The sequence below is a fragment of the Lactuca virosa genome, chromosome 8 (genome assembly GCF_052849685.1).
Source record: "Lactuca virosa cultivar CGN04683 chromosome 8, Lactuca_virosa_CGN04683_v6, whole genome shotgun sequence".
Classification (NCBI taxonomy): Eukaryota; Viridiplantae; Streptophyta; class Magnoliopsida; order Asterales; family Asteraceae; genus Lactuca; species Lactuca virosa.
In genome coordinates, this window is record NC_136433.1 from 181,747,758 (window position 1) to 181,819,846 (window position 72,089).

A 72,089-nucleotide genomic window follows, 5' to 3' on the forward strand; every position below is an offset into this window, starting at 1 on the left:
ACATCCAGAATTGTATTCCTAGTCGAAACTTTCTCTGGTAAGCCCAAAATCTAACCCAATAAACCACGATCGCTCAACTTTGGGCCATAACCCAAGCCTTCTCGGTTCAAAACTCTTAATGGACCTAAACCTTCTTATTGGGCCCTAATGGGCCGAAAACCCCTCAAGTTGGTTCTTTTGGGCTGAGAACCCACCTTTGGGCCATAATTGAGCCAAAAATCTTTATTTAAACCGTATTGGGCCATAAGACCCTTATTGGGCCTTATTGTGCCGTGAAAATTCTCCTTAGGTTTTAAATGGGCCAAGATATGCTCGATTATCCTTCAAGCCCAAAAACCTTTTTCCTTCCCTCTCCTATTGGGCAAATCAGCCTTTAATAATAAAAAAAGAGCAAATGCAAGACTTGACTTTTGGAGTGCCACCTCCATATTATTCATCATGTAACTAAGCATTTGTTTTCATACTTCCATGTAAGCTAGTATTACACAACAAGTTTCTATACACCCTACTCTCTTCTCTCTCTCTCTCTCATCTCCAAAGATCGGCCGACCCCTCCCCTTAACCCCCTCCTCACTTCTCATTTCAAACACACTCACATTTACCTCATCTTCTCTCTAAAACTCAAAGAAGAAAAGCACTCTCTTTCTCTTTTCAAAAAAATCGTGTGAAGTGGGATGTGTGTTCAAGAGTTCCTCTTCAAATATCACTAACTTGGTAAGTTATAATCACACCCAAGTTGTTTTTATTCCATTTTATGCTAAGATCATTCCTCAAACCACTCTCTTTTCGTGTAAGTGTTCTCTAGAGCCCCAAAACTTCACAAATTTCTTCAAAAAGCAAGCTAAGCCCGAGAACCACCTCCATCTTCCTCTTCAAACCGAAAAAGCCCCTAAGGTGAGCTTCATACCCTTATTTTCGAGTTTTTTCTTTCTTTTGGGGGAGGATACAAATCAAAGTTTTGTGTAAATCCTTGTATATTTGCTTGTATGTGCATGTGTTGTATGATAAGTGTGTTAAATGTTGTGAAATTTATTCTAGGTGTCCATGAACTCGAGATTTTTGGTTAAATCTCAAGTTGTTGGACTTAGTTAACTTGTTATGTTATTAAAGGTGAATACTAGTTTCTAAATGAAATGTGTTTCACTTAATGCATGGTAAATATCTCAAGGAATGATCCAAAAATATGTTCAACAAATTTTTGACAAGAAAACATGGAAAATAAAATATGGAAGTTTTTCATTAACAAGGGCCATTTATGGCCATAAGGACAACCAAGGACCATTTTTGACCATTTTAGTAAAATGGGCCGAAAATGGGCCTTTTTAGTAAATATGGATCATTTTTGAACATTTTGATAACTTGGGCTTTTATTGAACATTTTAGTATAAAAGGGGCCGAAAATGGGCTTTTTAATAAACTTGGGCCATTTTTGAGCATTTTAGTAAAAATGAGCCTTAGATGAATATTTTTGTAAAAATGGGTTATTTTTGACAACTTTAGTAAAATGGGCCATTTTTCGGCATTCTTGATAATAATGGGCCATTATTGGCACCTTGGATAACATTGGGCCATTTGTGAACAACTTAATAAAAATGGGCCTCTTATAACAAATTGAGTAAAAATTGGGCCTTATGTGACAATTTCATTTTTATTGGGCCCTTAGTAACAATGTGAAATTTTGACACTTTCGGTAAAAACGATTATCTTTTTATCACCTATGGTTGATAGTCAAAAATATACATTCGTAACATTATTATGACGTTAAATAATGAAACTCAATATTCGCGTAAATTTCGTTAAGGCTCTTGTGAGACACACCTTCACCGTACCTATTTTAGTGTACACCGTAAGCCCTGTAGTTATAACCAGAGTCTCCTGGAGAGAGAACGGGAGTTTGTGTATAGATCAATACGGGGTTGACATCCTACACCTGAGCTGCTCGCTATAGCTAGACATGCCAGTCTTCGGTGAAAAATATCTTCTTAGAAACCGACACATGAAGAACGTCAAGACAAGCACTCCGTCATATTAGTATGGTTATAATGACTCACATAGAGAATAACAATATTATATTAAAATTTACGCAATATCTACACTCTACGAATGTTATGAAGTACGAACCTATGCATCAACTAATTTACATCTACTTTCATCACTCGGGTCTTTGGGTTTAAGACCACACTTTTTCACATAAAAGAAAATACAGGATTTTCTGGGTATCACTCTGTATACCTTTTTAAACAAGATCAACCAAGAATACACATGCAATTATACATGATTTGGAAACAATACTTACAAACTATTTTTACAAGAAAATATTGGATTTTCTGGAGATTTACAACTACTACATAGTTTTCCTACAAACATGCTTATGAATTCACCAACATTTTTGTGTTGACGCTTTTCAAACGACTTGTATTCTCAGGAACACAGTGAGCCGGTTCTTTGCAGGTATGCATTTGAATGAATGTTGTATTTTGGTTTCATCATACATTTATTATTTTGGGATGTAATTCTTATGAACAAACACAATGTTGTAAACCATGTATGTTGTTATGTTGAATGTATGATGATGATGGTTGCTATGTTTTATTTATATTCAATTGTTATGATATTTCAAGATGAAGTCACCCGCCCCCGGACGTTTGCACCGTTCCGGTTCGGGGGTGTGACAGAGAGTTCTTTCTTGGAGAGAAAAGTGAGAAATGTAGTTGATGGTGGAAATGAGGAAATATCTCCTCATTGTGGTTCATATGGGAGAAGTAAAGCAAGTGGATGGGAAAAGTTATGAAGGGGGACAAGGAATGACCAATAGGATTTTGAGAAGTGACATAAAGGGGTCTTGGGAAAAGATGGGAGAACCACTTGTGCTATTGTTTTATGATTAAGATAATATAATATATTTATAATCTTAGATATTATTTTATGCAAATATGTGTTTTATATATAATAAAGCTTCAATATGGGCATAAAATATGAGGTTAGTGGGTCTAAGTTGTGAAAAATATGAGTTTGATGTAAATACCGACGTCAGAACTCTTAAAAATGAAGAAAAGTCCAAAGCTGTCAAAATTCTGAAGTGAGAGGGTTTCAGACTGAGAGGGTTCCGTACTGAGAGGGTCCCGTACTGAGAGTATTCTGAACTGAGAGGGTTCCGGACTGAGAGGGTTCCGGAGTGAGAAGTGTTCCGGGGTGAGAAGTGTTCCAGATTGAGAAGTGTTATTTTTGTTATCAAGGGAGATTTGGGAGAGATTTGATATATATATATATATATATATATATATATATATATATATATATATATATATATATATATATATATATATAGAGAGAGAGAGAGAGAGATTTGGGAGAGATTTGAGATATATAGAGAGATTTGGGAGAGATATGAGATATAGAGAGAGATTTGGTAGAGATTTGATATAGAGAGAATTTTGGGAGAGATTTGAGATATAATGAGAGATTTGGGATAGATTTGAGATATAGAGAGAATTTGGGAGAGATTTGAGATAGAGAGAGTTTAGAGAGAGATATATATATACTTTGTATTATAATTGCAAGTCGTACATTAGGAAACCTAGCTTTTGTCTTTAAATCTTAATGCTAGTTGTGTTTACTTGGTTGAATCGTTGACTTTGTTTGACTTTGATTGACTTTGTTTGACTTTGGTTGACCCAAAATTAGCAGTTATCACATATCTACTGTCACGTAATGACATTTTCTATGTCACATTGTGACCACTGTTTGATGCAACATCTTAATGTTTTGAGTCCTTAATCCATTAAGTCTTCAACTCCAACTTTCCAGAAAGCTTTAAGGGACTCTAAAGGTTCATAAAAATGACAACATTTTGGAAATGCATGCCCCATGCATGTCCTCTACCCAACCTAGGTAAAAAGGCTTAGAATGACCTAAAACTCATGCAAGGTTCACAATCCACACCTAATCTTTAGATCCTTAAGATATGATGCTATAGGGACTCTGGAGGATCATAAAGTTGCCAAATTTATTCCATCCATTCACTCAAATCAAAACCAGGAAACAAAAAGGATTAAACAGCTTAGGTATAAGAGAATAAACCATAAAGGTGGAAGCTTGAATCCTTACAAATGGTCCAAAATGTGATATCCAAGATGAGAAGTTTTTGCTTGCTTGATCTTTACACCAACTCTATTTTTGCTTCCTTCAAAGAGCATCAAAACCACTGAAATGAGGCAAGAACCTCCAAGGGGGATTAGGTTTAGGTTTTTTGAGGTTTGAGAGTGATGAAGGTTGATAATGAACCCTAAATTCGAGTTAATGGGGTTTAAATACGAAGGAACCCCTAAAAGATCATGGGCTTAGGATGCAGCTCTCCTCACAAAGTGACCATACTCATGTTACATCATGACATGCCTCCAGATATGCAATCCCCATTTAACTCTTTACATCGTGACCAGCCTATGGTCACGTCGTGACACCAGGTTTTCCCCAAAAACCATGTTTTTGACTCCTAAATGCCCTATACCGATCCATTCTAGAAAACGGGTGTTATAATTCTCCCCCACTTAAATTTGATTTCTTCCTCAAAATCAGTTCTCGATTGCACTCTCAAACACTTATCAAACCCCTTGTGGGTCCTCCAAAACCCGACTCCTTCAACACGTGTTGAGATCACTTGAATGAAAGCATCTGCGTCCATCACCAACAATGATCCCAACTAGGCTCATAATCCAATCGGAGCATAGTCTCCAATGTCTGAATCACATCTATTGCAACATCTCCAAAACAGTTGACCATCTCCTAACAATTTTGCCAACACTAATTTTTAGCGAGACTATGCGACCTGGCAAAAACATCTTCACACGACATCCCTAAACCATGACGAGTAGAACCCACTCCTTTGTCCATAACATGCAGATCCTGAAGTCATACACACCTACAGGTAGACAGAGCCATCCTCTTTGTCACCCTTGCTGACCAAAACTCACAGACCTGATCCGACCAAGACCTCCTGACCTTGCGCCGCCTATCAAATTATGAGAAGAAAGAATCTATGACCTATACCATAGCCGACAACCTAACATATCGACGCACCAACAAAAATTCTAACTAAAGCCTAGCAGACGAGACTAAACAAAGCTTCACATCAACTATGCTGACCAAAAATCCGTAGATTTGATCGGTCCGAGATATTCTTGACCACATGCCGGCCTACAGAAAAATAGAACAAAGAACCCATGACTGACCGCCATCATTTTTAACCCTGAATATAAATACATCGAAAAAACTTAAACTAAAACCAATCGATAGCATACTAAACTAGACCATGTACTCACTCGGATCAAGCAGCTCTGCTATCTATTGACAACACTCAGGATTACCCCTGATCTACCAAAACTAACAACACATGGGCTTACCCTTGATCCGCTAACCACTAACAACACTTGGGCTTACACATGATCCTCTAACTACTAACAAAACTCGAGCTTACCCCCGATCAGCTAACCACTAACAGCACTCGGGCTTACCCCTGATTCGCTAACCACTAACATAAGCACACATCAAACCAGCAAGACTTAACTAACCCTATCAGGCCTTTCGGCTATGACTTGGACTTCTAGATCCAAATCAAACAAGAACAGACAAGAAAGTCCTTCTCATAACCCTTAACCTGGGCTCCTAACACCCTAGAAACCTAAAGCACGAAGACACCTTAGAAACCTAAAGCATAGAGACACCCTACAAATTGCTAACACAACCGCAAATAAGACAATTCGAAAGGAAATTCAACAACTGGCAATGAACCCAACACGGAAATCGGAAGATTGAACAATTACATGAGAGTCTTGAACTTGAGTAATCTGGCTGAGAACTGCACACTGGCATGAATTGTTTCCGCTACAAATCTCTACTCTCCCCCACTTGGAATATACAAATCATTAAGATGCGGTTGACACAAAGCTAAAATTCTAACTAGTACTAACAGAAGCACTACCTATACTTTCCTCTAATGAATAACCGAATCAAGAAGATATCTCTGAGTCTAAGCCACCCTAGAAACGCCGCCCACCGAGAACCTGTAACATCCCAAAATTTCTAATAAATTTAAACTTATTTAAAAATAACATAAGTCATCCATTTAATATATTTTATTCAAAACAATGAAATACCAAACCCCAAGAGAAATTTAGTTTACAAACATTATTTGTTAAAATTCTAAAATTTATGAAAACATAACCACTTCAATATCCATTCCAAAAACCCCGCCTCGAGCGAGTGTGTACGGTCACACCCTGCCATCCTGTGTACCCGAAACAGTATTTCCAAAGGGAAAAGGGATAAGGATAAATCTTAGTGAATTCCACACATATACAGTATACACAAATACAAACGGTATCAACACACAACCACACACACATGTCAAAGAACGAATTAGTAGCAGACATACTCCTACTGGGACACATTGGCTAGGCTCGATCCCCCTTGCTCAGTAAATCGAGCCCTTGGGACACATTGGATAAGTCTGATCTCCCATTCCCAAACCCATTGGGACACATTGGCCATGCCTGATCTTCGTTGCTTAATTTGTCAAGAGTTTGGGAAACATTGGCTACGTCTGATCCCCCATACCCTTAGGACACATTGGCCTTGCCTGATCCCCTTAGCTTAGTTCGTTGAGCCTTTGGGACACATTGGCTATGCCCGATCCTCCACTCGGATACGCCAAGTCTTATAATGCATAGTCATCAATACATGAGACAAACCACTAGATTCTACATAACCTAGTACTACCCGTATAAACAATACATACATAACACACCCATGCTACTTTAAAGAAGATATAACAGAACACGGTGTAGTGAGGAACTTACCTCCAAAAAGAACACAACCTCCAAAGAACCCCATGACTCATTCACACCTGTTTTACCATCACACTTCCTAATAATAACAACTTAAGTTAAGTTTATCTACTAATTTACCCTAATTATGCATATAGGAAATTGGGTTAAATTTCAGATTTCTACATAAATATTAAGGTGCGTTCGGGACCTATGTTTCCCAAATTAAGCTTTATATTTTGAAAAAATGTATTAGATTAAGATAGATCAGGTCCCTAGCTTTCCAGGGACTATTCACACGTCTTCATATGATTTTTCTACAATTTATGGAGAATTTTACAAAACTGCCTCGCATAACAGCTCATTCCGGACCAATCTGGGTAAATGGTCATTTTCACCGTAGTTAGATTCCTTCATGATTTTTAGTCAAAACTAATAAAATGTAGTAGACTGATATATGAAATTTTGAGCACTTGTCTCGACTTAAAATGATGTTTCACGATTTTTCTACGACTTTTGCAATACAGGGTCAGATTAGTAAATTTCCAATATTTCCAGCTTTGTTTATTTTAGGGTTAATTAGCTTCTTAACCGATTATGATCAAATGCAAAGTGGATTATTTTATGGAAATAAAGTCTTTAACAGTAGGATAACTTATTGAGAGAAAATCCAATACGGGTCTCAACTCCTAGGTTAAAGTTCATTGCTTTTAAAAAGCCATACAAAGTAAAATGCGTTATAAGTAAACCCAACGAATTAGGGTTTGGTTTATTCAACAAACCCTATGCCTGTAGTCCCTAAATCCACCACCCATGGCCATCGTAGGATGGAGGCTGGTGGTGGTCGTGAATGGCAGCCATGACCAAGGCCATGGTTGTTTTCGGCCAAGCTCAAAACCAAACCAAAAAGAGTTGAAAGAAGAAGGGTTTTACGAATGCTTCTATCTTATTCCACCCCCGTTTAATTGATCTTCTCCCTTGATGATGGTGCTTCTTACTTTCGTCTAAACTCTTCCTCTCACTAACCTTTTCTTTCCATACTCCACTCTTTCTTTCTCATTCTCTATTCATAGCTACCCATAAAAAAAACGACACCTCCTCCACATTAGGGTTAGGGCTGGCATTTAAAGGATAACAAGGCTCCAAAGGGAGGGGACCTTGAGCTGCAAAGATTTGAAGTTAGTCCTAAAAACCTATAAGTGTTTAAGATGTTAAGGATTTTACATGCAACTTTTAGCAAATGGCAAAACTAACCATTCAAATTTTACTCTAGTAATTTAGTTAGTCCTTAAGTCCAATGTTATGACAAGTTAAGTTCCAAAAGTTTCCCTAATTAGTCCCTTAACTTATTATTATTATTATTATTATTATTATTATTATTATTATTATTGTTATTGTTATTGTTATTATCTAATCTTATTTATTTAATCATCCCTTTCATTTTAAATAAAATAACTGAATTATATAATAATAATAATAATAATAATAATAATAATAATACAAAAATTTTAATATACCGAAAAAGGGGATGTTACAGAACCTCGAAACATTACCAACACAAATACGTACATAGGACAACTCCTTCCAGAAGGAGACTTCTAAAAGAAAAACTTAATTCATAAATGCAAGACCTAAATAAAATAAATGGAAAACATACCCGAAGCCGACATGGTCACTACACCTAGATCCTATACAACAAACTGGTAGGATCTTTCCTCTGCCCTAGACAGCTTAACCCTCCCTTGGCGTCCATCTGACATCTGCCATGCTAAAGGTGTAGGAACCTACATTTCACTGAATTTGAGAAGGGGGAATGAGCTCTGATGTGGCCGTCGAAACCGCAATGGAAACAAATATGCATGCTCTGCCTGCAATCCTTTCTGAAATGTCCCTCCTTTCCACACATGCGACATGAAAAATATTGACACCTTCCATCACGAAACTTCCCACACTTACCACACCCAGATTTCCTCCTCTTAACTGATCCTGAAATCAAGTCGACAGACTTTAACAACATGGCCACTGGCTGAAACTGCACTGAAGCTATCCTCTCCTCATTCTTCTAGATCTCCAACTCAAATCTCCCTCCTCCTGGCTGAGTCGATACAAACTCTCGAATCTCCTTCTTGAGCATACTCAAATATCGCGACATCTTCACCTACTCTAAAGCGGCATACCCTGCACAGAAGAGGGTTCTCTCTGTAAACATCTTGGTGATATCCGTCATTGAATCAGTCGTCTGTTTTAGCGACGGGTACTCTTGTGTCAGTCACTCTTGCTCCACAAGTGGAACATGCTCCACACAGAACAACTCCAGAATCTGCTCCTAGGTAACTACAACTCGCTCATCATGCGAAAGGCTCTGGGTCACAAACTCCCACCAATCCTTCGCACTCTAGCGAAGAAGATTCATCATAAATTTCACCTTCTGGTCCTTAGGACACAGACATGTGTAGAAATATCCCTCCACATCAGATATCAATATCGTAGCAATAATTAGGTCCTTGTCGCCTTTGAACTCCAAAGGTTTCATATTACTGAACTCCCGGTACTGCATCGCTCCACCTCCCTGAAGTCCTGTAACGGATACAGTTGTAGTAGCTACGCTAATGGAAGTCCGTGCGATGGCGGGATAACGCATGTCAAACTCGTCAATCAACACAGTCTTAACCGACCCAAACAACTCCGAAATTTCCTCCTTGATCTCCAAGGCCACTTCGGAAGCAATGATCGTGCATACTACCTTCCATACCTATCCGTAGTTGACCCACAATTTATCTCAAGGTCCTAAGTCACTGCATTAGACCACCCCTAGGTGTACTAACATCCATAAGCTCCTAAGAGTCGCAACTAACTTCCTAGGTACTCCTCCTAGGACTGTCCAAAATCATGCTTCTACAATGCTGGTTGCCTTGTGCATGCCAGTTGTATATAGTACATGATTAGATAGGCTGTCGAATAAATGACTCTACCCTAAGCCCACAACCAGATAAGGAACATGAAATAATGTTAAGTCAATCATTCTAAGGCTATGCAATCCTAACCATATACAACTATACAACATACACTTAGCAATTCACATAATCAAATAGCATATAACAAGCAATTCCCTAGACCATAAACCATCACAGAAATTAGGCAATGCTATCATACAGTTCCTAAAAGAATCCTTAGCCTATCCATAGGCATGCATTTCAAGTAATTCATATACCAACAATTTCAAATTCAACATATATAACAAGTATGGGTATTTTGGGAATCACTTTCCTGTTTGGGCTCCGACTGACTGTACACATCACATCTTCTTGTAAAACCAAGGTTAAGTCAGAGGTCCATGTTCCCGATCCCAAGCCAACAATTAAACAAGAACATGACAAGATATCGAGCCCATGTCCCTAACCAAACCATTTTGTTAAAAATTTCTTTTTCAAAAACGTTTTGTGAAAATTCTTGGATCCTAGTTTGAGTTTAGATTCACTCAAGTGTTCCTCCAAAGCCCTCAAACTAGGACTTTGATACTAACTTCTAACGTCCCATTTTCACAAAACTTTTCCTTTTTAATTAAAGTAAAACTTATCATAAATACAATCCAGGTTAAGAAAACCATTTGTTTCAAATTTCATTGTTTAAAATCAAATAGTAAACACGGTATCTCCACTGCTGCTGATGAATGTGTACAGTCACGCCTTCGCCTTCCTACGATCATCACTGGTACCTGAAAAACATGTAATCCATAATTGTAAGCCCAAACTTAGTGAGTTCCCACAAAATACCACACACCATAATACACATACAATGCATGCAGATTGGGCCCACAGTCACAAAGACTGAACCGCCCCCGAGCCTATAGCATAAAGCTGGACCGCTTCTAGGTTTGTTGGCCTACCGCCTCAACCCAACCGCTCACACGAGCCTCTATTCCATGATTGGTTCCCCTCCCGTCCCTACGGATTAAATTCGGCCTGCACCTGGTATATTGGACTACAATACGAAGTAGGACCTCCTCAACTTGACCCATCACAATATGTCGACATATATAATCAAACAAGCAATCAACAAAACACATAAGCACATGCAACTATCTACACGAATCTAATTGTCTAACAACTCACTACCCCACGTGACTACCGTAAAATCTCCTAGGAATGCATAGTTATATGTAAGCAGAGGTGAGATAGGCATCCGAATAGATGATCCTACTCTAGAGCCACAACCAAACAAGGAACATGCAAGAAAGCCTAGATCAAGAGTTCTCAAACTATCCTACGTGACTACATACAACCCCTAGGGCACTCTACTAGATGATAACTAGCCTATTGGAACTCTAACTAGCATACCACTACTCTTATATCGTAACATACAAGGATATATACTGCAACAGGTAGTATAATGAGGAAACTCACCTGAATTGGAGACCCAAGAAACATTGTGGCATGCTTACTGTTAACGTATCCCTCAGGGGGAATGTCAAAAAATAGAAGTCAAACTAACGCCAAACATGGCCTGGCTAGAACCTGGTCAAATCCAGTCTGGGGCCAAGGCTGGGCCTTCGCCAACGCGGAGTCACGGGTATGGTGGTTAAGGCGCAGAGCTGCATCATGCTTTCTTCTCGCAAGAGAAATACTCCAGCAAACGTGGGACCAATCAGAGAGTCCCACTTTCCCATCTGACGACTGCCACGATCATCACAATATCAAATATTCTCCTCTAGCCAATAAGGCAACGAGGCAAAAAGACGTGATGAAGGATCCTTCAATACGGATCCGCCACGTCACGTCTCACGAGGGAAGGCTCAACAGAATCAGGTAGGGGGCACACGCCTCACAACCAGTTATAAAAGGACCTTTCTTCTTCATGAGGAAGAGAAGAAAACTCTTTTCCCTAAGATTCACACTTACTTCTCTCAGAATACATTCTAACTTGATCGTCGGAGCTTCATCCTGGGAATCCCTCCCGGACGTCGACTAACGATTATCTTTCTATTTTGTATTGTGATATCAGGAGAAGGAATCAGCACAACTTTTACCCTTGATCTCTGTTCAACCATCTCCAACATATCATAACATTTGGCTCCATCCGGACGTATCTCTAGAACGATACATCCACGAAGCAAACCCAAAGAGCAATGATGGCAGGCGAGATCCCAGCGAAATCAACAGTACTAGAAACAAGCCCAGTACGTCCAATGTAGCCGTTATATGGAGGGCAAGTTCCCACCCAGGAAGAACACGCTTCAAATCGCACGCCAGTTTAACAAACACCATCCAACTCTGCAGCTGAAACGGCGACAGCCTATATAGCCAGTATATGGCTCCCAACAGCTAACCCACCTCCACAAGCACCAATCGTAACAACAACTCCATAGATTATTGCAACACAACAAACAGATATACCTGTTATTTAGCAATGATCGTTTCCATACACTTCGGGTATCCGAACCTGGATCCCTCACAATATTCAACCGCAGTCACAATATTCACCGATGATCTACATACACGCCACCATGGCAGGCTTGCCTCACATGCCGCTATTCGTACAACAACCACCAATCTTCAACCCGTTCGCACAACAGGCCCGAGGTTCAATCCCAGAAGTGTCTCAGCCGCAAGTCACAGGTGTGCAGACCTCAATCAATCAGGGATCCAGCTCTTATGGACCAGGCGTTCAATTCTCAGTAACACCTGAATTCAACCCCTTCATGGCGGCCGCTTAGCCATTCAATCCGTCTACGCAACAGTACATAGGAGCAAACCCATTCATAGTTCACCCGGCAAGGCAGTACACATTCCAGTAATTTGGATTGCAACCAAACATACAACAATACCAACCGTAAATCTCGCCGGCGGCGATGCACAACCAGATGTACACGAGCCCTTACCAGACGCAACAACATATGTCCTATGGCTGTATGTCGTACTCGTACATGGATAACCCCATGCGAAGTGCAAGCTCCAATTTCAGTCATGAGCTGCTACAATACGAGATTCCGCATACTGCGATGATACCGAACATGCCAAAGTACGACGGTACTACAGACCCAGATGACCACATTGACAACTACGAGTGGACGATGACATCTCTTAAGATGGATCGTTGCTTCACCTTCACCTATTTCCCTTGCACCCTAAAGGGAAACACAGTCAAGTGGTTCAAGTCTCTGAGGCCAGGCAGTATCTCGAGTTTTGAGCAGCTGAAATACCTTTTCCTTAACAACTTCATGCAGTTGAGGAAAGGAAAAGGGGACGCCAACTCTATGATGGTGTGTAAACAAAAAGAAGTAGATTCGATTCGCGACTATTACGATCGATTCGCACTAGCTACCTTGAATGTCCCAGGACATGAATAGTTCCTGGTGACGAGCGCCTTCGCCCAAGGTTTGTTTTCTGGACCTCTAGCCAAGAAGATGCAAGGGACAGTCCCCAGATCTAGGGACGAGCTCAAGTTTCATATGGAAAAATACCTGATACAAATCGAAGGGGAAGAACGAAAGGAGGTCAATCTCAAAGCTGTATCCAACATATACATCAAACGGGAGGAAGCGGCGTCCCGGTCGAGCTCAGCCCGACAGGAGAGGCAAGACGACAACCAACAAAAGCACAATCGCCACTCCAGACACATGAAGAGGAGGTACAGACCGTTCAACAAAGATGACAACAGGAACAATCATCCAGATGTCCATGCAATTAATAAAACTCCTTCAAAGGGGAGCAAGGACAAGACCAAGTTATGTGAATATCACAAGAGCAAAACTCATGATACCACCGAATGCATGGTATTGAAAAGGGAGATAGACGAGAAAAAGCTAGTTGGAAACATAGTTGACATGGCAAAAGAGCTCAGAGCAAAATTTGATGAGGATAAACACCAGCCTAAAAATAAAAAGGATGGCAGAAAGGACCACCAAAGGAGGACAGAGATACTTACCATCATCGGGCCCTGCCCATGCAGCAATCGCTAGAGCTAACACATAAGCGCGACGGTATACCATCAAAACATACTTAACATAGCCTTTTCAATTAGTGATCCCAGGCCAGAACATTGGGATCCGAACGACCCATTGCACATCATCGGTTTCATAGCCAAAACTATGTTAAGCATGTATACATTGATAACAGAAGTAAGGTCAATGTGATTTATGAGCATTGCCTCCGACGGTTACCAATCGAATGGAAAAAAACACCTCCAGCCATCACACCAGGGCCCGCTAGTTGGGTTCACTGCTCATGGCATTTGGCCAGCAGGAACAATCCTGCTCCCGTTCACATTAGTTAGTCATGAAGGGACAAAACAGATAACAACTGTACTTGAGTTCTCAGTAGTTGATTGTCCAGCCGGACACAATATCCTACTCGGCCGGCCTACACTCTTTCAGCTACAAGCGATTCAGTCCACTCTCCATGGTATTCTCAAATTTATCACAAGTGACGGGTCGACGACGATCGTAGCAACCAGACCAAATAATCAGCACAGTGCCCGACAAGAGACAAAGTAAGAAACCAAATCGTGTCGAAGCGAAAATCGCCAGAAGGTGGAAAATACACATCGGAGGTCAACAACGGTACAAATGTTGGTCCACGAGTCTAGGAAAAGGCAAAGAGACGTGTTCAGATGGCTCACAACATCTCTTCCATGGAAAGAAACAAGTGTTGACCCAAAGATGGCCCAACCAAATCACGGAGCGATAATCGTGAAGCAAGGGAATGCCTACTCTAGGGCAAGGGCACTAGCCTGGCCCACAGTCGATGGCCAAGCCATGCCCGGACAAAGAGCAATTTGGGACTCGAACCGGACCTCCGCTAGTGTCAAAGATGAACCAAACCCCATTGGGATAAAGGAGATAAGCGCCAGGGATGACAAATGGAGTGAAAAGCAACCTTGTGAAAAGCAAGATTGATAGGCGCATAGAAAAGCGTGGGTGGTATTCTCAATCGGCCAAAAGGAGGCGCTTCCCAAATTCGCAACACGCGCTGGGCCAAAAAGAAGGGAAAGTGAGAGCTCCTGAAGAGCATGAAGGTCGAAATTCATCTTGTCCACACCGAAACATGGTAGTGGAAACAAGAGGGAACCCCAACCTATCCAGAATCACTTGAAGGAGATAAGGAAAAGACGCACAACCACGATGAGGTAGTCATAGTAGAGCACTCGACCAAAAATAAAGCGGAGGCTGAGAAAAAGGAGTATGGTCAAACTCTGCACAGGATAACCATACTCCAGGTGCCGATGCGAAGACCAGGCATGCGCCCTGATACTTAGACATTCAGAGTCTATTGTTTCATGTCTTTCTTTTTTAAGAAGTTAATATAAATTTCATTTTGAAAGAGCTTTCCAGAATTCTTTTTAACCAATTGCAAAAACACAAAGTAAAGGGGTTGTGCATATTTTCCAAGTAGCAACAACGGCCGATCACATACTCTAGTTGAGCAAAATCTATGCAAGGATGCAACCGTAGGTCTTAAAGAATCATAATCTTTACCTACAATTTTTCAATAACATCACAGAGCTGAGAATGTATAAAACTTAAATTAATGGCATAACGAAAGGGGTTCTAAAAAGATTCAAAACCTTTCCCCTAAAAATTAGATAGTAAAAGGATTTGAGGTGACGATCTCGGCCAACATACAGGTAGCTAAACCACATAGTATAGTCAAGAGCATCGACTAACATTTCGCGGCTTAACATAAAAAGCCTGATTAAACATACAAGTCAGTGAAATATAGCTCAATAGTAGCGGTTATACGACGTCTGAAACACACATTAACCGATCAATGCGAACCTTAGAACAAGGGAGTGTGCAAAAAATAATTACAATAAAAATGTCGAATAACCCTAGATGCCGCAGGTCAATTCAAAATGTATAAAAAGAAAAAAGAGCATTTCCATACCAAGTACAAAGCAAGATACACAGTTCCTGGTCATTAACAACTAGTGTCTTTCACTACACATATAGTACAAGGGAATACAAATACATTACAGAATGAACAGAAGGGACAAACAAAAGCCAGTCCCCAGAGTCCGAGGAAGAGCTTCTCGGACCCGGCCTACGACAAAACTGGCGGAAGCTGTCATAATCCAGCTCCCCCAGACGAAAGTGGCCCACAAAATCCGTCTCAGCAAGGGACAAAAAAGCAATATCCACCTCTTCGGCTCTTCTCGCGACACGGACAGGATCCGGGGCTTCAGGTTCACCAGAAATTGTGGAACAACCACCTAACTGTTTCCCCTTTTCAAGCCCAAGGGCTTCACACGCCTTTCGAACGACTTGGATCCCGCTGGCAAATTCCATGCTCTCGATAACCTTATCAATTACGCGAACCACCCCCTTTTCCAACATCCATTGCAAACTGCCTCGGGCAACAACACCATCAACCTGGGCACGGGCCAGTTGACGTTGGCATCTGGCCAACTCACTCGCCAGCACACCCTTCTCCCGAGTAAAAGAACTCACTTCACTTTCGAGTCGCTTCGTTTGGCCTTCCAAGGTAGCCACATGATCTTCAAAAGTGGCCTTCTCGCAGGCCACGATGCAATTTTGCTCGGACAGTACTCGACGCTCTGCCTCTGAATCACAGAGTTCCTCCCTGAAGCCTGCAACGACATCTTGCAAAGTTTTTAACTGTGCTTTATTTATGCCAGAGCGGCAAACTCGGTCAACAGCAGCAACCATAAGGGCAGAAGCCTGAGCAGCAGCATATCGAAGGTCACCGGCCATACGAGCGCCAGATTGGTCCGCAAGGAACTTCATTGTGGCTAGCGGATGAGCACAACTGCTCCACTCCTGGGCGGCGATATCTTCCGACAGTAAGGAATCCTTAGTAATCGCCCAGCCTGGAGCATAAGCCTTGAAAGACAAGGGGTGATACGCAGTTCTCATTCCGTCAACCATAGAAGGCTTATCCGATAGGGAAGAACCCTTGGCACGCCCAGTGCACCCCCGAGCACGGAGCTGGAACCAGAATCCACTGAGAGCGAGCCAGTAAACGGCGAAGGTGATGCCTCTGAAAATCTAGGTATCACCACTATCCCTTTCTTCCCAGGCACAACAAATTTATCACCAATAGCATCCCCAATACCACCAAGAAGCTTGGGCACCGACATCGTGTTGTGCATCGTACGAGAATGGAGGCCTGCGTCATCGGACTCAGTCTCTTTGTCCGACGATAACATCACACGCAAACTTTGTTTTTCCGAACAGGGGTAGTACCCTTTCCTGCTTGCACCCCCACAGGCAAATCGGGAGAAGCAGAAGTCGGAAAACAAACTAGGGGAACGACCCCAACAACCGGCAAGGAAGGAGAGGCGGGTCCGCTAGAACCAGCATTTCCCCCTTCTGCTGAAAGCAACCCAGCGAGCTCCCGCATACGTTTTTCAGATACGGGAGGGGGAAGAGCCTCCACAAGATCAACCTCCCCATGGCAAAGCTTACCCTGATAGTGACCACGCAGGGCCATCTCCAAGGAAATCTCAGCTTCAGCACCTGTGAACACAAACACCAAGTATAAGAACTCACAAGCCAATAAGATACCCTGTTCTCATTCTCTTTCAAGGGGGGGGGTGGGAGAAGGAGATGCATGAATACCGCATCTCACGACGAATAAGATACCCTGTTCTCATTCTCTTTCAGGCGGCACTTAAACCGACTGCGACAAGAATGAAGTCTTCCCAGTTCTCCCCAATGACAGTAATGTTTCCCAGCCGTTTGCCAAGAGTTAGGTTATTCCCGAACAGCTTGGGGAGGTGGTCGGAAAGTCTCGTGTTTTACGAAACCCATGCCCCATGAGGTTTCGGTTAACCTAGAGTCATTTCCTCTGCCAATTTTTCTTCGGAGTATCCTGTTCAGAGATCAACTGACGAATGCCCCGCATTTTCGCTAGCGTGTGGACGCCGGATTTCGTAGTTGAACAGAAAAAGTAACTGAAAGCCCAAAAAGTGGGTATACAACCCAGATATCGACAGATCAGTTCAAAACCTACGATCTTATTGACAGCACTTGGGGTTAACTCGTCAACGGAAAAGCCATAGTGATGCACGATCATATCGAAAGAGACAGATGTCGGTAGACACAACCCCGCTTCGAATAGAGGAATCAGAACTCCCACTTTCCCACGAGGACAATCATAGATTGATGAATCCTTCGTCGAAATCATCACACCATGCTCCGGTAAGAAACCGAATTGATATTGCAGAAGTCAGAATTCCTCTACGGTAAGGACTCTGCCTTAATGGTCCATCGTCAAGAACGGATGAATGGCAGAAAAGAAAAATTCGCAAAATGCCTGAGTCAATACAACGAAAGAAAGGAAAGGAGGTAAAGATGAAAGGTCTTGGGAAAAGGGGGAATTTAAAGGCAAAACTGGCGTCACGAACCGTCTCGCGATGGATCTGACACACATTGACGTCACTGTCTAAAGTCTGTCAAATGCTAGAGAAAATCTCAGACATACACATGTTGTAATATAGGCTCGAATGACGACGCTATCAAGCCAACGCATACACCTACAAGCCTAAGGGACTTGTTAACATATACCTCAGGAGGAACGTCAAAAAAGAGAAGTCAAACTAATGCCAAACTTGGCCTAGCTAGAACCTGGTCATATCCAGTCTGGGGCCAAGGCCGGGCCTTTTCCAACACGGAGTCACTGGTATGGCGGTTAAGGCGCAGAGCTTCGCCCTGCTTTCTTTTCCCAGGAGAAATACCCCGGAAAACGTGGGACCAATCATAGAGTCCCACTTGCCCGTCTGACGACAGCCACGATCATCACAATATCAAGGATTCTCCTCTAGCCAATGAGGCAACGAGGTAAAAAGACGTGATGAAGGATCCTTCAATACGGATCTGCCACGTCACGTCTCACGAGGGAAGGCTCAACAGAATCAGTTAGGGGACATACGCCTCACAACCAGGTATAAAAGGACCCTTCTTCTTCATGAGGAAGGGACGGAAACTCTATTCCCTAACATTCACACTTACTTCTCTCAGAATCCATTCTAACTTAATCGTCGGAGCTTCGTCCTGGGAATCCCTCTCGGACGTCGACTAACGATCTCTTTTGTACTGTGATATCAGGAGTAGGAATCAACACGACTTTCACCCTTGATCTCTGTTCAACCATCTCCGACATATCACAACACTTACTTTCTAAACTGATTACTCCCATGCGCTGACTGACACCAAAACACAAAAGGAACTTAATCAATAACCTAATTCCTTCAAGTTTGACCAAAAGTCAAAGTGGTTAAAAAGTCAAAAGTCACCAGTCAATATTACCAACAGTTGACCCTCACGTCATAACCAGTCCTTAGTCACATCATGAGAATGTACTCATCCCGATTCCAAACTCGGTCATGCACCAACTAATCCAACTTGTCCACGAACAACTCAAATAGTAGACATCACGACGTGAACCTTTCTTGGTCACGTCATGAACTAATCAGGAGAAAATAATTGAGGGACTCTCCACCGTCACGTCGTGACATTCTCTATGTCACATCGTGACCACAGTCTAAAGCAACATCTTAATGTTTTGAGTCCTTAATCCAATAAGTCTTCAACTCTAACTTCCCAAAAAGCTTTAAGAGACTCCAAAGGTTCATAAAAATGACAACTTTATGGACATGCATGCCCCATGCATGTCCTCTACCCAACCTAGGTAAAAAGGATAGAAATGACCTAAAACTCATGTAAGGTTCACAATCTACACCAAATTCTTAGATCCATAAGATATGATGCTCTGGGGAGTCTGGAGGATCATAAAATTGCCAATTTTATTCCTTCCATTCACTCAACAAAATTCTAGAACCAAAAAGGACTAAAACAGCTTAGATATAAGAGAACAAACCATAAAGGTGGACGCTTGAATCCTTACAAATGGTCTAGAATATGATATCTAAGATGAGAAGTTGTTGCTTGCTTGATCTTTACACCAAATTTCTTTTTGCTTCTTTCAAAGAGCGTTAAAACCACCAAAATGAGGCAAGAACCACCAATGGGGGTTAGGGTTAGGGATTCTGAGGTTTGAGAGTGATGGAGGATGATAATGAATTAATGGGGTTTAAATACGAAGGAACCCCTAACAGATCATGGGCTTGGGATGCAACTATCCTTAGGACGTGACTATACTCATGTCACGTCATGACATGCCTCCGGATATGTGCTTCCCATTTAACGCGTCACGTCGTGACCACCCTATGCTCACGTCGTGACATTCAGTTTTCTCTAAAAACCATGCTTTGGACTGCTTATTGCCCTGGACTGGTCCATTATGGAAAATAGGTGTTACAATTTTCAGGTGGATTGTTAATGTTTTTGGAGGTGGGTGGGAAAGACAAGTAGGTGTGTATGTATGAGAGAGAGAGAGAGAGTCATAAGGACTATTTGTATGTAAAAAAGAAAGGGTATTTTTTTCATTTCACAAACACTCAACATAATCTGTTAACAAAGTTAGTGATAAGGACTATTTGCATGCAAGGTTTTCTCCAAAAGGACCATCCATGCAAAAAAATTTTCATAAGGAATATTTCATGGAAAAATAGAAAACAAAAGGACCATTTGTGAAATTTTGTCTAATTATTAATAGAAGATAAATATTCATAAATTTCAAAAATATCAAGTATTATGGAAGCTATTTTTTAATAACAAGGATGGTCCCTGTAATTTGAAAAGTTTTAATAGATCTTCCTAATGGCTAACATCGTTAATTTTTTTCCGTTAAGTTTGAACATGTTCGAGGTATGTAAGGGAATATAATCTTTTTCGTTGTTAATAATTAATATTATATCCAACCAAGATGACTAAATATCCTTTATTTTATACTTTGTGTTATAATTAATAAAATATACAGACTAAATATGTAAACTGAAAGAATTGGATAAGAGCGTTAAACCTCTGCCTCCCTAATCCCCATCGTTTACTATCCCACTCCCTTATCTTCGACTCATTCATCATCGTCAACCACCTACCCCATCACCCTATGTTTCTCTACTCTTCTACCCCACCTCTTCTAATCTCGACACGAAGTTATCATATACAAGACTGTCCCCAACTTAAAAATGACCCCTCTTCTCTGAAAGTAATGAGTATTGAACACTTGTATAACGCCAACAACTTTCACTGACTCTAAACCCAAAAAAAATGGAAAGACACGTTGTCTGAACTGTATCGAAGATGAAGTAGCCGAAAAATACTCCTTGAACGGAAGCCTGGTAATAAGACAGAAAGCTCGCCTGTCAAAGCCAACCCGGTAGTCGCCTATCGAGAATAAAAGCTCCTCTATCTTAGACCGAGGATAAGTAGAAACCTCCTTGCACATAAAGTAATGGCATAGATACAGGTGACATTCTACACCCATCGAAATGTTAACATATGCATCAAAACAGGAAGCCCTAAACATGACCGCACATCCGGGCGTGTGTAAATGGGTAATGCTTTCCCTGTTGAGTTCAGGTTTGCAGGTTGTAGTAACAACCTTTTTATATGTTCTGTCGTGCTACAATGAAAGGAATCCAAATTAGTCCAGTGAAAGTGTTGCAGACACCATTCCAACGTATAATGATTGTGTTCTAGACATCATTATGGAATAAGGACACCATTCCGAACTATATTTCGGAACAGTTCTAGACATTCCTGCTATGTTCTACATATTCTTGAGATGTTCATCGCATTTCAGACTAGTTTAGCGTATTCTGGACTTATTCCGGACATATTCCAAGGCAATTTTTTTATTATTTAATTTGTCCTAGTATACACATATACACATATACATATATATATATATATATATATATATATATATATATATATATACACTCATACAAAAGCTTAAAAATAACTAAAATTCGAAGGAAAATGAAAGTAATGAATTCATAAAAAATGAAAATTTCTTATTTTTAACATATAATCACAAATAATAACATATAATCATACAAAAAATCGACACATACCCAAAAAATTAAATCTCTTCACTGCTAAAAGAAAACATATTTTGAAATTGATGTAGTCCGATACAAAGGGGTATAAAGTCTGAAATGAGGTCTGAAACAGTAAGTTCGAAACAAGGGGTCGGACATGTTATATATAGGGGGACCATGTTACTGGATCACACTGTTTTACCCATTTACCTATTTTGGAATCCAGGTCCGGAATGTTATATATAAGGGGACCACTTTATTTCCCTTTTTTTTATTTAGGTGGGACAAACTTGAAGTTAATATTGCTAACTTTCATAGGTGAGTATATTTGGATTTTATTCTTAGGATACATGGAATAAATAGGGTTTTAAATGTTTTATGAACTCTTTTTTTGAGTAATATATGCAAATTTTAATATTGTCTGATGAAAGTAAACTATGAATAATAGTTTTGATGTTATCAATTAAGTGATGTATTTTCTACGTTTGATGAAATTTCATGTGAAAACTCCTTATGTTATGCAATTTTTATGATATTATAAAATAAATATGACATGGAACTTACGTTATTGAACTTACATAAAAGAAAAATGGTACTCATGCATAGACTGAATGTGGTGTCATTTGGCTTTGATATCTAGTCTAGACACATGATGTCATAAAAAGGACCTAGAAGACCCTATCAGGATGGTACATCCCTTTGTAAGGTATATGTATTATGTAATAATGTTGTGAAAGGTCCTTGAGGGAGTGTATGGGATTCAATTGTGAAAACCAGTGGACATGATTAGGAATAAAGAATAAGCTTTTGAAGAAATACTAGAATAGGGAATTCGATAAAATTCTAGATAAATAAGTGGTTTTGTGGTAGCACATTAGCATAACAAATTCCAAGAGCATTTTAGTAATTAGAGATATAAAAAGGTACAAGGGTTGCATTAGATAATTTTTAGATGAGAATGGTCGACTTAAGATCCTTTTGGTCAATGAATAGAGTTTGAAATGAAAAAAATTATAGAGGTTTATAAGGAGGTGTAGTTATCCGAATTCCCAAAATATATAGGGGTGGGTTCTAACCAATTATAAATGATACTTCATTTGGTCACTTACACAAGAAATCGAGAACAAAATTCATCCAACAGGAAATATATCATGGAAATGGAATTTATTCTTATCGGGGAAAGGCAATATCCTAAACCTAAAGTTGAGGCATAAAATATTACCAACCAACCTTAATATCAAACGAATTTGGGTTAGAATTGATGGTCAGGCCGAAATTTTGTCTCTCTCCCTCTCTAAATCGATTCCTTAGTGTCTAGGGTTTGGGTGTGAGCCATTAAAGGTAACCATAATTTTGGTGATAGCTTTCTGAACACCAATTGAGGATCAAAGGGTGGTACATAAAATAGTAACACTAAAGGTATGTAATTCTACTTGAGAATTTTGATCTCACCTAGGGTTTGTAGTAGTTTCAATAGTATGTTGTTATATTATGTAAAGACATAGATCCATAGGTTGCATGTGCCCATATTAGATTATGTGTTAATTTCATTATGCAAATATGTTTAATATAACCTATAAAACCCATCATAGACGTCATTTCCCTTTATTCCATAATACAATCAATCTCTACACTCGCAACCATCAGAGTTTAGCATACCCACTTCTATCGACTCTCCTCGTCAAATCTAACAACTTTCCCCGCCACTCCATCGGTTTCCTCTGCCAATTTTGCCACTGAAACGTCTTCTTCCTCAACCGATAATGTTTTTTTTTTCTATTTCTGAAAAAAACTCCTTTAAATAAGTTATGAAATTGAAATCGATTCTCATAAATTATAAACTCGTTTATGAACTCGAAATCACAGTCGTTAGAGTTTGTGAACCATAAACTTTGAACATGAATTTTTTCCTCTAAAATTAGGAACTTGAATATGATTATATGAAATATGAACTTGTATAAAATCGATTGTCTGAAATGCTGAAGAAATGATAACATGTGTGATGAAAAATGAACCTATATGTTGAAATCATGAAGTGTATGCTAAAATGGTGCTTAAATTATGAAGTAAATGTTGAAATTAAAACTTTGTATGCTACAAAATGATCTTGTATACTAAAACTATGAAGTGTATACTGAAATGTCAAAGTGTATGATGAAATATGTACTTGTATGCTTTATGAACTTCGTATGATGCGATCTAATTTCTTGAACTTGTATGCTGAGCTATTTTCTATCTTTATCATTCAGTTGATCATATATATGTCACATAAGAGAGGCCTAGACTAAGTTGGAAGCAATAATGTATGGAAAAATGTTTCTTGAAGTATGTATACATGAAATTACAACTAACGGTTGGGAAGGTTGTAGCTTGAGAGCTAGCTCGTGGAAGAATGTATTAGATAAACAAAAAACGGACACAATTTCGTAGTCAATAAAAAAAATGAAGAATCAATACGACTATCTAAATCAAAATATGCTTCTTGGTTCACAATTAAAAGAATAACGGGTAATGTTTATAATGAAATAACAAGCAACTTTAATATGAAAGAAGAAGAATGGCAAGAGGAGACAAATATATTATGTTTTTTAACACAAAATTATTATATTTCTTTAATGATTATTTAAGCCGTTAAATGATGATTTCAACACTACATAAAAACAATTCATATATTTTTCACGTGGTTCGAAATGCAATGATGTGTTTTTCAAGAGAAATGATAGTGCCAATATATTCTAATGTAACCGCAAATACTTCCGAACAACATAGAAGGGTAAATGGCATATTTCCCGGAGCAATCACTGCGTTAGATGGAACTCTTGTACATATAGTCTTGCCATTATATATTGTATGTTGATCATATTGGCATTAAATTCAACATTGATTATACTTGTAATTCATGATAATTAAATTAAACATAAATAAGTTCACTCACAATACTATTCTATCAAGAGTTCTAAATTATTTATGCTTACCAAGAATGTAAGCTAGAAGTAACTCATTCCAAACATCTGGGACACCAGGAAGGCACCAATGTGTGCAATCTGCATAACTTGAGGGGTTGGCTAGTTGTGTTGTTGTTAAAGGATAATTATACAACCTGTGAATAGAAGGGTGTGCATCTTTTCTATATTGTGTTAGATGTGTTATATTCACCACTTGTACGTTCACCCCCTTTTCTTTCAATTTATTTAGCGATAATTGTAATATTCTCATCAACTTTAAATCTGACTCACTTTCCCAAAACCTATCTTTTGTTATTGGATCTGTTTCATTCAAGCAATTCTGATCATCTTTCATGCCCCATTCTGTGCCACTGAAAATAAGGTCTTAATGAAAACCATAAAATTTTCAGTTGGATAATTAATTTAAGTTTAAATATATCACCTATGATGTGTTGCAGTCATGCTCATAAAATATAATTGAGTCCTTGTGTGATTGACATGATCATGTAACCATTTAGACAACACTTTGATAACCATATTGTAACCATGATGGTTGCTTACTACATCATATTGTGTAGAATTTCCAAGTGATCCATTCCTTAAAAGAAAAACAATCATTTTAGAAATTCATTAGCCAAAATTAGCAAACCTAATGTCAACCTTAGAAGTATAAACTTACAAGATTTTGAATGTAGGCATCCTCCACCACAGATATGAGTTAAAAACTAGTACTTCTGCATTAACCCAATATTTAGCATGTTTTTCGATGGATTCAATGTGAACCATACGATCATTTGTTTTATGTTTTAATGGATGGTCAGCATTAGATTCCACCAACAATGGAGCCCAATAAAAGTCGATAGAAACATTATATTCCTGTATACAAATGTATTAACACAAATACGCTTATAAACAAAATAAAAGAAATGACATACATGATTATATCAAATTTAACCATTTACACAAAATGTATGTTTACTGTATTTTATGCAAATAAAGGGTATTCTTAGGAATACTTTTATTCTTAGTTTTATCAACTCCTCGTATTGTATAAATGTTGAACACTTAATGCTTTAAAAAAATAATTAGTATTCTAGGAATATTTTATTACAATAAATATATATTATTTTCTATCCATATTATATTTTTATTTATTAAAATATGTGTTTATCATTAAAATAGTAGGAAATATTCGTTAAAGTCAATATAATTAGACCATATATTCAGTTAACTCATAATATATTTTTTTAAAATAAATCCTAAAATACTCTTAATTATAATCAATTTTTGGATAAATACTCAGTTTTCCGATAAACACTTGGTAGTCATCTTATGTGGTATTGGAGATCTTCAATAAAGTTCCTTCATTTTGATCTTATTTACAATTAAGCCCTGGTTTTTATTTAATAATAAAGCGCAAACAACTTGCAATTGTATTCGAATTTGAGAAAAATACCTTGTGACCTTGTTTCTTTCCTATGACATTACTGAGGTGGATAAGTTACATGCTCACTTCATATTTGGGGTCGTAAATAAGAAATCATATCAACTTGTACACCCAAATCATTCTTTTGAAATCAATGACTTTGTCTTCTTCAACCACCCCAAGTATACTAAAACACAATTAGGTTATAAGGTATTGTCCCTTGACCATACAAGTATAACAATCCCCTTAGCTTAATCACCATTATTTGTCATGGTTGGAATCACACTCTCCTTGTATAATGGTGCATTCCACACCACCTATATAGAATTAGATCATAAATTAGGTCCATTTTAACAATCTTACCATTTTCATAATTGCTATGGTGACACTAAAATCACCAACGATCTTTCTTTATTATAATGTCACATTTGAGTTTACACAACCATGAAAACATTATTTAAGTATTTTACACATTCCAAATATTCAAGAAATCCTAATGTCCTAAGAACAGAAGCCAGCAACCCATTGAAATACTTGAAGATAAAATACACAAATTTTTTTGCATTTCATTTAGTAAATATTAAAGTGATTTTCCGTATCCATTCATAATCACATTGAATCCAAGTCCTAATTAACTTTTTAAAGTATGGATATTCATTTCGTTCACGTAGGTAAGTCCTTTACATCATGTATATGTAATGTATTTTATTAAAGGAATCGTAATGAAGATTTTCCACATTTTTAGCATACATGTGACTTAATGGTAATTTACTTTCCATCTAAACACTCCAAAATATAGTGGGTCTCAGGTTCAAATCTCACAATATTCAATCATATGGTGACATGATGTTAAAAAACATAAATAATTTATTTACATCATGGGCATATTATTCATCATAGTTATGATAAAACTCACCTTATATAGATGTGGACTCTAAACCTTGTGACTTGTATTAGATCACAATCCAAGTTATCTTTGACACTTATAAATTCCGATTACACTAAATGGTGATGTGAATCTAAAATCACCAACACTATTTGACAAAATGTTTCTAATCAAACATAGTATTTTGTTTTTGGAACTCTAGGTTGGGTACGCTCCCTAATATTGTCAAAGAAGGATGTGAAATCGATGCTAAGTGATGCCTTTTTGGAACGATGTTGAAGAGACTGAATCTCATGTGTTTACTTATTGTTGTTTTTCCTTGTAGGTTTGACGTTGGATCTTCATATGGTGTGGCTTCCTCATGGAAAGATTTAGTGATCATATTGAGATCCTTATGTAATCAATACTCTTATTTATAGAGGTGGTGATAATGTTCACTCTAGTTTACTTGGAAAACATAGAACTTGAAGCTCTATTTGATACTTTGAGATCAACTCCAAAACTTATTGATGCCATTTAGGTTCACTTACTTATGTGGATTAGATATAGAGTAAAGTTGTTTAGCTCAAATTTTCTAATTGGTGTTGTATTCATATCATGAACTACTCATAATTGATGTAGTATTTTTTTTTGTTTTTTGTCGTTCATCTTAAAAAATATACATATGTAATATGATAGACATCGATTCGAGGTGATCAACCTCCAAGACATTTAGAAGAAAAAGAAGAAAAGAGACCCATTAAAACAATTTTTCTGCTTAACATTGTAAAGATACCCTAGATGAATTTAAAGATGCAAGCTAAAATTACTATTAAACTACAAACAATAATCACTAGACATGATCACTAAATATGGTCCACTAATTTCTAAGAATAAGAAAACATGGTCTATCTCTAAATGCATGCATCATGGATAAAAAAGGAAAAATGAGAATTCGTGTACTAGTTAAACCCATTCGTATCGTAATACCATTTTTTATGTGCTTGTAAAAGCATATACATCGAATACACAAAAATCTAGTATGATTCTGCAAGATTTGTGCCTAAAACTCAATTTTCAATCTTTTAGGTTATATTGTGATACTAAAACGTAGGGTTGAAATACAACTTAAGAATTTAAGATTCATGATCCTAAAGATATCTAATCATGATTATCACATTCACCCTCCAATCGCCCTAATTCTAACATAGAATTATGTTTGACATTGGTTCTACACTAAATCTATTTTTTTCGTAAAATAAAAAATAAAAATTACATCATTATTAAAAGACATAATTATATAAATGATCCTTGTGTTGTGTCAAACTTGTGGTATTCTCAAAACTTTTTCCCCTCTTATGGTCTATGTATGTGATCTTATTTTAGGATGCTATCATTCATACCACCTCTAGAGTTTTATTGTTGTAATAGACTTTATATCTATACATCCCTACATAATCTTATCTCATGTCACATTATCACTCACAATACATAAATAAAATATTATATTTATATAGGTAAGGACATAGAAGTTGACTACATGGGGGTATAGAAATTGAATATAAAATATTATACTTATATGTATAAGGGTATAGAAATTGACTATATGGTCTCATATTAGCATAATAAAACTATTTTTCCTTTAGTTGAATAATAAATAATGTACACACATACACACACACACTCACTCTCTCTCTCTCTCTCTCTCTCTCTCTCTCTCTCTCTTTCTCTCTATCTCTCTATCCCCTATTTTTCTCTCTCTCACACACAAACAATCTTCAACAATATCACCATGTATACCCCCTTTCTCTCTCTTTATCACACACACACACATACACTCATATCACTCTATAAACTACCTACTAACAACAAAATGCCATTGATGACCACCTTCTTCTTCCCTTTCTCATATTATTGCTACGACTGACCCGAAAACACCAACGTAACCTCGAAAGACACTATAGGAGAACAACAAAATGAAAAAGTCTTTTGTCAATCCTTGTCGTAAATGTGGAAGTTCATACGTAAGAATTTTGTTTTGACTTGGAACCCTAAAGAAGTATTTACCTCAGATAATTTATTGGTTATCATTCTAACTATTTTTTTATTTTAGATTTTCACAAGGTGATGATGACGACCCAGGTGGATATGATGAGATTCTTACCTCTATAGTTCGACATAGTGGTGACCTTGAGAGGTATAGGGATTTAAAGCCTAAGCAGAGATCTTTCTTTAAATTCTTGGTCTTTTAGGTTAGTGTCCAATCAATCAGTCTTTACGATCGGATCTGAGAGATGAGCTAGCTTTATTTCGGGTATGAGTGGAGCATACTCAGTATGAATTAAGGGTGTGATTACTTTGATAGAAAGAATAGCACTCTTGATAAATCGATATCCTCAGGGAAGAAATCCATAATCATCTAGTAGGTAAAATTTCCAGTTCTATATAGATTGTAGTTAGGATAGAGATGGTCAGTGTAAAAAAATTACATACGACGATGGTTATTGTTTGTTCACTGTAAAATGTATATATATATATATATATATATATATATATATATATATATATATATATATATATATGGGAAAAATGAATATATAACTTATAGGGTATATAAATATAGGTACCTAATCCTTAAAACTATGTAGTTTCGAATATGTTTAATTTTCTGAAAAAAAAAACAATTTCCTTCAAAAATTTACTATGTTTCCTTACACGACTTATAACATCAAACTTCGTTGAGTTCTTGCACCATTATGCCCGGGGGGGGGGGGGTGATGATCGGGTTTACCATCTATGTCAACCCTTTTTACTAGACGTAGAATGACTATTTTTTTTCTTTGAAATATATTCTTTTCTAATTACCTATATTACTACTCTAACCACTTCAAAATTCCACACCAACCTTCTAGACTATCTCCGATTGCATTCCAACTATCTCTTTGTTCTAATTCAGTTGCTTGCAACAATTCTGTTAATGAAACTAATCCTTTGCTCTACTTATATAACTACCTACATTATGGCACCAGCTGCTCATGCTACACTATCAATTCTTCAAGATACTGAAGTTCAACCATGCCTAGAAATCCGAGAACTTATCACAATAAAAATCAGGAAGCTACCGAACAGAAGCTGAAACAATATTACTTTGCTGCTAATGCAAAGTTTGGTGACTAGCAATTTCAAATAAAGAGACTTTATGGGTTTAGTAGACCGTATGGCTTTGGTTTATGTGTTTTCATTTGCAGGTTCTGTTAACATGTGGACTAATGTAGGCACAGATGGTCGAAGATGATAACTTGTAGTAGAGACCAGAATAGATGAAAAACGAACACTATGCATAACTTTTTCACATAACACAGGGACCACATAGATATAAATTATCCTTATTAAAATTAAAAATAATTTACTTAACAGTGTTAATCATACTATATCGGAAAATATTTCAATAATCAACCTATCCAACAATAACAATGAAGTATGGATATACTCACAAGTGCCTTGAAGGTGCGTAAGGACACATGACGAATTTTGCGCATCTCCCTGAGCTCAGGAGGGATGACAGTCTGAAGCATGTAAGAATTGTCCTGGCTTATGGAACATGTGGTATCAGAGCGGTTTTGTATTTCATGATCATAAGCGACTGTAATATCTTTCTAATCTGGTCGCCTGATTTGCATGTGCGATGATCGACTGTTTTCTCAATTTGGTCGATTTATTCAAACTACCTGACGGTCTCTTAAAATTCATCATATATGCAATATCAGTTTATAAATCCATCATATCTGATCCACCCTATTAATAGATGTTAACCGGTTTCACCTTCAATGTTCATAACACATGCAATTAAGTGTTCTATTAAAACATTATACACAATTCTGTTTAATTACTGAACTTTAGTTACAAAATTCTGTCAAATTTGTTAAGTTGAGACTTCTGTATTGCTTTAAAGTAGCCGGCCCAACGAATGGTTTCTTTTTATCAATATGGAAGTCTAATAATATCATAGTGTCAAACCGTTGGAATTATTGTTCAATTTGCCCAACGGAAAGTTAAATGATAATTTTGAACAACTTAATGTTTAACATAATTAGCATATAGGTTGTGTTTTATCCAACGATAAAGCATGACTTATATGTGTTTTCAATAAGATTATTTGTATCTTACAATTTAACTACTTCACTTAACCAAAGTTTAGTTAGTAGTTAAATTATGAGATAATTACCAATAATTTTTTTTTGTGTTCTTATTAGTTAATTTGTTTATTTTTGTCCTTTGTACCCATTAATTCCTTTTTTTTGTTTCTTATTGTTAAAGAGCCTATTTACACTGATACTGAAATTTCAGCCCCCTTGGTTGGTCATACTGGATTACTTTCAAACATTGACCCACTTAATGGGACGAACTATTCCTCATGGATTGAGCAAGTCAAAATAGCACTTGGAGTGATGGAATTAGACTTTGCATTAAGGGTTGATCGCCCCTCCCCCTTAAATGATAAATCCAGAACTGATGAAAAACGTGTTTTTGATCAGTGGGAGCGATCAAACCGCATGTCTCTAATGATCATTAAAAACTCCATATCATCTGCTATCCGTGGTGCAATTCCTGATCCTGAAACAGCCACCGGATATCTTGAGTCGGTTGAGGAGCAATTCAAGGGTACCTCTAATGCCCATGCTAGTACTCTTATCCTTAAAATGCTCACAACTAAATATGAAGGTTCTGGTGGTGTCCGAGAACACATAATGGTAATGAATGACATGGCCAACAAACTTAAAAGTATGGAAATGGAAATTTCTGAAGGTTTTTTGGTTCACTTTATTATGACCTCCCTTCCATCTCAATTTAGGCCATTCATAATTAACTATAATACCCAAAGGGAGAAATGGAAAATGAGTGAACTAATAGCCATGTGTGTTCAAGAAGAGGAACGTTTGAAAATAGAAAAACCCGACGTTGCTCATCTCACCACCACTGACTCAAACAAGAGGAAGTTCAATAATGGTGGAAAGGGTTCCAACAAGGGGAATAAATCCAATTCCGGTCCCAACAAATCTCAGAAAACTGGTCCTAGTACAAGTGGAACTAAAAAAGAGGCTAAGTGCAAATTCTGCAAGAAACTTGGCCACACCCAGCATAACTTCCCGAAATTTAAGGAGTGGTTAGCAAAGAAATATACGCTTATTAATTACATGATTTGTGAATCTTTTTCAATTAGTGTACCTTCTAATACTTGGTGGATTGACACGGGATCAATGGTTCATGTTACAAATTCATTGCAGGGATTCCATACAAAGAAAATATTGAAAAGCAACCAACGGACCATTAAAGTCGGGGACGGAAATGAAAAGAAGGTTGAAGCTATAGGTATTATGGTGTTATTATTAGATGGAGGACATGAAATGGTCCTTAAAAACACTTTATATGTACCTACTATTACTCGAAACTTAATATTTGTATCTAAATGTAAATATGATGGATATGGCTTTAACTTTGATGATGATGATGTAATAATATCTCGTTTTAAATCTGTGGTTGGTTTCGGTAGATTAGAGGGAGACCTCTATAAATTAAGACTTGATAATGAATTTTTGGAATCCTTATTGTCTATGAATGTAAACTTTTGTGAATGTAGTAACAATAATAAGAGAAAAAGAGATAATGAAAAATCATCCCGATTGTGGCACAAACGTCTAGGTCACATATCTAAAGAAAGGATGACACGCCTCATAAAAGATGGAATCATTGAAAATCTTGACTTTTTAGATTTTGACCCGTGTGTAAATTGCATGAAAGGTAAAATGATCAATAAAAATAGGAAAGGCGCAAACCGTAGTTCAAGCTTGCTTGAAATAATTCACACGGACATTTGTGGACCTTTCCCTTCCGGTTTGGGAGGATATAAATCTTTTATTACTTTCATCGACGATCATTCACGTTATACCTACTTGTACTTAATTAATGAAAAATCCGAATCACTTGAAATGTTTAAAACCTTTAAAGCTGAGGTTGAAAATCAACTTAATTGTAAAATAAAAGTGGTAAGATCGGATAGGGGTGGAGAGTATTATGGCCGACACACAGATGTTGGTCAAAGCCCCGGACCATGCCGATTTTTGTAAATCTCATGGCATAGTAAATCAATTCATCATGCCAGGTACCCCTCAACAAAATGGAGTTGCAGAAAGACGCAATCGCACCCTTATGGATATGGTACGTAGCATGATTGCAAACTCAAGTCTTCCGGAATTCCTATGGACTGAGGCGTTAAAAACAGCCGTACACATCTTAAACCGTGTTCCATCAAAATCCGTCCCTAAAACACCTTATGAAATATGGACGGGTAGGAAACCCAAACTAAATTATCTAAAGGTTTGGGGTTGTCCGGCTGAAGCTAAGGTCTATAACCCACAAATTAAGAAATTAGACTCAAAGACAATATCTTGTTATTTTGTGGGTTCCCTGAGAGGTCTAAGGGTTACCGGTTTTATGCCCCTACACATACCGCTAGAATAGTGGAGACCCGATACGCCGAGTTTCTAGAGAATGGATACAATAGTGGGAGCAATGGTTCAAAGATCCTTAAACTTAATAAGGAATCAACACCAAATCAAACACCTAATATCTTGGTGCCGATACCCATAACTGTTCAAGAATCAACACCAACAACAACACCAACGCCTCAACATGAGGATGTTGTTGTTCCAACAGAACAAGAACCATTACATCACGAAATCCCACATAATGATGAGATCGTTGAAGAAACTCAACAACCATTGAGGAGGTCACGAAGAGAAAGACGACCCGTGACTTATGACGACTTTGCCACCTATTTGAATGAGGTTGACTATGACTTAGGTCAAATTGAAGAACCAACCTCATATAATGAGGCCATGAATAGTGATTGTTCACATAAATGGATTGAAGCCATGAATGACGAGTTGAGCTCCATGCGTACAAATGACGTTTGGGAACTTGCAGAATTACCTAAGGGCGCTAAAGTTGTGGGTTGCAAGTGGGTTTTTAAAACAAAATTAGACCCAAATGGAAACGTCGAACGCTTTAAGGCTCGATTAGTGGCTAAAGGCTTTACTCAAAAGGAAGGCATTGATTATACAGAAACCTTCTCGCCTGTATCAAGAAAAGATTCATTAAGAATTGTCCTGGCACTTACAGCTCACCTTAATTTAGAGCTACATCGAATGGATGTCAAGGCTGCCTTCCTAAACGGTGATTTGTACGAAGATGTATATATGGTGCAACCCGAAGGTTTTAAGGACAAGGGTAAAGAACATCTCGTATGTAAATTAAAGAAGTCAATTTATGGGTTGAAGCAGGCTTCCCGTCAATGGTACTTAAAATTTGATGAAGTCATGAAACGCTTCAGTTTTATTAAAAACCCAGTGGATCAGTGTATATACTTTAAGAACAGTTGGAGAAATTTCACAATCCTGGTTTTATATGTTGACGACATAATCATTGCTAGTAGTAGAAAAGACATGTTATTTGAGACCAAACGCTTCCTATCAAGTAATTTTAACATGAAAGATCTCGGTGAAGCTTCTTATGTGATTGGTATAGAAATTCATCGAGACAGAGGAAGTGGGACTTTGGGATTGTCTCAAAAGGCCTACATAAATAGGATTCTTAAAAAAATACAACATGCAAAATTGTGCACCTACTGTTGCCCCTGTTGTAAAAGGCGACAAATTTGGCTCTTATCAATGCCCCAACACGGAAGTTGAACGTGAACAAATGAAACTTATACCATATGCTTCGGTTGTTGGGAGCTTAATGTATGCTCAAGTCTGTACCCGACCCGAAATTGCTTACATCACTGGTATGCTTGGTCGCTATCAATCAAACCCCGGATTAGACCATTGGAAAGCAGCCAAGAAGGTGTTGCGTTACTTACAAGGAACTAAGGAATACATGCTCACTTATACAATATCAAATCTTCTGGAGGTCGTGGGATATTCAGATTCTGACTTTGCTAAATGCAAAGATGATAAAAAATCAACTGGATGGTACATATTCTTGCTCTCAGGTGGACCTATATCTTGGAGGAGTCGCAAGCAAGAGCTCACTGCCACTTCAACTATGATGGCTGAATATGAAGCATGTTATCATGCCATATGTCATGCTATGTTGTTGTGAAACCTTATTGGTGGGCTCAAAATTGTTGACACCATTGCAAGACCATTGAAGCTTTATTGTGACAATAGTGTCGCTGTTAGTTTCTCTAACAACAATAGTTCAACCGGTGCTGGGTTGTATCGCGATACTAAATACTTATTTGTTCGAGAAAGAGTGGAAGAAAATTGCATAACCGTGGAGTATATTAATACGAGTGACATGTTGGCGGATTCACTTACTAAAGGACTACCGCCTAAGACTTTTGTTGAGCATGTAGCGAGAATGGGCCTAAGAGGAAATCTCGCTTAATGTCACATAATACTATGCATTTACTACCTGTAAGCGCTTACAATTCTATCTTTCACATGATTTATTTATTTTTGCTCTACAAATTTAAGTTAACGTTAATTTTATGGAGCAGATATGATAACCATAAAATCTTAAGTTGTATTTGTGAAAGCATTGAGGTATAATCGATGGGGATCTCATGTCTTTTAAGGTATGTATGATTGTATCTTTTTGCCTCAATGTTTTTGCCAAACACATATCCTAAATGGATTGATAAATGGCCAACTTATTTGATATAGATAGTTATACGGTCAAGTGGGAGAATGTAAGAATTATCTGGCCTAAACTATTTATATCATTATTGTATCAGTTTTATTAATCCGTAAATAACTAATCTAATTGTTTATCTTATTGATGTTCCCACTTTTACAAAGAGGTCCACCAATCTTTATGATGGGCGAAGTTGGTCCGTGTGCATAAATATATATGTTGGTTATTAAAATTAAAAATAATTTACTTAACAGTGTTAATCATAATATATCGGAAAATATTTCAGTAATCAATCTATCCACCAATAACAATGAAGTATGGATATACTCACAAGTGCCTTGAAGGTGCGTAAGGACACATGACGAATTTTGCGCATCTCCCTGAGCTCAGGAGGGATGACAGTCTGAAGCATACATACCATTGACACCCACTGGTTTCTATTTACCGAATCTCCAACGAAAACTACCCTTTTCCCCCTCAGCCTCTCAAGAACTTCTTTGGCATCAAACCTAGACATTATACAAAAATAAATACTAATTTTACAGTGCGACGTGAAACTACAGTTATATGCTTGGCTTGTATTTTACTTTAGTTCTACTAACTTCAAACCTCAAATATAAACCTTATTTTATGATATTGTCTAATAATCTAATAAATATAGTAAAATGTATACACCAATAAGCAAATGATAAGAAAATCACCGTTTCCAACATATTAGTTCTTTTGCAAGAACTTTATCATGCAATGATTAATATTTAGTGTGATGTTGAAGCTTTAAGCCACATTGTTGATAATTCATTTTTAATGTAAAACAAAAATCAAACTTAGATTAACTTTCTAGAAAAGTTAATAATACTTATAAATTATAGTAATATTGGAGAGAGAGAGACCTTGGAAGGTTACAAGCATGAGGTTGCCATCTCCATTGTTGATACTTGGAATCCATTCTACCATGTTGTTGACACGCAAAGTCACCAGTAATGTATGGACATTGGAGTTCTTCGTATAGAGGGTATGAATCGTTGTCATGGACCCATTTTCCGGAGAAAAAATCACAGCCATCCAGTGAATCATAGACATTACGACTTTGAACTACTGTGAGAGTCGTGCCTTGTTCATCCATGTTGACGTAATAAAATGCTGTTGCAGCTACTGCTCCTACAGCGATGAAGACGATGAGGCTGCTCTGGAACGTGTGTTTAACATCGCATATTACTATCAGTTGCATCTCTCACTCTATCTCAAGAAGAAGAATGAAGATCGATCGAAGACAAACTAACAGATTTATGCATCACTACCTGTTGCTTCTTACCAACGACCAACGTCACCACCACCGCCGCGGGAACCGGAAACATATTGCCATTTACTATATATTTGACTAAACGTAAGCGTCACGTAGATGTACACATGGCATTTCGTGCCAGCAATATTTTTAGATGGAATGAACTGTTGAAACTTCGAACTAGAAATTAGTGTGAGACCACATGCGGAAGTCTATCTCATCCACTCATGCGAATTGGAAAGGAGAATATTTTCCGTAAACTAACCGGTGTATCTAGGATGCAGTTATTATATAAACTCTTATTAGTTATCGTATAGGAGTTTTAAATGTTCAGAAGTAGTAGAATTTATGTGTGGTTCTCGTGAAGCAGAGTATATATATATATATATATATATATATATATATATATATATATATATATATATATATATATATATACACCAGAAGACTTTAAAAAAAAGTTTTTTTTTTTTTTTGCAATGTTTTTCTTTTCTTCTTTCTGCATCGATTGTGATTGTGTTGAATGAATGAACAATTCTGTATGAGGGACATAATTGGAAACTTCATTTATTTTAGTCTTGTTGATATTCACCCGTAGCATTTAGAGTTTAGGATTTTAGTTACTTGATCGGTATAAATAGGAATAAACATGCGGAATGTTTTTCATTCAGTTTCTCATTTGATCAAACTTAGCCTGCAAATTTTCTTTTACCTTCTTCTGCCCCTCTTCTTTTCCCATGTTACTTGAATTCCTTCTTTTACCTTCTTCTACCCCTCTTCTTTTCCCATGTTACTTGAATTCTTTGTGCTCAAAGGCACAAGCAGGACCTGTAAATTTACATTTTGTATCACAGCTTATTAGGTTTCAATAACAAGTAGTACAACCCGCTATAGAAGGTCCCAAAGATGCATTACCCTACTGTGGTAACTATGCCGCCTAGGCCATAAAGATGAAGGTCTTTATGCAGGCTCAATAAGTATAGGATGTCGTGAACCCAAGAATCCCCAAAACCCAATCGGTGTGAACAAAGACAAGATGGATCTTGCCGACATCTATCAAGAAATCCTGGAAGTCTTATTGTTGTTAATTGCGAAGAAGCAAACAGAAAACCAAGCATGAAAAAACGTTGAAAATTATGTACTTGGGATGCAAACGGTTAGTGATTTGTTATCATCAATGTTATTCAAGTGTAATGAGATTAATTTGTTGACCAAAAGTGATCTTGATAAATATTAAACAAGTAAGGAAGGTGTGGAGTACACACTTGTTTAAGTTTGATCAAGTTTCAAAGTACACTGTCATTTAGGGGCGAAGCCCCTGAACGAAGGAGGGCCCGAGGGGAGCACCCCTCGGAACGGGGTCCAAGGGGCGGCAGCCCCTGGCTAGGGTCAACCCTTATCCAAATACCAAATATCCATTTTTTATGTCAGTTTTAATAGTTTTAGTGATCATTAGTTTGACCCTTATCCAAATACCCGTTTTTATGTCAGTTTTTATAGTTTTATGACAGTTTGAAACTGTTATATGACAATTTTTAGACAGAGATCATAAATTGGTTTTTTGTCTCATTTTCTGGTACATAAGAAATCATTTCATAAAAACACTCTCTGTTCTTGTCTCTCTGAGTCTTATCCGATTAAGGGTTGGGAGTACCACCAAAATACTTTAATCTGAAAGTGTACACACAATTCTCAGAATTTCCAAGCCTCTTATTATCCTGAATTTCTAACAAAGATTAAAGTATTTCAATGATCATGGCAAGTGGTGATTCTTTGAAGGACATGACAATTAAGTTTGACAAATTGGTGAAGTTTGATGGCCAAGACTTTCGTGGATGGAAGAAAAAGATGAAGTTTCTCCTTACCACTCTGAAAATGGTGTATGTTCTGAGTACACCAATGACATTCTTACCAGAATCTGTTTAAGATGAACCTTTGGAGGCAACAAGGAGAAGATCAAAATGGGAAAATGATGACTTCATCTATCATGGTCACATTCTCAGTGGTATATCTGAATTTGTTTTTGATATCTATCAAAATGTCGAATCTGCAAAAGAACTATTGGATTCCCTTGAATCCAAATACATGGCCGAAGATGCTTCAAGTAAGAAGTTTCTGGTTAATAACTTCATGGGTTACAAGATGGTTGATTGCAGGCCTGTTATAGAGCAATACCATGAAATATTAAGGATCCTGAGACAATTTTCTCAACACGATCTGAAAATGGATGAAGCCATTTATGTGGCTGTCATCATGGACAAACCGTCACCTTCCTGGAAAGAGTTCAAACACTCTTTGAAACATAAAAATGAAGAATTAACCTTAGTTCAACTTGGAAACCATTTACGGATTGAAGAGCCTCTAAGGACTCAAGAACTTGACAACAATCCTAAAGGAAAGAACCAAGTTGGTGTTGGGTTATGAGCATTCTAACACTCCTAAGGTGTACATGCAACCCTAAATACCTTGGATCTATTTTTTCTCTATTATACATGTAAACTTGAACTTTCAAAGGTATTACCGTAACTAGCATACAAAAATTGATACTTGGGTATTAAAACAAGTTAGATAACATACCTTTTCCTGTAGCTTGTTGGAAACCTTGAAGCTTTAGCCTTTAAGAGCTCAACACCAATAGTGTGAATTCCTCAAATGGAATCACAACACACCTAGGACAAAGGATAACTTGAGAGAGAATGGCTTGCTCTAGAAATCAGCTTTATGACTCTTCCAAAGATCACTAGTGTCAATTTCACCAACCAAGGGGCTTCTTATATAGTGTGGCACAACTAGGGTTATACCATGCAGACCCTAATGTGCATGACTTTCCACATTGCTTAGGCTCCATGGGTTTTAACCTTCATGGAGTATCCATGGGTCACCACATGGGTTTAGCCCAACATAAAAAACTATGGATCATAAGCCCACTTTATAAGAATGAATGATTTACACAATCAATCCCCATATATTTAATTAGTCTCTTTTTATCACAAATTAATTCCAAATTAACTAATTAAATAATATGATTTAATATATTAGAACTTATAATATATTAAATAACCTCTTCTCAAAAGTCCATCCTATCAAATTGTCCTGGTGATATGCAACCCAAAAGGACAATGCTACTATCGGGTCAAGTACATACCAATTATAGTTATGGGCTTAGACACCTAATCCAACAGTCTCCCACTTTGATAAGTCTAATAAATATAACTGCCAATGCAACTTCAAAATCCGATTAGCAATCGTAGCTCTCAAAAGTCGCTTTCCAACTCTGATCTAGTTAATGATTCGTCCTTCACATAAGGGATCATATAATCCACTGTTTTTCTAGATATCGTGTGGACAAAGACATGGAATAAAGTCATACTCATTGTCCAACAGTTTGTTTCCCAGTTTCTGATTTGTCTGACATAGAACTTAATTTAACACATTAATTGAGTCCTGACCGGGCCCGACACATAAGTCAAAACAAAATCATCTAGGGGCCCAAGATATCACTTTTAATCCTCTTAGGATAAAAGGAACAAATAAACTTCCACTTATATGATTGTACTAATTACTTGTTAAATTATACATAACAACACGTTTTATAGCATCAAGTTACTGATGCGTTTTCATACTATCAATGCACAACCAACTCGTAATCAACAACTCATATATCTTAGTTTGAAGATTATACGATATTATCGTCTCACAATCACTCGCGATAAATTCCATAAAGTGATTCATGCGAGCATGGGTTTAATCCAATACTTAAATCTTATTTCAGGAGCACTCATGAACGTTGTAGCAAACTTTTGCTATGTCTAAGCACCTTAGACAATCTACAAGTCAATTCATGACAGTCTAATTATTGGGTTTTATGTACTCTAACATCCCTATGGTGCACACACAACCCCTAATGCTTTGGATCTAAGTTTTCTCTAGTTATACATGAAACAAAAATTATCCAAATCATGAAACCTATAACTAGCATACAACTTGATACTTGAAACATAAAAAACTAGTTAGAAGAATACCTCTTATTGTAGCATGTAGAATTTTGCCTTTCAAGAGCTTAACACCTCAAGTGTGATGCCTCAAATGGTTCACAAAACACCAAGAGCACGAGGAGGACAAATGAGAGAGAGAGGTTATGAATCACCAAAAACGGCTAGCTTCTTATTGGAATCGACACATTCCAATTTTTGCGTTTTAGGGGTTACACTTATAGTGTAGAATTCCAAGAGTTTCAACTTGTAAACCCTAATCCACTTCCTTAGGCCTTTAATCCATTAATCCATATGATAAGACCTTTGTACTAAATCTTCATGGACTCCACAAAGATTTAGTCCAAATAATCAACATGGATCATTATCCCAAACTATAAGTATCACTGATTTACTTAATCAATCTCCGTTAATTTAATTAGTCTCTTTTGATCACTGAATTAGTTCCAAATTAATTCTTGATCAATACTAATTAAATAAGATGATTTCTCAACTAATATATAATACTTATAATATATTTATAAATCACAAATAACCTCTTTCTCAAATATCCTTCCTATCAAATTGGTTCGGTGAATGCAACCCAAAATGGATCATGCTACTCTCGGGTCAAGTACATACCAATTATAGTTATGGGCTTAGACACCTAATCCAACACTATTTAATAACCTACTTTCAAAGTATGATCGACTGTGGATAGTTTGAATAATCATATTATTTTTGAAAACATGAAAAAAATGAAACATAAAATAAACAATTGACAGAAGACAGTAAACTTTACTTATAAATAAAACCCTTATTATTTAATCATCAAATGTCAATTACATTTATTTATTAAAAATTTCTAATTGTCTATCTAATCACTAAAACTAATATCGTCGCTTAGGCCAATGCTCTTAGCATGCTGTAAATGCTTAACCCTAATCAGTCCCTTCGTAAGGGGATCTGCTGGGTTATCCTTTGACGATACCCTCTTCACTACGAGGAGTCCCACTTCTACTGGATGTATTATGAAGTGATATTTTCTGTCGATGTGCCTGCATCTGCCATGATCCCTTGGTTCCTTGGTTAAGGCAAACACACCCTCATTGTTACAAAAAATCTCTATAGGCTCCTTTACAACTGGTACAACTCCAAGGTCTCCGATGAAGTTCTTTAGCCATATTGCCCCCTTTGCCGTTTCGCTTGCTGCTATATACTCTGATTCACACGTTGAATCAGCTATAGTCTCCTGTTTGGAACTTTTCCATGTTACTACTCCTCCATTTAGGGTAAATACCCAGCCCGACTGAGAGCGGAAATTATCTCTATCGGTCTGAAAGCTGGCGTCACTATACCTTGTCACTCTCAAGTCATCACTCCGACCGAGGGTAAGGACCCAGTCCTTAGTCCTCCGCAGATACTTAAGAATGTTCTTGACTGCTATCTAATGAGTTCTACCAGGATTCCCTTGATATCGACTAACTATGCTCAAAGCAAAAGCCACATCAGGGCGATTACATGTCATAGCATACATGATCGAGCCAACGGCGGAGGCATATGGTACTCGACTCATTTCTGCTATTTCGGCATCGGTACTCGGACTCTGATTCTTACTAAGCTTGGTATTACTCTGGATAGGCAATTCTCCTTTCTTGGAAATCTCCATGTTGAAACGTTTCAACACCTTGTCCAAGTAGGTACTTTGACTAAGTCCTATTATTCTTTACTCCTATTTCTCAATATCCTTAACCCTAGAATGTAAGCAGCTTCCCCGAGGTCCTTCATAGCGAAACACTTCCCAAGCCAACACTTAACTTCCTGCAAGGTTGGAACGTCGTTTCCTATGAGTAGTATGTCATCCACATACAATACCAGAAAGCTAGCTATACTCCCACTAGCCTTGACATATACGCAAGACTCATCCTCGCTTCTCGAAAATCCGAACTCTTTGACTTTCTCATCGAAACAAAGATTCCATCTGCGAGATGCTTGCTTTAATCCATAAATGGATTTCTTAAGCTTACACACTATATTACAGTACTTCGCATCTACAAAACCCTCTGCCTGACTCATGTAAACATCCTCAGCCAACTTCCCATTAAGGATAGCGGTTTTGACATGCATCTGCCATATTTCATAATCATGAAACGCAACTATGGCTAGCATAACCCTTATAGATTTGATCTTCGCTACTGGTGAGAAGGTCTCGTCATAGTCAACTCCAGGAGTTTGAGTAAAGCCCTTCGCAACCAATCGCGCCTTATATGTGTGTACTTTCCCATCCATGTCGGTCTTCTTCTTGAAGACCCACTTGCACCCGACCGTCTTACGACCTAGTATATAGTCAACCAAGTTCCAAACTTGATTGTCATACATGGACTGAATCTCGATGTCCATTGCCTCTTTCCACTTTGCAGACTCTTGGCCCGCCATGGCATCCTTGTAGCTGTTAGGTTCATCCAAATTTACCAGTGTGCTATCACTGATAAACGTATCACCTTCACTTGTTATATGAAAACCATACAACACAGGTGGAACACTAACTCTACTGGAACGTCTCAGAGGTAAGAATTGGTCAACTGGTTCAACAGGAGTCTCATCCTCAGGTTGAGTGCTAGTGTTAGAGGTTCCTTCATCGCTTAACTCTTGAAGCTCTTCAAGGTCAATTTTCCTCCCACTATCCTCTTGGCATATGAGTTCCCTTTCATGAAAAACACCCCTTTGCGCTACGATGACCACGTTCTCACTAGGTCTATACAAACAAATATCCAAAGGATTTGTGTGGGTAGCCAATGAAAATACAATGCTCACTACGAGGTTCGAGCTTGTCGTGAGTCTCTCGTCTTACGAAAGCCTCACAAGTCCAAACCTTTATATGCACTAACGAGGGAACCTTCACTGTCCACATTTCGTGAGGTGTTTTGGCAACCTTCTTATTTGAGACTAGATTATGGATATGGGCAGCAGTCTCTAAGGCATACCTCCAGAATGAGATAGGTAACGAAGCTCGACTCATCATAGAACGAACCATGTCCAACAAGGTTCGATTGCGCCTCTCAGCCACACCATTTAGTTGCGGTGTCCTAGGTGGTGTCAAATGTGAAACAATTCCACATTCCTTAAGATAGTCGTGGAACTCAATACTTAGATACTCACCACCCCGATCGGATCGGAGCATCTTTATCTTACTGCCCAATTGATTCTCCACTTCTTGCTTAAACTCTTTGAACTTTTCAAAGGTTTCCGAATTGTGCTTGATTAAGTAGATATATCTATATTTGATATAATCGTCGGTAAAGGTTACATAGAAGCGGTTTGCATCCCTTGTGGTGGATCTGATGGGCCCATACACATCGGTGTGTATGAGGTCCAACAAACCCTCACCTCTTTCACAACTACCAGTGAAAGGTGACTTGGTCATCTTTCCAAGAAAACAAGATTCGCATGTTGATGGGTTTTGAGCATTCTAACACTCCTAAGTGTACATGCAACCCTAGAAAACCTTGGATCTATGTTTGTCTATAATACATGAAAAATATGATTTCCAAGGTTCATAATCCTATCTAGCATACATGGGGAACTTTTAACATAAAAGATGGCTAGAATTACATACCTTGTAGTTGTTATGATTCCTTGAAAAACCTTGAGAGCCTAGCACCCCAAGTGTGATGCCTCAAATGTTTCACACAACACCAAATGCTTTGGAATAACTTTAGAGAATGTATAACACTTGTAAAATCGGCTTGCCATCACTTGTTCTTAGTGTAACCGATTTTGGTGAGTATCATGTTCCTTATATAATGTTTCACATCTAGGGTTACACCATGTAAACCCTAATGTGACATGACTCTTCATTTCCATGACCCATGGGTTTGTAACTCCCATGGAGCCTCCATGGAGCATCCAATGGGTTTAACCCAACTTGATAATCCATGGAGCCTTGTAGCCCACTATACAAGTTATGGATGATTTACATAATCAACCCATATATTTAATTAGTCATCTTTTGATCACTTAATTAATTCTTGACCAATACTAATTAAATAATACTATTAATATATTAGAACTTATAATATATTAATAAACCACAAATGTTATTTCTCTCATTTAGTCTATCCAAATGCATGATGCCATGCAACCCAAATGGACCATGCCGGGTCGGGTCAAGTACATAGCAGAAATAGTTATGGACTTAGACACCTTATCCAACAGTCTCCCACTTGGATAAGTCTAATAACTATAACTGCAAGTATGACTTTAGGAACCGATCAGCAATCATAGCTCTTTTCAAGGTTTCTCGGAACTGAGAAGATGATGATACGCCATTTAAGATAAGTGATCATATGACTGACTGTGGATAATTTGAATAATATGTAAAACACAACATATTTATTCTGGAAGTCAAAACATGCAAAAGAAATAATAGTAAACGATTGACACAAGATAGCCACACTTTGCTCATAAATAAACACAACTTTTATTCATCATCAAATGTCAATTACACTTTACAAATTTCAAAATTATCTAACTACTAAAACTTATATCATCCTTCAGCCCTATGCTCCTTGCATGCTGGAGATGCTCAACCCTACCCAGTCTCTTCGTGAGGGGATCTGTCGGGTTCTCATCCGATGATACCCTCTTTGCCGCGAGGAGTCCTTCCTCTATTCGATGTCTGACGAAATGGTATTTTCTGTCAATGTGTCTGGATCTCCCGTGATCCCTTGGTTCGTTTGCTAAGGCAACTGCACTTTCACTATCACAGAAAATCTTTATGGGCTCCTTTATAGCTGGTACAACTCCAAGGTCTCCAATGAAGTTCTTTAGCCATATCGCCTCCTTTGCTGCCTCGCTTGCCGCTATATACTCTGATTCGCAAGTTGAATCAGCCACTGTCTCCTGCTTGGAACTTTTCCATGAGATTTCTCCTCCCTTTAAGGTAAAGACCCAGCCCGACTGAGAGCGGAAATTATCCCTATCAGTCTGGAAACTAGCATCACTATACCCTACAACTCTCAAGTCATCACTCCCACCAAGGGTAAGGACCCAGTCCTTAGTCCTCCGCAGGTACTTGAGAATGTTCTTTACCGCCGTCCAGTGAGCCTTACCAGGGTTCCCCTGATACATGCTAACCATGCTCAAAGCAAAGGCTACATCAGGACGAGTGCAGGTCATAGCATACATGATCGAACCTACTGCAGAAGCATAAGCTACTCGACTCATTTATGCTATCTCAACCTCGGTACTCGGGCTCTGAGTCTTACTCAATCTAGCGTTACTCTGGATGGGTAACTCTCCTTTCTTGGAATCTTGCATGCTGAACCTCTTCAACACCTTATCCAAGTATGTACTTTGACTAAGTCCAATTAGTCTTTTACTCCGTTCTCACAGAATCCTTATCCCTAGAATATAGGCAGCTTCTCCTAGGTCTTTCATAGCAAAACACTTCCCAAGCCAGGACTTCACTTCCTGCAAGGTTGGGATGTCATTTCCTATGAGTAGTATGTCATCCACATACAATACCAAAAAGCTAACTATACTCCCACTAGCCTTGACATATACACAAGATGTTGGGTTTTGAGCATTCTAACACTCCTATGGTGTACATGGAACCCTATAAACCTTGGATCTATGTTTTCTCTATTATACATGCAAATATTAACTATTCCAAAGTTTCATCCTAACTAGCATATTATGAAGCACCTATACTACAAAGTTCTAGTTAGATGACATACCTTTTGATGTAGCTTGATGTCTTCAAGCTTTAAGAGCTTAGCACCAATAGTGTGGAAGCCTCAAATGGAATCACAAATCACCAAAACACCTTGGAAGAACTTGAGAGAATATGTATGCACACTAAAATCGGCCCACTCTTATTTTCACACACTTGTGCCAATTTTGTGAGCCAAGTACCCCTTTATATATTATGGAGGATTAGGGTTACATCCATGTAAACCCTAATACCCATGACCTTTCATTTACATAGGATCCATGGGTTAAAAGCTCCATGGACCATCCATGAAAGCTTAGCCCAACCTAAATGAACTTGGCCCATTCCATATATATAAGAGTCCATATTTAATTAGTTCCTTTTGATCACTTAATTAATTCTAAATTAATTCTTGATCAATACTAATTAAATAATATGATTCCATATTAATATATTAGAACTTATAATATATTAATATAAATCATAAATATACTATTCTCAAAAGACTATCCATATAAATTGTGTCGGTGAAGTGCAACCCAAATGGACCATGCCGGGTCGGGTCAAGTACATACCAAATATAGTTATGGACTTAGACATTAATCCAACAGTCTCCCACTTGGATAAGTCTAAAACTATTATTGAGTGTGACTTCAAAACCTAACTGGCAATCGTAGTTCTTAAAGCCGCTGTCGAACTCTGACCTTGTCAATGACTTGTCCATTAGATAAGGGATCATATATTCCTCCATTCTAGATATCATATGGACTGAGACATGGATTATAATCATTCTCTCTGTCCATTTGTTGTTTCCCGATTTTCGATTTATGATGACTGACTGATTGAACAAATCAAATCAGTCCTGGCTTGGCCAAGCACTCACATGTGTCATCGCTAAATCATCGAGGGGCCCACAGATATCGCTTTTATCCCGAAGGTAAAAGGAATGGATAAACTTCGACTCATATGGCTTGTTCTACTACTTGTTGAATCATACACAAAGGCATGTTTTATAACATCGAGTTACCAAATGCGTTTTTCATGCAATCAATGTATAACCAACTCATAGTAACAACTCATATCTCTAGGTTTGAAGAATATAAGATATTATCGTCTCATGATCACTCGTGATAAAATCCATGAAGTGATTCAAATGAGCGCGGGTTGAATCCAATACTCAGAACTTATGAGCACTCATGAGTGTTGTAGCACCACTTTGTCCACCAACTTGGATCTCTACAAACCAACCCATGACAGTCTTGATTCATATCTACTTCCAACATATGACCGACTGTGGATGGTTTGAATAACTTAATCATTCAGGAAGAGCGACTTAGTTATTCTGGAAGTCAAAACATGCAAAGTGAAACACAAGAATAAATGAATCAAATATGGTATCAAACCCTATGAATATAAATAAACACTTTTATTTATCACCATACTGATTACTCATTATTCATTGTTTCAGTTTTATCAACTTTATACTTGAATTAAAAACACTAGTTGTCCCATGCTCCAAGCATGTACACTATGTTTTTCTTAAACAATAGCTTTGCCATACACCAAGTATGCACTCTATGTTTGTCTATGATCCTTACTTTGTGAAATAAACCAATTGAACATAATTTCAATGATTCTAATTTCACACTCCCAAATCCTTATCAAAAAATGTGAGAATTTCAAATTCCTATCATTTATCGAAATCTGTTTATATTTTAAACTTATATGCACTGACCCTCCTGTAATGAATATGTACAAAGTCACAAAGACTTGTCAATAGTCATATAAGGTATTCCAATGGAGATCAACTCCATGGAAACTAAGTCTCATATTCAAAGTACATTGCTTTGGACATGCTTCTTGCATTAAGTTTTCTAATCTTACACATATAACTTCCACCTATGGAGACAACTCCATATTCTCATTTTGACTATCACTTCTGAATAAGAGATGCCTCTTTTCAGAATATGTCAATATGGTCCTTCCAAAATTAGCACTATACTTCCAGCTGTCCCTGAGCAACCAATCTTTGGTAAACCTCAGATTGTCCTCGACAATTGCTTAATCATTTTAGTCATATCCAATTCTAGACCTTTTCCCTTCTTAATGCCTCTGGGCATTTGGAAAAATTTAGAAATGACAAATATTATAGCACATGCAATCGATCCAGTACCCAAAGCAAATGGTACACGATTCATGATGTCTTACATAAAGACATGATTCTAGACCAGTCTTTTGCTACAATATTTTTATTTGCCATGTTTTCAAAATTTGACTATGAAGAGGGATGCCGTAATCATAATCGAATTTTGAGAACGCAATATATAGAATTTCCTTAAGTTGAACCAATCCAACATGAAATTCATATATATATTCTTGACTAAAGACGATTAAGGTCTCAATCTAAGCCTTTAGAACTGAAATGAAGTATATCCTCTCCCTTAATTATAGCAAAACAACTTTTTCAATCCCTGCAGCCTCACGAATTGAAACTTTTGTTTTCTATAATTAACATTGCTAACTTGCAACACTAACAACAATTTTCATGCTCCCACTAACATGATGATTATTAGCATAACATTCATGCTCCCACTAGCTTTGACATGTATCCAGAAAACATCTGGACTTCTAGAAGTCAATACTTTATCGACTTTCTTACCAAAGTTCAGATTTCTGATACTAGATTATTTTGATAAGACTTTATCAAAATCATAAACCTTATTTTAGACAGCTCACAGGTGTGTCTAAACAATTTCAGAACTATGAAAAGGGATGTCGTAATCATAGTCTCAATTGTTTATATTTTTGCCATTTCTCATAAGTCCATGTTAGTGTGCCGGATAACCATGCACGCTCCACTTAACGACTTTGAGAATGCAAAGATTACAATTGCTATCTTACTTAAAATCTACTTGGTGGAAGTGTTTCCTCACCATCATTTTCATGAATCGGAGAGAAACCTTATGACCCTTAGATTTTATGATGTATGTGTTCTTATCCACGTGAATTTGTCAAAACCATAATCACAAGACTAGGTTAGTGACAAATCCTAACTCATATGGATTGAACTTGTGCAATCTTAACCTCTTGCCACCTGGCAGCACAAGGGCCTGCCATTGCTTCCAAGTAGTTATGCAAACAATTGAGAACTTTCAGAACTCCTATGCAAAGCCAACTTTAACTGGAATGGGCACAGAATATGTCAACACGATAGGTTATAAACCTCAAGTCGTATGCTAGTGAAGAACCTCAGGTTTTATCCTTGATTAGTTCTTGAAATTCTTTTTAGGATCTTTAAGACTCCCACTGTCCTCTTGACATATAAGACTATCTTGCCAAATATTCAAGAGATAGTGTGGATTCTTTATCAAGACAAACACTTCACACAATTGGCCTTAGTTGGTCTTTGTTTTATCCAAAACATCACAACTTACCAATTTCAAATGTACAAGAGTAGGACACTTTTACTCTTACATTTGACAAGTGTTTTAAACCTTTCTTTAAGATATGTCACTCAAGTTACAATCTTGGAGTATGACTCTAAGAATTGTTTTGGAACGAAGTATGACTCATCTTCCTGATCTAACCATTTCAACAATTCATGACTCCTCTTCTTAGTCATAAGAATGCACTAAGATGACCTTTAGAGGACTAATTGTGATATGATTTCTAAATCATTAAGATGATCACAAACATGATACTAAAGTACTCTCCCCTCTTTTCAGATTTGAGAAACTTTTATCTTTCTGCCTAATTTGATTCTTCCCATTCGTTCTGCCATACATTGAGACTTTTCCAATGTTTCAGAATTATACTTAAACTTGTAAGTATAACCATATTTACTAAACTTTAGTAAATCAAATAGTCTTAACGAGCTTTGTGGTGGACATGACCAGTGCACAAGAATGTGTACTCGATCCCTTTAGTCCTTCACTTGACTCACACATCCATGTGAACAAGTAATTAGTCTTGATTTTCAAATGCTTGAAAGTTCTCATTCATCATACTATTCAACTTGCATGATTCCAAGTTTCGGTCCAATTGAAACTTGGGTGATGAGGAACTTTCCTGATTTGGTAAATTTAGACACTACCACAAATGAAAGAATCAAATCCATTTTCCAATATTGCTGTCAGTGGAATCATATAAGCAACAATTTTCCACAAATGCCATTGTAAGGATACTTAAAATAAATAAAATTAAACAATTTTCTTTTATTTTAAAACTTTGCGGAAAAACTTATGCTTACAATCCACATGGAAAATTGTTGTTATCTATTCCTTAGCAATATATCATAACTTCTTAAGCAACTGCTCAAAATTCTGATGCGATCGAAATCCACCTTCGCGATTAGAATCAGCATATACTTCCTTTAAGATTTCTCTCTATTCTTTGATTCTTAAAACATCAACATGTGACCCAGTCACATCATGTAATGAGGATCTCAGAATAGAACTTAACAGAGTTAGATAATGGGCTCTACCTGATGTAGAGTCAAACTTATTGACTTTAACATCCTTAGGTAAATTTGGTAGCTTTTCAATCAACGCCCCTTCCTTTGGCAAAATAAACATATGGACCCTTTGGTAATGGGACTATCTCAGACTTAGCCTTTCTCTTTACCATTTGGTCAACCGGGTTGACTATGGCCAATCCCCTTCCATTGGGAAGAGAATGTTTTTTCTGGATTTCCAGTGTCACCATTGTCATTGTCCATAAAGTTTTTGGGAAGTTGATCTTCTAATCAAATTTGCTTTACTATCGTTCCAAATCATTGCTGATTCAGCAGCACCAAGCAAATAGATATGATCATTAAGGTTCATGTCATAGTCTGTTTCATAGTAGTCCCAAAGGAACTCACTATGTGACTTAGAAAGTGATTGAACATCCAACTTTCTCAAGACTTTGACATCCAACTCTCCCGGCTTGTCAATATGTGACTTCATCTCTAAGATGTGATCACACATAGATCTTGCTTGCCATTAGGGCTTGAGTGACCTTGAACTTGTGGGTTAGGGAGAATAATTGGAGGAGGTGGAGGAAGAGAAGTATGACTTCCATGAGCCAAACTCGGGAAGTCATATTCATTAGGAAAGCTTGGTTTGGGAAGATCATTGTTGTCTAAACCAGACATCAACAATAGGAGAAATTCACGTAAAGTTGATTTAAGTCCTTAATATAACACCCAATATGATATATTAAGGCTAGGACCCAACAAACTATTTTATAACTTGGAAGAGGGATGCCGTAATCCAAGCTATAAAATATTTGAAGGTAGGTGAATGACGATTCACCAATTTCCACCAAGATAAACAAAATGTATTATTGGGTTTTAATTGGTTTTTGAAACTCCTAGATTCTTTTGAGATTCGTTGAAGTTTTCAATGGCATGTTTCAATCTCGAGTGTGCCCTTCAGGTTTTGTGACTGGGATGCCGAGGATCACAAAACAAGGTGTGAAGTAACCATGCAAATATACTTGGTACCCTTAATATTTACCCCTCAATCGATTTGCCGGTTAACCACACACGCTCCAACAATACTATGATAAACATTAAGTTACCCTTTGCCTACCTTGTTAAGTCCAGGTTAGTGTGCCGGTTAACCACACACGCTCCACTAACAGCTTAAACAAAGTGCAAAGTGTAATTTCATGGATTAGCACCTTATTCACATTTTCCTAAGTAACTAAGATTGGGAATTTATAAGTGTTTAGTTACTTAGTATTTATCATTATAGTTATAATGAAGGGAGAATTATAGTCCATGTCCTACCTGTTCGGCTAACGACCCTCCACCGGTCAAGGAAGCGGTGAGTGAGAGTGGACACCCATTAAACTGGCATTTTATAGGCAGTAACCTTATACCCCCTTATAGACCGGCTTCGTGAATGAGGCCTACTAATGGTAAGACGACTTGCTCTTATACATATAATATATTAAACTTTTAATATTATAATAGTATAAGGGTGTATTTTAGATATTTAAAATACTTGGTGGTTTAATCTATTAATTAAACTAGACTTTTAATTTAATTAAACTCAAACCATATATTTATTAATTAATAATACTCTTTTAATTAAACGTTTTAATTAACTATTAATAAATTCCATAAGAGTTAATTTGAACTATTCAACAAAACATCATAATTCCAATTATTAAACTCAAAATTAAAACCATTTAATTAATTGTTTAAGTTATGAATCCAAGAGTTTTAGAATTCAATTCTTTTTTTCATAAAAAACTTTTCTCAAATTTCAAAACTTGAGGTCAAGTTTTGTAATTTTTGAAAACCTTTGGATTCCATAACTTATGGAATTAATGGTGTTTTATGATGAAACTTTCCATGTTCCATAACTTAAGAACAAGTTATGGAATTCTTTAAAACATTAACACCAAATTTTGTAACTCCATAAAAACTTTGAATCAAATTTTTTTTTTTTAAAAAAAAACTTTCATATCCATAACTTATGGAAGTTTCAAAAACCCTTAAGATCACAACTTTAAAAAAAAAAACTTTTGAGCTCCAAAATTTTATGACAAAATATGTAACTCCTTAAAACATTTAGATGAAACTTTTAAAACTAATAAAATAATCATATTATTTTATCTTTTACTAAATTTGACCTAATTCAACTCATATAGCAAATGATTCAAATTTTACAAATAATTAGTTTTTCACAAAAACAAGTAATTATCTTAAAATTTGACAAACGTCATGTTTTTTTTTCCTTTTTTTTCCAACTTTGAAAATAAAACATTTGCATCAATATAATAGAAAACAACTCATGGCTCTGATACCACTGTTGGGTTTTGAGCATTCTAACACTCCTATGGTGTACATGCAACCCTATAAACCTTGGATCTATGTTTTCTCTATTATACATGCAAATATTAACTATTCCAAGGTTTCATCCTAACTAGCATATTATGAAGCACCTATACTACAAAGTTCTAGTTAGATGACATACCTTTTGATGTAGCTTGATGTCTTCAAGCTTTAAGAGCTTAGAAACAATCGTGTGGAAGCCTCAAATGGAATCACAAATCACCAAAACACCTTGGAAGAACTTGAGAGAATATGTATGCACACTAAAATCGGCCCACTCTTATTTTCACACACTTGTGCCAATTTTGTGAGCCAAGGACCCCTTTATATATTATGGAGGATTAGGGTTACATCCATGTAAACCCTAATACCCATGACCTTTCATTTACATAGGATCCATGGGTTAAAAGCTCTATGGACCATCCATGAAAGCTTAGCCCAACCTAAATGAACTTGGCCCATTCCATATATATAAGAGTCCATATTTAATTAGTTCCTTTTGATCACTTAATTAATTCTAAATTAATTCTTGATCAATACTAATTAAATAATATGATTCCATATTAATATATTAGAACTTATAATATATTAATATAAATCATAAATATACTATTCTCAAAAGACTATCCATATAAATTGTGCCGGTGAAGTGCAACCCAAATGGACCATGCCGGGTCGGGTCAAGTACATACCAAATATAGTTATGGACTTAGACATTAATCCAACACAAGATTCATCTTCACTCCTCGAAAATCCAAACTCTTTGACTTTCTCATCAAAGCAAAGATTCCATCTGCGAGGTGCTTGCTTTAATCTCAAGTTTACACACTCTGTTAGGGTTCTCTGTACTGACAAAACCCTCTGGCTGATTCATGTAAACATCCTCAGCCAACTTTCCATTAAGGAAAGCGGTTTTGACATCCATTTTCCAAATTTCATAGTCATGAAATGCAGAAATGGCTAGCAACACCCTAATAGACTTAATCTTGGCTACTGGTGAAAAGGTCTCATCATAATCAACTCCTGGAGTTTGAGAAAAGCCCTTTGCAACCAGTCGCGCCTCATAAGTGTGTATATTACCATCCATATCGGTCTTCTTCTTGAAGATCCACTTGCACCCTACTGTCTTACGACCTGGTACATTGTCAACCAAGTTCCAAACTTGATTGTCATACATGGACTGTATCTCGCTGTCCATTGCCTCTTTCCATTTGGTAGACTCGAGGCCTACCATGGCTTCCGCATAGCTGTTAGGTTCATCCAGATTTACTAGTGTCTCATCACTGATAAGTGTCTCACCTTCCGTACTAATATGGAAACCATAGTAGTGCTCAGGTGCATTCCTAACCCTTGTGGAACGCCTCAGAGGTACAGACTTGTCAATTGGATCAACATGAGTTTTGCTCCTCAAGTTGACTGCTAGGGTTTGAGGTTCCTTCACCACTTGACTCTTGAATTTCTTCAAGGTCAATTTGCCTCCCACTGTTTCCTTGGCTTATGAACTCTCTCTCTCTCTCGAAAGACACCCCTCCTTGCTACAAAGACGACATTCTCACTGGGTCTGTAGAAGATGTAACCAAAGGATTTCTGCGGGTAGCCGATGAAAATACACCTCTCACTTCGAGGTTCAAGCTTGTCGTGAGTCTCGTGTCTCACGAAAGCTTCGCAACCCCATATCTTGATGTGGGCTAGACTAGGAACTTTTCCAGTCCACATCTCGTGAGGTGTTTTGGCAACCTTCTTTGTAGGGACCAGATTAAGGATATGGGCGGTAGTATCTAAGGCATACCCCCATAATGAGATTGGTAGCGAAGCTCGACTCATCATGGAACGAACCATGTCCAACAAGGTTCGATTACGCATCTCAGCTACACCATTCAACTGTGGTGTCCTGGGGGGTGTCAATTGTGAGACAACCCCACATTCCCTAAGATAGTCGAGGAACTCTGTACTAAGATACTCACCACCACGATCGGATCGAAGCATCTTAATGTTCCTGCCTAATTGATTGTCTACTTCCTGTTTAAACTCTTTACACCTTTCGAAAGTCTCCGAATTATGCTTGATTAAGTAGACATATCCATATCTATTATAATCATCTGTAAAAGTCACATAATAGCGATTAGCATCCCTTGTGGCAGTTTTGAAGGGTCCACACACATCCGTGTGCACTAGATCCAACAAACCTTCACCCCTAGCACACGAACCTGTGAAGGGTGACTTTGTCATTTTTCCAAGTATCATCTGACTTTAGGTCAAATGACTCCAAGAATCCATCCTTTTAGAGTTGGCATATGCGTTTCTTGCTTACATGTCCAAGACGACAATGCCATAATGATGCTTTATCCAAGTTATTATCATTAGTGGAATCAATACACAACACATTATTTCCTAAATTATCTACAATAGACACAACTTCATACACACCATCACAAGGTAATGCTTTAAAATAAAACACATTATTAAAGAAAACATTTATTCCACCAACTTCATTATCAAAAGAAAAGGTAAAACCTTGTTTGTACAAAGCATGAAAGGAAATAACATTTCTTGCCATTTCAGGCGAATAACAACATTTATTCAAATCTAAAGTAAACCCACTACTTAGGAACAAAGTATAAACTCCAATCTTGGTGACAAGTGAAACTTTCCTATTCCCTATGATCAAGTTTATCTTTCCATGCTCCACATTCTCACTTCTTCTTAGTCCCTGCAAATCAGAACAAATATGAATACCACAACCGGTATCAAGGACCCATGAGTTAGAATAAGGTGAGTTATTAGATAATATCATGTAAATACCTGCATGGTTGGGTTTCACTTTCCCATCTGTTAAATCAAAAAAGTGACCCTCTTGAACTTCAGCTACCGCAGCCCTCGAGAATCCGCAGTCAGATCTTCTTCAGCAACCGCACCCGAAGTCGTCATCAACCGCAGTCAAACTTACTTACTAGATTACTTTACTTTTATTGTAATACTCTCTATTGTCCAGTATGCCTTGCATGGCTACTCTTAGAGATTTGATCCATGTAACTCCTGAGTCTATATAAAGGACTCAATCTCTTGATACAATACAATCTTTCACATCTTCTACAATCTATCGCAACTTCTATGCTATCTAATATATCTCTCATCTCTATCTGATTATGCACCTTAAAATCTCTCCTTACTCTCAAAGTTCACTAGAACATTACTGAATATTATTACTCTTCGGAGCAAGTCATTCGTGACTTAATCACTAAGTTCGATCTCACTTTCTAACTTGGTCTGAATGCATTCCATGTTATGAATCAAGTTATGTGTATAGTTGATATATCACCTGTTGTCATTTATATTCCTTACATTTCTACAACTAACACTCTAACTATCTAACTCGTTAACTCTTTATTATTGTTGAGCTTTTAGATCCTTTGAGTTAAACTATTCCGCAACTGTACTTGTTCTAACGTTTGTTTAAGTGTATCAAGTTTTTCTCTCAACAATTGGTATCAGAGCCATAGTGGTTGCTTTTTGAAAACAAAACTCTGATTTTCAAAAGGCCTTCTATACCACTAAAGCTCATTTCTCAAAAAAAACTTTTAAAAAAGGGAAAAATGGCACAAGCACTGTCTCTGAATATTTCCAACAGTGTTGGTGGTTCGAATCGAGCCCCAATACTGGTTGCAAATGAATATCATCACTGGTCTCAGAGAATGGAAAGGTACTTAAGAAGACTTGATAGAGATGTATGGCGATCCGTAGAAGAATGACCACATGTCCCTGTTCTTACACCAGTTCAAACCGATGGCGCCACAGCCAGACTAGGAGGAGGACAACCAGTCATGAACCGTCCCACCAAAGATGATCTCGATAAAATGGAAAATGATTCTGTTGCTTTTTATGAAATCTCTTGTGGAGTTGCTCCTGACAACTTCGACATTATCATAAACTGCAAATCAGCAAAAGAGATCTGGGAAGTTCTCAAGAATTTGTACAAAGGTTCAGAACAAGCTCAAGACAAGAAGCTTACAACTGCACTCAATGAGTTCAACAACGTCAAAGCTCATACTAGCGAAAGTTTAGAAGACTCCTTTAAAAGGTTCAATCTGATAGTCACCAAGTTATCAAATGCTGGCACCATCCGCAGCAACCATGAAACAAACCTTCAGTTTCTTAACGGTTTGGGAAGACATTGGACTACTGCTAAGATGATAGTCCAAGGGGATAGAAAGATTCATTATTTGTCCCTCTACAAGCTCTACGGGGAACTGCAAGCACAAGAATCAACCGTACTCAAAGACTGTGCTGACTTCGGAGGACCACTTGCTCTTATAGCACAAGCTCCACATAATCAATCATACTCTCCATCGTATGACACTACACCGCAGCCATACGAAGCTGACTCAGAGTATGATGATGAAGAAGAATTCCAGAAGGCTATTGCTCTTGTTAGTCAACAGTTCAACCGACTTCCACCACCTTCATTTCGTAAAAATCAACAGTTCAACAAACCTCCATTCAACCGTAACTTCAACCCGCAGAACAACCATTCACATTATCCAAAAAGTTCTCATCCATCAGCGCAATCTCAAAATACTCAACCAAAGGAGGCACCGCAGTCCATTCAAACCTCTGACTCCGGTACTCCCTCAGAAGACAAAACTGATGTTGTGATTTGTCACAAGTGCAACAAAGAGAATCATTTTGCAAGAGATTGCAAGGCAAATGTAGTGAAAGACAGAGCATTCTACCTTAGAATGGCTCAAGAATTGGAAGAAAAAGAAAAGGCTAGGGCATACGTAGCCCATGTCAAAAGAGACCATCAAGTTTGGTCATCCGGAGATGAAGAAGAAGCCATCAGCAATGTCAAAGGAAAAGGCAAAATCTGCATGCTGGCAACTACAGATGATGATGAGTCTACAAAGCTGGAAAAGAACTACTGCTACATGGCAAAGGATGGCACTCTAAGCATCGTCGAACAGGTAAAACTCATGATTCAAACTCTAAACTATAGCATGCATGACTGTCAACCATTCATAGACAATCTTAATGACACATGTGATGCCGTCCTTACAGACTATAACAAAGCCTTAGATGAGAAGAACATAGCGTCCCAAGAGATGTTTCATGTAAGAGGACGACTGGACAACAAAAGACTCAAAATGGCTATGTTAGAAAATGACTTAGAGTTAGAAAAATATGCAAGAATGTAGAGCAAAACACAACTAGAGATAGCTTTAAACCAAAGAGATTTAGCTCAGTGTGAGATTGTACGCTTAAATCTTTTAATAGAAAAATTGTTCAATGAAAGTGAAGCTATTGAAAATTTGGTGAATAATGGAACTGTGGACAATACATACAACTGGGGTTGGTCCAATGGATATCCTACCGCAAAGGATTCCTCACCCCGGTTCAACAAAGATCGACTGTATGTCCCTCCGGACCGAGAATTTCATTTTCCAGTCAATGACAAGACCTTTCCCGAAGATATCAGAACACACTTCGGTAGACTTCATAATCTAAGTAATAACTGTGTCATAGAGGAAATCGTGCCTGAGGTTTCGGGTCACATATGTGATCAAATTCCTATCTGTGGCACAATATATCCAAATTCTCAGACCTCATCAGTTGTTGATGAAGAAATTGTCATAGAGGGTCCCGAAGTCTCACATGACTTGCCATCTCTGCCCTCAGACCGCAGTGTCTCTCACTGTAGTCATGAGCCACAGAAGTCCCACAAAAGTCCTACTGTGGTCCCAACTCAGACTTACACTGCGGTAGTCAAATCATCCTTACCGCAGTCATCAATTAAAGGCTCTGTGACTCTTCAGCCAATTCATCATGAATTACCCATAGAGAACTTTGAAGTGGGTCAATGCTCTCAAACCCCTGAATCTTCAAGTTCGGATGACTCAAGCCCTCGTTTTCAAAAAATTTCAAAGGCTTCCAGGAAACCTCATCTAAACACTAATGACTGCGGTTCTCCAAAAAACTTTAGCAAAAAAGGCTTTCAAAGAGTACATTCGATCCCGAGGCACAAATCGACAAAACTTTTCTAAAAACAAAAGACATATCAGATTTCCAAAATCTAAGAGTCCAGAAAAGTTTGTTTTCTCTCATTATTTTTCAAAAAACTCTCCCATCAAGAAAACATGCAAAAAGGAATGTACAATTTCAACAGTCATTCCTAACTCATCTGACACAACCCAAAAAGGTGTAAGGTCTTTTCGAAGCAATGGTTTTCAAATCTATTCCTCAGATGATCCGAAATGGAAGGGTATTTTACCCACTCCAACACTTTTAAAATCACATCAAAATTTTAACAAGTGGAAGGGCATTTTACCAAATCCAACACAAAGGTCCAAAGAGTCTACACATGCTAAATCCTTTTCGAAACAAACTTTTTCAAATTCCAACAGCACAAATGTCAGAGATTACCAACCTCGAACCGGTCACAAGTTTACTTCATCCTTTAGACCGCTGACCAAACCAAGTGTCAGAACAAAAGACAAAATTTCAGTATGTCAATGTCAGTGTAGTTGTCAAAATGGTTCATCTCATGTCAAATCTAATTCTTTTCAGAAACCTCGTAACTTTTCCAAAAAACGCAACACTCCAAAAATTCACAAACACCCAGGACTAGGATTAAAAGTTGACACGAAACCAGTCCCTGCAACCTCGGTTCATGCATCACTTAGAAACTCAGCTTTTGGCCCAGGCTCCAAACTAGTTTGGATGCCTAAACTAACCGTGTAATTCTCAGGCTTTGTGCAACGAGGAACAAGAAGAAGAATGGTTAATTGACAGTGCCTGCTCCTTGCACATGACCGGAAGGTTAGAATACCTTCGGGATTTCAGGCCAGTTTGCAACGGTGGAAATGTCACATTCGGCAACAATGCGAATGGGATAATCTGAGGTTATGGTGTTCTTACTACGTGAAACTTCTCTATTCAAAAGGTTTCTTATGTAGAAGGCCTCAAACACAATCTCATCAGTGTTGGTCAACTATGTAAGGCAGGCCATCGAGTTGAATTTGATGACCAATTTTGCTATGTAATGACAAGTGATAGGAGCACATGTCATATCAAGTCCCGATCCGAAGGTACTATGTATCCTCTGGATGTATCTCTGATCATAGGCAAACCGCAGTTATGCTTCCTATCCAAAGCAGTATCCGAAGTCAGCTGGCTATGGCACCGCAAGTTAGCTCATCTCAACTTCAGATACATCAACAATCTGGTCACCGGAGAACTAGTCAGAGGTCTTCCAATCCTCAAGTTCAGCAATGATACTCTCTGTCCTGCATGTGAATGTGGAAAGCAATCCAAAGCAAGTCACCCCATGGTGATTGACTCCTCAATTTCTGAACCATTGGAACTTTTACACATTGATCTCTGCGGTCCATATACCGTAGCCAGTCTCCATCACAAGAAATATATACTGGTTATAGTTGATGACTTCACACGGTTCACCTGGGTCTACTTCTTAAGACTCAAATCAGAAACTCTGCAGATCATGATCAATTTCATCAAGGAATTTGAACTTCAGATCAAGTTACCAGTACGACGTATCCGAAGTGATAATGGAACCGAGTTTACTAATCATCTTCTAAATAGTTTCTTGGTTTCAAAGGGCATCACTCACAACTTCTCAGCTCCTTACACACCGCAACAAAATGGGGCAGTAGAGCGAAAGAACCGCATTCTAGTAGAAGCTGCCAGATCTATGCTCAACTTCGCATACCTTCCTCTCTACTTTTGGGCCGAAGCAGTGGCCACAGCTTGTTTTATACAGAACCGAAGCATTGTGTGCAAACGTCTCAGAAAAACACCGTATGAGGGCCTCAACAACCGCAAGCCAAATATCCGATTCTTTCATATATTCGGGTGTAGATGTTTCGTAATCAACAACAAAGATCACCTCAACAAATTCGCACCGAAGTCTGATGAAGGCATATTCCTTAGCTACTCCACTAACAAAGTTGCTTATAGGGTTCTCATTAGACGCACAAGGCTGATAATTGAAAGCTTCGATGTGAAATTCGATGACTATCACATCCGCAACACTGCTCCATCAACCGAAACCACAGCAATCCTAGAAAGTGATATTCCTGCCTTTTCGGGTCCACTCAACCTAGTTAAAGTAAACTATGACGATCTCTTCGGCCCTGTAGAAACAACCAAGTTATCCGAAGTTCTTGTGTCCCCGGAAGCTCAACAGCAGCATGCTGACGTATCTGGTCCTACACCGTCCGATGAGGTATCACTAAATACTTCCACCTTGCCGGTTGAGGGGGAAAACTCAACTCCGAACCATACAACAACCATCGAGGTTCCAGTACTAGAAGATGCAGCTCCAATCCCTATCCGCAGAGACTTTCAACCATCAAACGTTTCTTCGGACTCGGATGATGAAATCATAGAGAACATTGACACAAGAACAGACTAAAGGATTATCACACTCCCATCCGCAATCCAGGGGGAACCTTCTCAGGTTCAAGGGGAACTCCCGTCAGCAATCCAGGGGGAACCTTCACCATCTGCCCAAGCAAACTCTGAACCTACCTTTCCAGTTCAAGACAACTCAGTAGGATGTTCTCAAGTCCAAGGGGAACTGCCGTCTCCAACCGCAGAGTCTTCCGATATTGAAGATGTTCCCTCTACCGCAGCTGCTGATTATCTGCAACCCCGTCTACACGTATGGACGAAGGACCACCCACCAGGTCAAATCATCGGCAACCCATCCGTAGGTATCCAGACTCGATCTTCCAAGGATTTATCTGATCATTGTCACTACGCAGCATTTATGTCCTCGGTTGAGCCCCGAACGATCAAAGAAGCATTACTAGAACCAGACTGGATATCTGCAATGCAAGAAGAGCTAGAAGAATTCAAAAGAAACAAAGTATGGCAGCTCGTTCCGAAGCCTAAAGGTCACACCATTGTTGATACTAGATGGGTGTACAAGAATAAGTTGGATGAATCCGGTGCGGTCGTCAGAAACAAAGCAAGGCTAGTTGCCAAAGGATATAGTCAACTTGAAGGTAGTGACTATGATGAAACGTATGCTCCGGTAGCACGAATAGAAGCCATCCGAATCTTCTTAGCATACGCAGCTCACAAGAACACCAAGGTTCATCAAATGGATGTGAAAAGTGCTTTTCTCAATGGTGAATTAAAAGAGGAGGTTTATCTTCAGCAACCTCCGGGCTTTGAAAGTCTTGAACTCCCAGACCACTGCTACAAGCTTGAAAAAGCAGTCTACGGTCTAAAGCAAGCCCCAAGAGCGTGGTACGAGACTCTCTCTGAATTTCTTGTCTCGTCCGGATACAAAAGAGGAGTGAATGATCCCACTTTATTTAGAAAAGAGAATGGTGATCACCTTATGATTGTACAAATATATGTGGATGATACCATCTTCGGATCAACTGATCAAAAAATGGTGGATGAATTCGCTAAGCTCATGACCAACAAATTCCAGATGAGCATGAATAGAGAGATTAAGTTCTTTCTAGGACTTCAAGTGAAACAAGTCCCTCAAGGGATATTCATTCATCAGGATAAATACACCACTGAACTGTTAAAGAGATATTCTATGGACAACTGTTCTTCGGCTAAGGTCCCTATGGCCTTCAGATATAAGATATCTGCTGATCCCTCTGGTGAATCAGTGGATCACAAGACGTATAGAGGTATCATTGGCTCATTGATGTACCTCACCGCAAGCCGACCAGACATTGTTTTTGCAACAGGTGTATGCGCAAGGTACCAGGCTAACCCAAAAATGTCACACATGACCGCAGCCAAGCAGATTTTAAGATACTTAAAGGGTAGCATGACTCTTGGCTTATGGTACCCCGTAGGGAATGCTTTCAGCCTACAGGCATTCACTGATGCGGATCATGCCGAATGCAGACTAGATCGAAAAAGCACCTCCGGTGGATGTCAATTTCTGGGTGGAAGACTCGTCAGCTGGTCACTAAGAAAACAAAGTTGTGTGACATTGTCTACCGCAGAAGCTGAATATGTGGCCGCAGCCAGCTGTTGTTCACAAGTCTTATGGATGAAAACACAACTCATGGACTACGGATACAGAATGCTGCGGATACCAATTTACTATGACTCTGAAAGTGCTATAGCGATTTCTCACAATCCAATTCAACACTCCAAGACAAAGCATATTGAACTACGGTATCACTTCATCAAAGACCACATTCTGAAAGGTAACATTGAACTTATTTTTGTCCATACTCATGAAGAGATTGCTGATGTATTCACAAAGGCACTTGACTCTACAAAGCTCAACCGTTTCTTACAAATGTTAGGAATGATGAATCCGGACCCACAATTCTTCTTGAGTTGATAGGTACCGCAGACCATCCTTGGTCTCTGATTGCGGTCCTAACTGAAGTTACTTATGATAGATGGTTTTGGTATATCCTGTGTACCGCAGTCTATGTACCGCAACCATATATCATACTTATCTCTCAAAGGTCCTTATTGTTTGTTGTTACTAATTTTTGCTCAAGTGTTCTCCTCAGTTCTTCTACTGCAGTCATCCATTCATCCGCAATGACAAATGATCCATCCGCAATGAAATCTCAATCCGCAACCACATTGATTGTTTTCTAAACTGTTTCATTAATTCGTGATTCATGGTGTGCTATTTAATGATCATTCATTAAATAAGAAAATCATTAAAAAATAAAACATTCTTTGTGTAACTGTCCCATTTCCCTTTTTGAATAAACCTTGTGTCAGACCTATTTTAGGTATGATGACAAAAAGAACGTTTTTCCACAAACAAATCCTTTTAAGCTGTCCCTTCCAATACCCCCAACACGTCCAATCCGTTACACCTTCCCCTTTACACAACGGATTAAAACCACCCTCACCACACGTTCTTCAGACGTGACATTTTTTACTGACACTTCATTAAATGCCAACCCTTTTTGGTAAATCTCGAAAAATAGGTTAAAACCTCTTATTAATCTGTGGCTGAGATTTCATCTCCCAATCGAAGAAAAAAACACCCAAACGTTTTTACCTTATCTTATTTCACCTAGAAAAATCGATTACCGTTCCAAGACCCCCCACTATAAAACCCCATCTTCTTCCCCAAGAAAGGTTTACGCTTTCTGAATATCGAACCTCTCCATCTTTCTTGCACTCTGTTTCTGCAACCTTCCTCAAACTCTCAAAAATGGTGAAATCTGGCGTTTCGAAGAAACTCTCCAAAGCCTCTGCCTCTGCAAACCCAACTGGCTCTGATTCTGCAACAAGAAACCAAATGCCTACGATTGCTTCACGCAATTTTAGGGCTGTGTTTGAAGAGCATTCCTCCTACAATGCTCCGATCAAGCTAATGATCAAGTTTCTAAACAATCACCCCCTGTTTGGCCCCTTCGATTCATTCACATATGTGGTTCCTCTCTCAACTCTATTCAAATGCGCCTTTTCTGCATATAGACCCCTCGAAAATCTTCAAGAGGTGCATCTCAATTTGGTGAATGATTCTTTGGTCATTCTGAACAAAGAAAAATTCCTTAATGCCATCAATTTGCTTGTTCATCCTTCCACCAAGGTTTTTACTCCAAGCATGGCGGACATTCTCTCTGCTCTATACCAAAAGGGTTACCAGAAGAAAATCAAAGGAATAGGCGAGTTCAAGAAAAATCAGCTGCCTGTGGTGTGGCAATTCGTTTGTCACTTTGTCATCCGCAGTCTATCAGGCCGAACCGGAGGCACTAATAATATGGGTCTCAAACTTTTGGAGCTGGTATGGAATATTTTCACTGGCCACGACGTTAACTACGGTCAGATACTATGGGATGATTTCCTGGAGTACATTCCCAAAGAGAGTCCAAGAGAAATCCCTACCGAACTCACTTTTGCTAGGTTCTGGTCACTATGCATCTCTGATCTTCATGCGGATGCAGGACTTAGCATGGGCAACGACACCAACCTCTTCATCACCAAAGATCTGAAAAGGTACAATCCCTCTACTGATCAATCTATTTTTGGACCCATCCGACGACTACCAATCCATATTCTATCTACCCTTGGTCTTGAAACCCCTGAAGTCACAGACCATATCGAGGCTATGGAAGGTATTAGCCCATACCTTTCTACCCCGCCTCTACAAACCACAACCGCACTTACCACTCCAGGTAGTACCACAGTCCCATCCTCCACCACTCTTTCCAATCTGTCTCAAAGAAGAAAGAAGGTAGCCTCAGCCTATCAATGCCCCCGCAACGTCTCCAAGAAACAAAGAACTCAAAAGAACAAAGATACTCCCAAACAAGCTGAACCCTCAAAGAAAAGAAAGATCATACCAACTGTGCCCTCAGATGACGAATCATCCGAACGTCAACCTCACTCTCCCTCTATAAGTGATTCTGATGAGGATGCATAACCCATCTCCATCCTTAAGAAAAGAAAAACCAATCCCACAGACCAAATGCGTGACGGGACTGAGACTGAAGCCTCTCAAAAGGCTCCGGTTGTCCTTGGGGTGGCCGCAGACCCATTCAATACCACAATCGAATTCCACTCAGACTCAGAAAGTGAGTCTGTTTCATCTCAACGTGGAGACTCCCCCCCCAGCTCACTCCCAAGGGGATGGAACTGGTTCTCACCCTAAGGTCTTCAGGGCTTCCCGTCTACACTTCTTTTCCCCAGAGGAGTTGAACTCCATACTTTTGTTTGTCACCCAAACACTACAAACACCTTCCCAACCGCAAGGCGATTCTTCTGCCTTTGCCAGAACTGATCCGAGGCCATACTTGACCACTGGTCAAGGAGACCGAGGAAGCTCAGGAAATCCTACTCTACTTACATCTGTTACAGGTGGTTTAAGCACGGTGAGCACTAATATGCAAGGATCCGTGGACCCGAGGGACACCTCGGTGCGTTTCCAAGGATTTGACGGTGATGAGTCGAATGACTCCTGGTTACATTACACTCCGGTATCTGACTCCAATGTCAAGAAATATGTCGCTTTCCGTAGGGCATTTCAAGCAAGGAAGGATCAGCAAATCAAACAAGTTCAACAGAAACAACAGGAGATCCAATCCGTAGCCAAGTATTGGGCGGACGCAATTAACAATGCTAATACCGTAGCCACCATTCTCAAAGTACAATAGTAGATGACCGAAATGGCTGAGACGATCCGCAAGGCTCAGTCCACTCATGGTGGTGAAGGTACATCTAAGCTTCCCCCAACTCCAACTCCAACTCCAACTATCAGAGATTCTAAAGAAGAGGGAACCGCAATCGAAGTTAGCTCTGCTCCTACCTTCGGTTTCGACTATGTCGATCTCAATGAGGTAAACCAACCTAACCCTTCTGATGATGACTTAATGATGTTTGATGAAGAAGAAGAATCTAGTGGCTCTCACCACTCAACCTCCAAGCCCAAAGAGAAGAAGAAGAAAAAGAAGATGGCTGTGTCCAGAAAAGAGTTTCTGAGTCTACAAGCCAAAGTAGACAAGATCCTCGCTGCGGTCAAACCCACTCAACTGCAACCTGAAGACACTCCAGGACCGCAGTCCTTAATTGAACGAATTGAAAGATTGGAAACCCGTGAAAGACTGGCTGTTGAGCGTATTTCCCTGAAAGTTGAAATGGGAATCTGATCCCTTGATACAAGTCGCCAAGCTGATCACAAGCAATTCATGGCTGCTGCGGAGCGCCACATCTCTGAGGTATCCGCAATCAAGGCAGACCTCCAAGCAGCCATTGCGGACCAATCTACTCAATCCCAAAAGCTTATAGCAGAGACTTACACTGCTTATGAGTCCACCATCTCAGTCCTTCAATCCACAATCAACAGACTTCAACGATCTTTATCGTCAAATTTTCATGGCCCGGAGATTCTTCAACTGACAAAGGAGATTCATCGACTCCTCTTCAACACTGCCATCCCAAACAATCAGCAACTGGCCGACGTTCATAAAGCTCAATTCCAGGAGGTATGTGCCAAAGTTTATGGTCTCAAACAATGGCTTAAGGATGCTCCGGTGTTGCATTCCTCAAGAGGGGAAGTGATGAAGACCAATATCCCCAAATGCCAAGTACTTCACTGTATTTGAGCAGTTTGACCGTAGCCTGCCTGATCACAAGAGACTGCCTATGGAATTCGAAAGACTCAACCGTTTCTATGCCAAACATGCCTCTTCCATAGAGAAAATCTGGTCTAATGATAGACCATCCGCAGTCAAGAACTTTAAGCCCTGGAAATTCATGAAAGCTGACTTCATTTAATACACGCTTACAAGTAGGAATCAGGACTATGTCCGCACCCAAGCTGACTTCCCATGTATGAATCCAGAAGAGATCTTCCTGATAGCAAAGGTGTTCAAAAACAAAAGCGAGAAGTATCCGAAGATGAAGATAGCACTTGAAAGGGCGAGCACATTTATGAGGGAAACCATCTGTGACTTTGCAAAAATCGATGCAGATATCTACCCCACAATTGCTAAAACGTTCGATCTACCACCACTCGACCCTGCACCGATGCCTACCGAAGGTTATCAAGAAAGATCCCTAGGTGCAACAAACTTCCCTGAGCTCGGAGTCATTTTCAAAAGGAAGGTCAATAAAATCAAATACTTCATTCCTATGACTGCCATGAATCGCCTCACAAGGAAGCAACTTGAAATCTGTCGAACCGCAGTTGAAAGATCAAAGCACACGACTGCCGAAGTCAAGTTCGAAATTTTAAGAAGGATCACATGGTTGGAGATTATCAGAAAGTTTTGGTGGATTCTGATCAAGTTCCAAAAACTTCATAACTGAAGAGAAGTTAAAGAGGTCACTTAGGGGGAAATTGTTGAATCATAAAAGTGACCCTCTTGAACTTCAGCTACCGCAACCCTCGAGAATTCGCAGTCTGATCTTCTTCAGCAACCGCACCTGAAGTCATCATCAACCGCAGTCACTCTTATTTACTAGATTACTTTACTTTTATTGTAATACTCTCTATTTTCCAGTATGCCTTGCATGGCTACTCTTAGAGATTTTATCCATGTAACTCATGAGTCTATATAAAGGACTCAATCTCTTGATACAATACAATCTTTCACATCTTCTACAATCTATCGCAACTTCTATGCTATCTAATATATCTCTCATATCTATCTAATTACGCACCTTAAAATATCTCCTTACTCTCAAAGTTCACTAGAACATTACTGAATATTATTACTCTTCGGAGCAAGTCATTCGTGACTTAATCACTAAGTTCGATCTCACTTACTAACTTGGTCTGAATGCATTCTATGTTATGAATCAACTTATGTGTATACTTGATATATCACCTGTTGTCATTTATATTCCTTACATTTCCGCAACTAACACTCTAACTATCTAACTCGTTAACTCTTTATTATTATTGAGCTTTTAGATCCTTTGAGATAAACTATTCCGCAACTGTACTTGTTCTAACGTTTGTTCAAGTGTCTCAAGTTTTTCTCTCAACACCATCCTTCAAATCTTGTTGGTACTTCGGGCAGTTCCGCTTCCAGTGTGCCTTTTCATGGCAATAGAAGCATTCAGCCTCTTTTGGGTCAGCAGAAGGAGTGACAAAACCTTTCTTGGTTCCGCTTGAAGAGGAGCCATCAAGGGTCTTACCCTTGGTACCCTTCAAAGGGTTCTTCCTCTTCTTCCCTCTACCTTTCCCGATTGCCAGGACAGGTGCGGAGTTTGGAGTAGGAGTAGGAGTGGTAACAACCGACTTACCTTTAAGACCTGATTCTGCGGTCTTTAGGAGTCCTTGAAGTTTGCTGAGGGTGACTTCTTCCTTGTTCATGTGGTATGTCATTCAGAATTGATCATAACACGATGGTAAGGAGTGCAAAATGATATCTATTGCTAACTCCTCTGGGAAGTTCACATTCAGCTTCATCAAACGGTCCACATACCTCTGCATTTTCTGCATGTGGCCCGTGATGGGTTCACCATCTTTCATTCGGGTTGTTATCATGGAGGAGATGATTTCATATTGCTCTTGGCGAGCACTCTGATGGTAGAGGTCCATCAAATCCTGGTGCATCTCAAAAGGATAGTAGTCCTCATAGGACTTTTGGAGCTCGGCTGACATAGTGGCCATCATGATGCATGCCACTTTGGTAGCATCTCTTTCATGTGCCTCATATTCAGCAAACTCCTCAGGAGTAGCAGTTGGCTCGGGTACCTTAAGCTCCTTGTCGAGAACATATTCTTTGTTCTCGTATCGAGTGACCATCCTGATGTTTCTGATCCAATCAGTAAAGTTGGATCCATCAAAGATGACTCTCCCACAAAGGTTCATGAGATAAAAGGAGCCAGTAGGGTTTGAGCCAGGAGCAGCATTGTTGGAAGACATCTGAAAAGAAGAAAACAAGTTTAGTTTAGATATAAGGATAGTCCTTAATAAAACACCCAAATGTAATATTAAGGCTAGGATCCAATCACAATATATTATAACTTAGAAGAGGGATGTCGTAATCTAAGCTAAAACATATTTGAAAGGTATGTGAATGACGATTCACCAATTTCCACCATGAAAACGAAATATAAGTTATTAGGTTTTATTTGGTTTTTAGAAACTCCTAGATTCTTTTGAGATTCATTGAACTTTTTCAATGGCATGTTTCAATCTCGAGTGTGCCCTTCATGTTTTGTGACTGGGATACCAAGGATCACAAAACAAGGTGTGAAGTAACCATGCAAATTACTTGGTACCTTAATTTTTTTCACTCAATCGATGTGCCGGTAAATCACACGCGCTCCACCGACCAATGAAAAACCTTAAGTCACCCTTTTCCTACCTTGTTAAGTCCAAGTTAGTGTGTCGGTTAAGCACACACGCTCCACTAACGACTTAATCAAAGTGCAAAGTGTAATTTCATGGGTTAGCACATTATTCACATTTTCCTAAAGTAACTAAGATTGGGAATTTATAAAACATTTAGTTACTTTATAATAATCATTATACTTTTTAATGAGAATTTTAAGTCGTTGTCCTACCCGTTCGGATAACGACCCTCCACCAGTCAAGGAAGCGGTAGGTGAGAGTGGACACCCATTAAGCTGCTATTTTATAGGCAACAACCTTATACCCCCCTTATAGACTGGCTTCGTGAATGTGGCCTACTAACGGTAAAATGACTTGATCTTATACATATATATATATATATATATATATATATATATATATATATATATAAATTATTAAACTTATAATATTATAAAGTATAAGGGTTGAATTTTAACATTTAAAAATCTAGAGGTTGGAAGTAAAGTTTATTAAGATGGCTTTATATGTTCCAAAACTTGAGGGCAAGTTTTGTAACTTTACAAAACCTTTCAATTCATAACTTATGAGTTATTAAAATGAAGACTCTTCATTTTTGTAACTTATGTGTTCTTTTAATGGCTTTAATACAAAGAGGCTTTTGGTTATCCATAACTTGAGGACAAGTTATGGACTCCATTAAAACACATAAAGATCATGAATTCAGCAATAATCAAGTAATTCCTATGATCTATCAAGAACTCATAAGAACATGAATAATCATATCAACATTTCAGGAACATATGAACACATATAATCATGTAATTTTGATATTAGCCATTGTAGATGGATTAGAATAATCATTACACCATCTAAAACAAGTTTAATAACACCAAAACAGTTTAGGGTAATGTTTCAAGTCCATTTCCAGCAACAAAAGTCGAAAAACTGCATTCTGAGGCTCCTACTCGTCGAGTGCACGAACCTACTCGACGAGTAGGATGAGTTTGGTCATGGACTCGGCGAGTCCCCCCATGGACTCGGCGAGTTCATCATGCAGACAGCAAGAAAATCGACTTTTTTCACTATTTTGCATCAAGTATCAAACGAGCAAGCCTAGGCTCTGATACCACTGATGGGTTTTGAGCATTCTAACACTCCTAAGTGTACATGCAACCCTAGAAAACCTTGGATTTATGTTTGTCTATAATACATGCAAAATATGATTTCCAAGGTTCATAATCCTATCTAGCATACATGGGGAACTTTTAACATAAAAGATGGCTAGAATTACATACCTTGTAGTTGTTATGATTCCTTGAAAAACCTTGAGAGCCTAGCACCCCAAGTGTGATGCCTCAAATGTTTCACACAACACCAAATGCTTTGGAATAACTTTAGAGAATGTATAACACTTGTAAAATCGGCTTGCCCTCACTTGTTCTTAGTGTAACCGATTTTGGTGAGTATCATGTTCCTTATATAGTGTGTCACATCTAGGGTTACACCATGTAAACCCTAATGTGACATGACTCTTCATTTCCATGACCCATGGGTTTGTAACTCCCATGGAGCCTCCATGGAGCATCCAATGGGTTTAACCCAACTTGATAATCCATGGAGCCTTTTAGCCCACTATACAAGTTATGGATGATTTACATAATCAACCCATATATTTAATTAGTCATCTTTTGATCACTTAATTAATTCTTGATCAATACTAATTAAATAATACTATTAATATATTATAACTTATAATATATTAATAAACCACAAGTGTTATTTCTCTCATTTAGTCTATCCAAATGCATGATGCCATGCAACCCAAATGGACCATGCCGGGTAGGGTCAAGTACATACCAGAAATAGTTATGGACTTA

The 72,089-nt window shown here is 38.3% G+C and overlaps 1 protein-coding gene across 1 annotated transcript; it reads right to left on the bottom strand.

The window, feature by feature from the left end:
- Positions 1 to 23,316: 23,316 nt before the first annotated feature.
- Positions 23,317 to 30,530, bottom strand: LOC145133454 (protein trichome birefringence-like 34). Its single transcript, XM_079068394.1, has 5 exons — positions 30,456 to 30,530; positions 25,350 to 25,546; positions 25,113 to 25,268; positions 24,701 to 25,041; positions 23,317 to 23,507 (listed from the first exon to the last, which is right to left on the bottom strand). Exons 1-5 carry the CDS (start codon positions 30,498 to 30,500, stop codon positions 23,479 to 23,481), a joined length of 768 nt encoding a protein of 255 aa, XP_078924520.1. The 5' UTR covers positions 30,501 to 30,530; the 3' UTR covers positions 23,317 to 23,478.
- Positions 30,531 to 72,089: the final 41,559 nt, after the last annotated feature.

Excerpts from the sequence above, each read along its gene's own strand:
- LOC145133454 (XM_079068394.1), bottom strand. The coding sequence starts at position 30,500 with ATGCGCAAAATTCGTCATGTGTCCTTACGCACCTTCAAGGCACTT. Across the intron at positions 25,547-30,455 it reads TACGCACCTTCAAGGCACTT|GAATATAATGTTTCTATCGA; the intron begins GTGAGTATATCC and ends ATTTGTATACAG. Across the intron at positions 23,508-24,700 it reads ACTTCTAGCTTACATTCTTG|AAATAGAAAAAAAAAACATT; the intron begins GTAAGCATAAAT and ends AGTTTTTTTCAG.